This window comes from Microchirus variegatus (genome assembly GCF_963457635.1).
Source record: "Microchirus variegatus genome assembly, chromosome: 10".
NCBI lineage: Eukaryota > Metazoa > Chordata > Actinopteri > Pleuronectiformes > Soleidae > Microchirus > Microchirus variegatus.
This window is the reverse complement of record NC_139811.1, coordinates 19,824,671-19,896,759: the sequence shown is the minus strand read 5'-3', so window position 1 is coordinate 19,896,759 and position 72,089 is coordinate 19,824,671. Positions and strand designations below refer to the sequence as shown.

General features: G+C 42.9%; 2 protein-coding genes across 2 annotated transcripts; one reads left to right on the top strand and one right to left on the bottom strand.

Moving 5' to 3' along the window:
• Nucleotides 1-28,448: 28,448 nt before the first annotated feature.
• On the top strand, nucleotides 28,449-65,384 carry arhgap23a (Rho GTPase activating protein 23a; the record flags this gene model as incomplete). The annotated part of the gene is made up of 24 exons (XM_083896856.1): nucleotides 28,449-28,703; nucleotides 38,026-38,229; nucleotides 40,681-40,705; nucleotides 40,995-41,087; nucleotides 42,404-42,482; nucleotides 43,791-43,845; nucleotides 45,301-46,936; nucleotides 51,198-51,353; nucleotides 53,143-53,254; nucleotides 53,334-53,373; nucleotides 54,863-55,000; nucleotides 55,079-55,387; nucleotides 55,477-55,538; nucleotides 55,660-55,778; nucleotides 56,605-56,723; nucleotides 56,814-56,966; nucleotides 57,541-57,619; nucleotides 57,807-57,880; nucleotides 57,975-58,064; nucleotides 58,156-58,281; nucleotides 58,379-58,420; nucleotides 60,232-60,325; nucleotides 63,549-63,580; nucleotides 63,686-65,384. 24 exons carry the CDS (start codon nucleotides 28,449-28,451, stop codon nucleotides 65,141-65,143), a joined length of 5,550 nt encoding a protein of 1,849 aa, XP_083752982.1. The 3' UTR covers nucleotides 65,144-65,384.
• A 3,142-nt stretch (nucleotides 65,385-68,526) lies between these two features.
• hexim1 (HEXIM P-TEFb complex subunit 1) lies at nucleotides 68,527-70,394 on the bottom strand. Its single transcript, XM_083897125.1, has one exon. It carries the CDS (start codon nucleotides 70,067-70,069, stop codon nucleotides 68,981-68,983), a length of 1,089 nt encoding a protein of 362 aa, XP_083753251.1. The 5' UTR covers nucleotides 70,070-70,394; the 3' UTR covers nucleotides 68,527-68,980.
• Between the last annotated feature and the right edge of the window lie 1,695 nt (nucleotides 70,395-72,089).

Sequence of the window (72,089 nt, the reverse complement as noted above, 5' to 3'; positions counted from 1 at the left end):
TTATTAGTGTGGAAATAAATGTGAATACTTGCTTTTTTATACTTTGATCTAAGCTAAAACAGCTTTTTTTACTCTGAAAAATTAAAAAAACAACATTTTTGACAAATTTTCAATTAGAAGATTATTTGACACAGTGACAGTAATCCTTACTTTTAATCCTACAGGTAGATTAAATTGGATTTACAGCATAAAAGCATGCTGTGTTTATGTGGGATTTATTATCATTTACTGCAACACTGTGACACTTTTGTTTTAATGGTGCGTTTCAAAATGACAGATTGAAAGCGGTGTTTGTGCAAATTAACTTTTAAAAGCATTTAACTGACGCTTCATTGATGAAACCGGAATTAACATGTAAATGCAGCTTAGGTTAAAATGCTAATTCACTGCTCTCTGCACAAAAGGTGAGACATTTACGTTTAAGTTAAATTAAAGAATATTTAATTAACAATTGCACTTCATTCAAACGAGGAATTTTGTGCAGCCACGTGTCAAAGATGTAAGGTATTTTTAAACATGTCAAGGGAAAAACTACATTAGTGTCCAGGTGGAATCACCTCCCACACCCAGCTCCCCACTGTGTTCACGCAGCCAGAGGGAGCTCGCACGCTGTGGGTTCACAGGGCGGAGCTCATTGATTCACCCTCCTTTATTTAATGCGCCTCCACTGAACTCTCCCAAAGTGTCAAGTTGAACCCAAAGCAAACAAACTATTTCCGGTACAGATATTCACCTTAAAAGCTTTGGCAGAAACATTCAGGGTTTTTTTTCCCCCTTCTAAACTCCTTTTAATCTAGATAATATAACTATTCTAATCTATTCACACACACACACACACACACACACACACACACACACATACACACACACACACACACACACAAATAACCAGTGTTGTAATGTAACAAAGTACAAATACTTTACAGTATTCAAGTACAAAAAACTTCTAAAACTTCAAAAAAAAAAAAAAAAAAACCCTCTAAGACTTTTACTTAAGTAATATTATAAAAAAGTGACTTCATCTTCTACCAAAATTCATGGTATGTTTATTGAAAGTTTTTTTTTTCTTTACAAATACGAGATACAAGAAAAGGACCATGAGGGAAACTAACCAGAAAGACAACAGCACATATATACATACAAACAGAAGAGGGGGAAAAATAAAACACAATTGTATTTCATTAGAAAAATTAATATATATATATATATATATTTATTTATAATTATAATTATAATAATAATAATAATAATAATGATAATGGGGAGGGGGTCTCACGTATCTCAGACCTTTATTGTGAAAGGGTTAATGTATAAAATGATGAGTAATCACACAGAAATCCACATCTTTGTTGAAGTGCAGACACGGACCTCTACATGAACTTACTTTGAAGGCCGAGTCTCCTGACTTCCGGTGACCCCTCCCGCTTCTTTCTCGGTGTTTTGACGCTGCTCCGTTTCCAGGCAGGGCGCGCACGCACGCACACACACACACACACACACACACACACGGATTTACTTATGTGCGACTGATGCGGTCTGGCGGAAGAAGAAGAGGAGGAGGAGAAGAAGGAGGAGAAGAAGGAGGCGGAGGAGGAGGGGAGCGCACCCACTCACTGAACGGCCCCAAACAACAGCAGAGCAGAGTGGGATTTTCTCTGGAGGAAGGAAGCCGGAGAAGTGTCGACCATAAAAGTTTGCGCTTGAGCGCAGCGTCGCTCACTCGCCCGCGTCTGTTGCCGCTCGTGCAGCAGCAGCAGCAAAAACCTGCGTCTCCTTGTTGCAGACGAACAGTTTCCGCTGTCCAATGAATGGAGTTGCCTTCTGCCTTGTTGGAATACCTCCCTACTCTGAGAACCACGTAAGTAGCTGGCACCGTTAGCCACTTATACCTGTGCGTTATTGTGTTTGGGAGCGTGTGGGTGGAGGAGCCGTGCGTGCGTGCGTCGTGGCGCGGGCCAGAGAGCGTGATTTCCTAAGAGGATTAACACGAGTGTACATAGCCACTGTGTGTACACACACACACACTCGGTGGTGTAAGTGTACAGAAACTGAAGTGGTCAGTGTTGTTTTTTTGGGGGGCTCGTTTCTATGGGCGGTAAACGGTGTCACATTGAACAGTCTTTGTCCTGATGTCTGTCTCTGCGTCAGGACGCGGACACTGGCTGCTCAGTCCACCCTGGACGTCCTGAACACGGATGATGCCTGGATCCTTTTACCCTTTTTTTTCACAAGAGCTTTAATTATCCAAGCCTTCCCACTCTTAGTGTCTAGTTTGTTTTGTACTGAAAAGCAGCATCTGGCTCTATGAAAATCATTTATTCAAATATTAATGATGCTTACAACTGCTACTGTGTGACAGATTTCTTTGTTAGTTTATAACCTGAAAACACTGGTAGCTTTTACATAAAGACAGTTGCACGTCACATGACTTCACAACCACTTGAGAGAGATGCTTCACTTCTATTTATATTCATGCCTTTTAGTCAGAAGCGCAAGAATGTGGAGGATTTGTCATATGAAGAAGAGAAAAAGGTCTCTCTATGACATGTTTGCTTTTACTTTGGTTAAATGTACATTTAATCACAGAGGAATGTGTGTTGAGTCACTGATGTGTCTCTGTGAAGTCATGAGGTAAGACACTGTGTGTCAGTCAGGGCGGTGGTCTGCTTGTCAAAGGAGGGATATGGTATCCTGGCATGTGTGTGTGTGTGTGTGTGTGTGTGTGTGTGTGTGTGTGTGTGTGTGTGTGTGTGTGTGTGTGTGTGTGTGTGTGTGTGTGTGTGTGTGTGTGTGTGTCAGACAGATGGAGAGATATCTGATATCTACATTGTTCATATTCTTTATGAATGTGGAGTGTGTGTTTGTGCTTGTTTGACCCTCTCTGGCATCAACACTGCCTCATGATGACCTGAAGTGGTTAAGTTTAAGGCTAAGAATTTGAATTGTGCTTTAAAGATTAAAGGTGCATTATGTAATAAATCTATAGCCACTGGTCATAAAATCCTCCTAATATGTCACAGAGACTCAGGAATAATGTTCATAAAACAAACTGAACTCACCAACAACAACAGTACAGACAAAATATTTGCATTAAAAAAACATATTTTGCAGACTGCAAATCATGTTTATATTTTGAAATCATGTTTTGGCGCCACCTACCGCCATCTACCAATCATTGCAGTCAGTAGAGTCTCAGCTGCCGAGCAACCACGGGTTGCCAGTCAGAAAACGAAACCTAAAAGACCTTGGTGTTTTGAATTTGAATGTAGTAACCATTTTTGGCCACATTCTTACATATGGCACCTTTAAGGTTAGAGATATTGCTTGTCCAAATTGTCCTAAGAAAAGTAGCTGCACAAACCTTGTGTGTGTTGCAACAATGCTCAGTCTTGTTTCCAAAATGTGTCTGTTTCTTTTCCTCTTAGTCTCCTCTTCTCTCCAAAACATCTCTGTTCATCTGTGGACTTTATTCCAGCGGAGGAAAACTGTTCCTCCTCTGCGGTCACACTTTAATTGAACCCCTCTGATTCTGCGATAGATGCTTCTTCAAACACGGCAGATCCACTTTAATCTTTCCCTATTTTAAAAGCCGCACTAAAACACTGAACACGTTGTCGCGAAACGGGACGACCGCTGCTGGCTTCCCCACAAAACTGTAATTTTAATCAACAGGAACTCATTAAAGCCCTCTCTCAGAGTGAGTCTAATTTCACTGTTGTGTATGTCTCATATACAGAAGCCTCTCTGCTAACCTCAGCATGTCTAATTTCAGCCCCTGACCTGTTTCATACCTGACCTTTGACCCTGCATGTCTCCGTCATGTCACTTGTCCAGCAGAGAGGAATTTCCCATTATTGCAGCAACCGCTTTGAACTATGAAATGACCAATATTCTCTTGTTTCTGGGTTCTGTGACTAATCGCTAATCTGTGACTGATCGCTAATCTGTTAGTAAATATGAGTGAAATGCAGAAAAAAACACTAGAAGGTGTAAAATCTGTACAACTGCTACTTTTAGCGTTTAAAATGGTTACTGCATTCCCGCAGTGTTCATGCACAAACACGTACTCGGTTTAGTATCAGTCACATCGTGGAGATTAACGCAAGTTTTCAGGATTTTTAAGTCTTTTTTAACTGGTCTACATTTTGACATTCTTCGTTTTATTTCCTGTCATGTGACAGTGTGACATAACTCTTCCAGTGATGACACTCTCTGACCGGGAACCAGGAACTATCACTAATAGAAAAGCAAAAATCCAGTCATGCTAGGATAGTGGGAAAGTGCTATTTGAGAGTGCCATTGTTTTGCTTCAATGCCTGTCTTTCCAGTCCATCGTCAGCCTCCTCTTCACTTTAAGCCGTCTTTATTTTAAAGGACCTCCACTGCAAATCCTTCTCCTCTGGTTGAGACGTTTTTGAGAAGGTAACCATGGCTTTTTAGGTCTGGTAACTTTAAGCCTTTCCGATGCTAGCAGCCAGCTGCTCTCTGCTCAAAAATGTATTTTGTATTTTGTGTGCGCTGGTTCATGAGTCCGAGCAGAAAGAGGGGATAGGTAAAGTGTCTATGATTAGAGCGGTTACGCTGAGCTCCACTGGGACTCGTTTAATGTTGTTAGCAGGCTGACTTTAATGTAGCAGTGCAGGGTTTGTGCAGCGTTAGATCAATGAGACGGTGGATGGCAGGGCGGGGCCGGGCCGGGGTCGGTGGGGGTAGGATGAGCACTGCACCCGATGTCTAATGCTGTAATGGAGCCACGTGATGTCAGAGAAAATTGATGATAAGAAACACGAGAGGGCTGTTATTCAGATCTTGAGCTGAGCCGGTCGATGTTAAAGCCCCTTTTTTGGTCATTGCGGCACATGTTCTGACTGGATCGACTAACGCAGCATTTCCCTGCAGTTTCCAAACATGACTGGCACACTGTTGGTGACTGAGTACTTTTTTTTTTTGCTAATTATTGAAGAGCCCACCTGCAGGCCTGATAACAGCTTCTCCAGCATCATTTGTCCTCGTCAAAGTGCTGACTTTTTAGTTCCAGGCTTTCACTCTGGACGCCTGCTGATCCAGCTGATCACAGGGAAACCACTAAAAAAAAAAAAAAAAATGTCTGCACACCTCCAGCTACAGTCGAGGCACCGTTAACTGTGAGCAGCTGTGTGATGCTGCATTTCTGTGATCACTAGCAGACGCACTGGAAGATTGTGCGATGTGACTTTTACGTTAATCTTCGTACAGTGTGTTCTGTATCGCTCCAGATCAATTTCAGTTGTTGAGAAAAAAAGTTAATAAATAACCCAAAGAAATTTGATCACTGAGATCAGGAAAAGACAAAGCATATCAGCTTTTGAGAATAACATAAAAACAATATTGTATCTTTTTATACTTTATATAACCTGCAAAATGAGACAAACACGCATGTAGACATGGCTGTGTTGTACACATCTTGCACCGTTTTGATTTGCGTAAAGATTACATTTTTGTGTCAGCAGGCAGGGATTCACACACACACAGCATGTGTTGAAGAAGGCTGAGAGTTTGGAGGTACTTTGACAAACTATTCTGCAAGTCTTTTAAAGTTACTTCCGTCAAACTGCTGCACATTCAATGACATTTGGAGACTTTTAAGCTTTGAAAAACTTCAGAAATAGCTTGAAAAAATGGTTTTCCCTTGACTTATCTGATTTGTCTGTGATCAATATCCACTCTTTTAAGGTTCGTTCCCAGGTACGTTCTTTGAAAGGCAACTGTTCCTTTGCATGTATCCAGGTTGTAAGTGTTAAACACCAGTGGGGGCGGAGCCACACAGTGGATACAGTCCACTGTGATGCGCCGCATCAGTCCGTTAACACCCACACACCTCTGCCCTCTCACCTCCACACTGTCACCTCTGCTACATTCCTCAGCTCTGGGCCTGGGTACGACAGCTGCACCACACACACAATCATTAACCCAGAGAGTGTGTGTGTGCACACTTTAATCACTCTCGCACAGGTGTGCATAAAATGTATCCTGCCTGTCTACAACATGTAACGGGTCAGAGTTGCACACATGTAAGTCATAATCTCCACGCAGGTGCATGTAGCATGGACATACACACACACACACAGAGGTATTTGCACAGGTATTTTTCTTCGCGCACCACGTCTACTGGTCCTGACAAAGACAAGAAAATCAGATTTTAGTTGGACTAAGACAGGGGTCTGCAACCTGCGGCTCCAGAGCCTCATGTGGCTCTTCAGCCCCTTTGCAGTGGCTCCTTGTAGCTTTGAAGAAAAATTAAAAAATGTGTTTATTTTCTATTTTATTTTCATATTTTTTCACACTTTATTGTAGTGATAAAGGCGTAAATAAAAGTGTTTTGATATTCTGTGCATTACATTCCAATGCGATATTGAAAAACCTCGCTGAAAGCCATTAAATTAAAGTAACGTGTACATGAAGAAGTACACATTTGGAGTCCTGTGCATTTTTAATTGTATTTGGTTGGAGAAGTGACAAAATGGCTCTTATCATTCTAAAGGTCGCAGACCCCTGGACTAAGACAATAGTTTTCTTAATGTCATGTTAACCCGTTACTCTGACTAAAATTGAGCTAGTCTTAGTTGGACTAACATGTGGATAATGCGATTCCTAGTCCGATTACTCCTGCATGTATACGCTTAGTCGGACTGGAGTTGGACCACAATTTCCTCCCTGGTCTTTGTCCGGAAAATAGAAGGAGACGTCGTATAAACTGCAGTAGAGCTGAAACGATGAATCGATGAATCGATTATTAATCGATTACTAAATTAATCGCCAACAAATTTGATAATCGATAATCGATTTGAAGCTTTTTTCATTATTAAAACAAGATTTCTGATTGTTTGAGCTTCTTAAATGTGAATATTTACTTTTATTTTTTTTCTCCACATAACAAAGAAACCATTAAAACTGAATCATTTTGGTTTGTAAACAAAACAAGACATTCAAGAACATCATCATTTCCAGCTTTGACAAACACTGATCAACGTTTAACATTTTCTGACATTTTATGGATGGACATTGGATTCATCGATTAATCGAGAAAATAATCGACAGATTAATCGATTACGAACATAATCGTTAGTTGCAGCTCTAAACTGCAGTTCTGTTGCCGGGTATTATGCAATGGCGGCGTATTTCGTGGGACAACACAGCGACCACAAGAGCCATGCTCCGTCTAATTTGTATCACGATAAACATGAAACACACAGAACCACAACACGATCCATCTCGCCATTCTGTGTTTGTTTTTCTGTGAGGTAAAGGCACTAGTTTATAGAGAGATTTTCTCCTCCACATTTATACCCAGACTTTGCAAGTTGTCCGATTGCCTTAGTCGGACTACGACCATAGTTTGATTAAACTGTGCATGTAAACATGAACGTACTGAGTGTTAACAAACCCACACAGACTTGCTTACAGTATTCAGACGAAGCTTAGAGCTAAAAAGAAAAACGAGCACAATGCACTTTTAATTTGGCTTGCACGAGGAAGTCCTTGATGGTGTGCAAACACGGTGCAGTGAGTAGGTTGGTGGGCGAAGGGCATCAGTCATCATTGACCTTGTTTACTGTGGTGAGAGGGGAGTGGCTGTCGTCTTGAGTGCGGCTCTGCAGAGCAGCCGTGTTTCTCTTGCTAATGGATCTTTATTGATCTCTCTTTAGTCAGTGTGCCACATGGCTCATTGCGTGACACAAAATTGAGTTTAAGTGATTTTTTTTAAGTACGTTACATCTAAATTATTTGAATTTAATTAGTATCACGTCTGTTTTCAGTTAAAATTCTTTCACTTTTGTGTCTCCATTAAAATCAATTGATTTTTGACCCATTGAATCTAAAACTGGCTGCAACAATACACCGTTTAAAAGTTCTTCACGACTTTTATCCTTGGCTGCTGTGCTTGCTTTATAAATTTTTTTTTTTTCCCCCAGTCACCCAGAGAGAGCTGCTCAGCCTCTCACATCCCTGCTGGGTGGTTTTCATGTGGCGTCTGACTCCCAGGTGCTGGAAGTTTTGCTGTGCAACAAAAGCCTCTCTCAGAAACAGATGAGAGCTAATTAGATTCAGCCTGTTGATGGTCTGGCCTGTGTCAGTGCCTCTTTGTGTTGGAGCCTGCCGCCATTGCTTTGCTGATGTGTACATGTTTTCACAGCGTGTGTGGGTTTATTTTCCTACGGGAAAATATGAGGCTGTCATACAGTACATGAGGGGCTCCGTGTTGATGTGACGCTCCGTACATAGGAAGAATGGAGAACAGGTCATATCTTGTTCTGAAATCCAGACTTGGCTGTGTATATCCGTCTGTGGGATCGGCCTTAAGGCAGCTAGCCGGGGGTTTGAATCAAGTTAAGGGTTCAGAGGTCAGGGGCCCCCCTCGTCACATACTTGGACCCCGGTAAAGAGGCTAAAGAGGCAGGAGGGGAGCCCCTGTGTCTGTGTGCAGCCAGGGCCATGAAGGTTAAGCAGGGGCCCTCATTTCACTGATCTCCATTCAGATTTTTGGGTGCAATTGTTTTGTCTTTCTCGCGTGGAGATTTGGACTGTGCGCGCTTTTGCATGGCACTCCCCTCATGTTTACATTTTCTCGCAAAGAGCGCCCCGGCCGATAAGAGCGGCGGCGTGTTTGCAGAAAGTTGAATGGCGCTCTGTCTCTCTCCAATCAGCTGTGCAGGCTTTTTGCAAACAGCAGGGATTGCACAGGAATGCTGGAGAGACAGTGAAGGAGGGGGAAGGAGGAGGGCAGGAGATAGCAAAATAAAGACAATCCTGATGACTCACGGAGGGAGAATGATGGCAGGGTGACAGACGAGGCACAATGAAGCAATGAAAAGTGAAGAGGAGCAGCATGAATGCAAATTCCTCCTTCATCGACAGCAGAAAGAGAAGCTGCCAGATTTCACATTGCTCTCGTCAGCGTAGGGAGCGCTAGTTTAGGAGAGTACACAACAGTCAATATTGATCATTATTGCGCTAAAATGTCACAAAACTAAAATGTAAGTTTTGCTCCTGAGTGAAAGTTAAAGAAGGAAGTTGATTTTATTTTTAAATGTTCCATAAATCTCAGGCAAATGTTTATTTGCTACGATGTGCTGTTCCCTAAAGTTTGTTTTCACAGTGCATAAACTATTTTTTGACATATTTGTTGTATGATATTGATGAAAATGATAACCTTATTGATACTTAATAAGGGCCCAGATCTGTCTCATAGATTTTTATCAGGATTTCAGTGACTCCACAGGATATTTGATATATATTTCTGCAGTAGCTCAGTGAACACTAGCACTTAAAAACATTGTGTTGCAAATGTAATGTACCAATGTCCTATTAAACTTAGATTAATGCCAGACTGAGGATTGATTTTTGTAAGTGTATAACTTGTGTTGTGCTATTGTCTCAGGAAATAAATCATTACCGTTTTATTTAAGGAGGTAAAGGAAATTATCAAATTCTTCACATGGAATTGCAATATTTGTAGAATCACAGTTACTCTTTGACATTTTAGGGCTGTTAAAGTATTTAATCAGTTTGAAGAACGATCGTTGTTTCTGTTGAGGAGTCATGAAGTCCATCTGTCAGATTTCTGACAGCATCACTGTGGTGATGATGATGATGATGATGATGACACTCTGTAGGTTTCATTGTGTTGCTCTGGGCTTGTTGACGCTGTAAATGGCCGCCGTCCAGTGAACGTGTCTCAAAGCTTTTGGCTGAGAGTTGATGAAGTGTGAATCGCAGGTCAGATGCATTCATCTGCTGACTCACAGACCTCGTGTTGTACTCCAATAACTCAAAATAACCTGTGCTGCACAACAACAACAACAACGCCAAAAACCCATCAGTACACAAGCACAGACACTCCTGTGTCTCTTGCTGTTTGTAAACACTTTTGGAGAAGAGGAGGAGGAGGAGGAAAGAGAAAGGGGGGGGCTTGTTTTGACCGTCCGGCGAAAATCATGGGACAGGGTTTATCAGGAAGCCAACGAGGAGCTGAGGATGCTGGGAAGAGATGGAGCGAGCGATGTGGTTTTCCTGATGCCACACAAAACCACCTTTGTTGTCTTAATCATCTGAAACACAGAATATCTCGTCCCAAGTCTGCGTTTTAACTTGTTTTAACCCTCCATTATAAGTCCTGTACATGTATCCAGTGGCGTCTCCTCCCTTTTTGCTCCGATCGAAGCTGAAACCAAACAAGTTTTTTTTTTTTTTTTTAACGTGCTGTAATTATTTCTTGGCCGTGCACAGTGACTTTGTGTCTTCTCGTCACCCAGCTCCATCCTCCGAGATGTTATTTATAGTAATGTTGTGGTGACAGCTTGATCACGGACTGGATTATGTTCAAGGCAGTGCGACATTCTTTTGAATTAATGAACGCGAAAGTGCTTGCTTTTATTAAGAGCAGAAACGCCGCAGAGGTGTTTCAGTGTGGATGGCAGGGAACTGTCACACCAGAGACGAGGGTTTGCGTCTACAACGCAAGCTTTGTCCAGGTTGTAAGAAATAGTCACATTTAATGGTGAGACAAACGCTCACCTCTCTCTTTCCTTAAGCGTGGACATAAACACTCTTCTTCTTCTTTGTTCTGCATCATTAGTGTTGTAAGCTCCTTTTTAAGCACGTCTTAATTTAAAACACATGTTTTTTTTTAAAGATTATACATTCCAAGTGATTATTACACTGCAAGGCCTGAGAAACAAACGTATCTGTGGACGTTATTAGAAAAGATAATCCACTCCAAATGACTTCTACTACAAGACGTTTTTAATGCTGTCGCAGATTTGTTGCATATAAACCTAATGACTGTGGCCCAGGGCGTGGCAGTGTGTCACAATGAGGTTTCCTTCAGTTTACACAGAGCCGTTTACACAAAAGCTGCACCAGTTCTATGTTTAACTCTGTGATGAAGAATATACATTTCCGTGGACCGAGCTGCTTTAAACACCATTTGCGCTTCCCTATATTCAAAAATAGTCACTCGCGTAAACGTTATTGTAATCCTGCAACTGAGCCTCGACACTTACACTCACGACACTCGCCGTTACATCGTAATTTGGTTAATTTGCAGCTTAAAAGACGACAGATCTGTTTATTATGTGGATTTTCTGGGAGGAATGTTTTTCTTTTTTTTAACTCGTATCTGTATCTCTTTCAGTTCCTTCCTCTCTTTCCCCCCCCTCCATACATCTTCATCCTTGTTGTTGATGGTGTCATTTTTCTTTCTTCCTTTTTCATAAACTTTAACCTCATCCAAATTCCAGCTCCTCTTGTTTTTCTGTTTTTCCTGAAACATTGAGCGGTGACTGTCTGGCTTTGATCCGCTCCTCGTTGCCTTCTTTGGTCATCTCCTTTTCAGGGTCGTCATGTTTTCAACCTCTTGCGTTTTTTTTTGTTTTTTTTCCAAGCCTCGTCTGAATCTGCAGCCCACAGGCGTTTTAATTCTCATTCAGCCTTTGCTGTCAGAAGTAATGCTTCTCTGAGCAAAAGTCTCATCCTCAGCACAGCAGGTATATCATATTCCTCTGTAATTTGTTCCTTAAAAGGTTTGTTACTGTGAGATTCTTGCGTATCCACTCCCTCCATCTCTGCTCGCTCAGTTTACACAGTGAAAACTAACAGGACAGTATGTTGCTGTTAGCATTCCTCTTTGCTCTAAGCCGTGCCAGTGCCAGTCTTTCATCTAAAAACAGACTGAGACCATATGTACAGTGTGTGTGTGTGTGTGTGTGTGTGTGTGTGTGTGTGTGTGTGTGTGTGTGTGTGTGTGTGTGTGTGTGTGTGTGTGTGTGTGTGTGTGTGTGTGTGTGTGTGTGTGTGTGTGTGTGTGTGTGTGTGTGTGTGTGTGTGTGTGTGTGTGTGTGTGTGTGTGTGTGTGTGTGTGTGTGTGTGTGTGTGTGTGTGTCAACAGTCGCAGACCCATGCAGTCGCCCGCCTAGGCCAAAACAGAGAGACAAGACACCCTCAAGGCCACATGTTTGACTTTGACCCGTCTTTCTATTCAGGGTGATACAAGTCACGAATCCACAAAGGACAGTTTATTTCTGCAGGAAGAGCAGATTCAGACTCTGGGCTGCTGGTATTAAATGGCGACTTCAGGCGTCAGCTCAGCATATGGATATCATCTCATAGAGGAGATCTGGTGTCAGAGAAACTCAGTATTTTTACATGACACTGGAAAATATCAAATAATTGTGTTTCTAGCCGCAGTTCCACAGAGTATTTGTACTATGTTTTGCATTTCCATTAGTAATAGCACCAAATGTTCCCGTACCCCATAGTAATGGTACCGTACAAGTGGAGCTAGACTGGCTCCACCCCTTGCGACTGGTGTTTCTTCGACGCCCGCAGTCTATTCTCATACGTCTGTTGTGTGGTGCGTTCAATGTCGCTGTTGGTACAACGTCACGCGACGTATCTCACTGACACGGTAAAGTTAAGTTACTATTGTCAGTCTAAACGCAAGCCTGACAAACCGCACCGTACCAAACCGGACTGTACCATGATGGAAACAAATCTAAAACTGGACTTTAAAATCCATGTTAGTCTGACTGAAATTGTACTAAGTTGAATTAACACACACACACAATGCGACTGGGAGTGGAACTACTACTGCATGTACAGTTTTGCTGCTAAACCATCAGGCAGACCAGATTTTGACGTAGGGATTCATAATATTATTGGCACAATATTGGCTTTAAAATGTATTATTGGACATCTGCAAACATGACAAGATCCCCCGGTATGACGTATTACTGAAGTGGTAGACGGAATAAGCCGATACATCAACATCTGCTGCCACATGAGTATAAAAAATATCATGTTTATTTCCCTGCAGAAGAGACAGAATGACATCTGCAGTTCGGGCGAAAGGAAAGATGTTGTATGTTGGTATTGATTATCGTCCCAATATTGTGCATCCATAGTTTGATGCTCCACATTTAGCTGGACAACTACTAAAGGAGAATACTGCCCCCTAGTTTAGTGGAGGAGGACACAACCAACGACACAACCACCAGTGCTTGTATACTGGACTAAGGACAGTAGTCCAGCTGAACAGCACCAGTGGCATCTTCTGTCCTCCAGAGACGTCCTGGGTTTTACAGCTGGGTTTTACAGTCTGCAGTGTGTCAACAGGAAGGAGCAGATATAGCGATAGTGTGGGCCGATCCTTCTGTATTCAAAACATCGCACCCGGTATCTGTAAACCATCTTTGTGCCACTTGGGAATGACGAAGACAGGAGGAGGAGGAAGAAGAAGAGGAGGAGGAGGAGGGAGGACAAAGACCAGAAAGAGTTAGGGTTTTATCTTTGGTTCATCATTGTGAGAAAAGGAGTTCATGTTAAGTTTACTGGCATTTGTGTCACATGCTCTCAGGTTAACTTTGGCTTCAGAAAATTAAGATTTTACAGGAGAGATTAGATTTATTTCTTCCTCTCTATTTTAAACCTTGAAACTCATGCAGTAATTGATTATGTTGTGTGCTTGCCGTTTGTCCAGTGGCACCATCTGTCTAAAGGTTAAAAGGTCAGTGTGTGAACCTGCCTGAGGGTCATGAGGGTTAAGACGTGGGATGGTGCAAGACAAAAGTTTGAACTTGTAGGAAGGAGTCGGCTGTGATTTGAGATGAGTCCATGCTTAGAAAAAGCCTCATATTCTACAGTTCCCAGTCATCTGCAAAATTTAACAATTCATACAATTCAACAATACAGTAATCCTCCTCAACACCATCTACTAAAATCATACTTTAAACATACAAGTTTGAGTAATGTTTAGTTTAATTTTATTGACATAGCCTATCATATAGCCACAAACACCTCCTCCTAAAACATATATTCTTATTCTTATATGTCTTATTCTTAATATTCTTATTTATCTTTGAATTTGTTTTCATTCTTTGCCTTTTCTGTGCTTTTTATGTCACAGTATGGGCTTGAACACATGCAAAAATGGGTGGTTAAAAGACACCCGATTTCCAGTAGATTAGAATCTGTCTGTAAAACCCAAAGAGACGAGTGTTCCTAATGAAATTAAACTTTTCCCTGGCTGCTGCTCAGAGACCTCACCAAATGGCTTCTTTGCAGCCGAGACTCCGCTTTTAGACTCGCGGGTCTGTGTGATACTGTGCGAGTGGAGTGGAGTGATGGTGGACTTCCTCAGCGTGGTTTTGAGTGGTGGTGCATGGCAGGAATGTAAAAACCAGATGAGCTCAAATGGAAACTCCAGAGCTGTTTGAGGAACACGGAGCAACTCACTTGCTCCAGTAAACACTCGGGCTGAGGGCTGCAAATGTCCTGCATTTTACTTGAATTAACAAAAGTTGGTTAGTTGTTGACAATGAGTTTTGTCTTTTTCTCTCTTTACAATTTTTTTAACATTATACATTATCGGCACATCATTTGTGTGAGCCTAATAACACAATGAGGATGTGGCTTTAACTTTAACTCCCACTCATCAGTGCTTACATCCAGGGGAGAGAGTTTGTCACAGAGCATGTTGTTTCTTTTTAGCTTCAGCGTTAGGTCAAAATATTGATTTGGTCGTATATCGTCGTCCTTCCTCGTGGAATACGCTAATCGATGTGCCAGGGCAAATATCGATATTTTAATTAGCAGATTAAGGCGCTCTAACGTAAACAGACCCCGCCATTTTCACTCGTGGGGAGTTTACAGCGGGATAATGGTGGAGGGAGCTACGTGAGAGAGATGCTCCATCCACGTTCTATACATAGACTTTATACACTTTGTTCTCTGTGTTGTGAATTAATAGAGAAATCCTGCACTTTGAACTATTCACAGACGTTTTGTTGTCTTCAGTTAGACAGATATCGTGATGTACCTCTGTCTTGCAAAATATCGATTATCACCGAATTGTTGTATCGTGATATTATTGGTATCAAGGACCATGTATCACATACTGGATCGTATACCTTATTCAGCTTTGTTAAAGGAATTTGAAGAGTTGTAGCATCCTGGATTGAGTCACACTATTCTGGTGTTCTGGAGCTGTTACCATGTAAAACAAAAGAAGAAACCGTTGCATTAATTCCTATTATGGTATTTATTTTATTAGACTACTAAAATAAACCAAAACACAAAAACTAACAGGAAGTAGCCACGCTTTGCTGAGTTTCCAGCACAGATTGAGTAGCTTCTTCTAACTGTGACATGTGAGTCGTATCTTCACAATATGTGAGGTCCAAAAAAACATGACGCGCAGACGAAAGGAAACAGATGTTGTCGGTCATTTAATCAATTCCTAATTGGTTCATTTCGTAGCGGTAATTAATCGACTGACTATTGGTCATTAACGTCCCTGCATGAGCTCCTTTCTGCCGTCCTGCTCACTCCGCCTTTTTTTTTTTCCTTCTTCTTCTCCCTGGCTCAGCATCGACTGCGACACGCCCCGAATGCTTGGCCCGCTGCCTGCTTTCAGGACTCGAGGCAGAGATGCAAGCTTGCGTACGGCTTCTGCCAAGGAGAGCGACAACGTCATCTTTCGCATCGCAAACTTATAATTTGCATCGTTTAATTACACAGAGGCAGGGATGAGCTAAATATACACATCTGGGCTCGTGGATGGGGGGAGGGAAGCAGCTGAAAAAAGTGTGTGTGTGTGTGTGTGTGGGGGGGGGGGGGGGTTGTGCTCACGAGTATGGCCGTCCTTCACTGAGACACAGACAAAGGGGGGGTTGGGTGGAGAGTGTTTGGAGGCCAAATGGAGCCCTGTGGTTTTCTGCTGCTGAGGCCTGCTTCTGAAAACAACCAGGAGAGAAAGAGAAGAAAAGAGCAAGATGCATAAAAAGTAGGAAGAAGGCGGGGCGGGGGGGAGCGCACTCTTATGGCAGTGGAGCTCAGACACGACGCCCTGATTGCTCTCAGCGGTTGTGGTCAGTACAGAGGAGGGGGAGAGGGTGGTGGTGGTGGTGGGGGTACAGTGCAAGGAGAGTCGGGTTAGCTCTTTGCCAGATGTCGTCATTGGCCCCTGCATGTATATATGGTATAAACACATAGAGGACACACATGTATCTTATTGAAGAGAAAGTGCAGCTGGACGATTACCTGACGAAACACAGCCTCATGGTGGCAGAGAGACGACGACGTACGGCTGCTGGAAAGTTGTGTGTTTATAAGAGAGACTGGAGTTTTCTCTCTAAGTGTTGGTTGTATGAATTATTGAGGGAATAACAGCGCTGACATTTCCATGAACCTACCTAGGACCTGGACACTTGGGGTGGTAGACAACAAGATACGATATTATCACGATATTGGGATTTACTGCGATATATTTACCCCGGATTTCCACTGGACGCGTTACAGCCACGGCACGTCAGCGGCGCGGTTCTGCTTCGACCTCTACCCAGCGGCAATCCCCACCGGGCGTGAGAGACAGCGGACTTTTTTTTTTTTTAATGCTAATCCACAAAAAGTTTAAGGTTTATTTATATTGATCAGCTCATACGATACTGAGTATTTGTATATGGTACGATATTGGTCACTGGAATCAGATATCGGAGCTGAGTCATGTTGTGTCCTTTATGAGAGAAGAATATTTGTCACACAGCGGGAGAATTTTGTTTTTAAAATGGCTGCAGCATAAACAGCTTCATAGTTTAAAAGGTCTAACGTGGCTGCATCGGACTCGTATCGGCTTGCGGTATCGATACTGTACCATGATAATATGGCCATGCAAAATATTGCGACATTTCACTGTATCAACTTCTTCCCCCACCAGTACTGGATACTCTAGCAATGACAAAGTTGCCAGCAGGGACAGAAGGAAAAAATATTTTACTTCCTTAAACATTAGGGGGTTACTGTATAACGCACTATTCATCTCTTTATAGTAAAAATCTTTTGGTTTTTGTAGCCAAAAGCCTTTTATGTTTTTTTTAGACAAGGGCCACCATCGTGTCTGCCAGAGTAGAGTTACGTTCCCTGTGTTTGAGAAAGCACAAGAGGGATGACCAGATGAGTCCCCCGTTTGTTACAATCTGCAGTCTCACCATTAGATGTCACTATTTCTTACACACTGCAACTTTAAAGGTGCATTAATAAATCTAAAGCAACTGGCCATAAAATCCTCCTAATATGTCACAGATTCAGATATAATGTTCATATAACAAACTGAACTCACCAACAACAACAGTACAGCCAAAATATTTGCATTAAAAAAAATATTTTGCAGACTGCAAATCATGTTTATGTTTTGAAATCATGTTTTGGCATGTAGCGCCACCTACCGCCATCTACCAATCATTGCAGTCAGTAGAGTCTCAGCTGCCGAGCAACCTCGGGTTGCCAGTTACGTCAGAAATCGAAACCTAAAAGACCTCGGTATTTTGAATTTGAATGTAGTAACCGTTTTCGGCCACATTCTTACATATGGCACCTTTAACAAAAGGCTTTCCTGGTAAAATTCCTGCCTACATAAGTCTGTCATATTATAAGACTAGGAATATATTCACAAGTTTTCTTGTCATTAGATGCCGTTTTTCAACAGCAAACAAAGTTTTTTAACTTCTTCTGACTTAACATCACGACACAGAGGAGTTGTTGATCCACTGCGGCCTCCGTAGTTTGTTCACGCATTTTATCTTGTGACTTTGATGTTTCAGGTCCTTTATTCAGATTTATCTTCGTGAAACAAACATATCAAACGAGGCTGAAACAATTACTCTTCCTGGTCAGTATTGTGGCTCTCTGAATAATCCTGAATGTATCCTCTGGTTTACAGTGTCAGGGAGTTTTTGTTGTTGAACTTTCACACTCTGAGAAATTCACCTGTGAAAACCAATTTTGCAGCTGTAATGAGCGTAAATGCCTGTGCCGTCAGACTTGTCTCGCCGCAGTTTTTTCCTCGGGCTCTAACAGAGGAGCCTTGTTGGTTCTCATGGTAAGTGTCAGCGTGACAGTGATTGGTGACGGTGACGGTGTTGAGGATGAAGACGGGGTGGGGGACGAAGGCTGACGAGCTGCGAGGAGAAAAACTTCTCATTTCACATCGTAATAGTTGGAGCTGTTATTATTCTAGACTTCAGCTTCAGCTCATCAAAGATGTAGTGACATCAGTGTCTGACACGCTGCTGATAAACTGACTGATATACAGTATCTGACACTATATTATTGATGCTTATTGATTATTGCTGATTTACGCTTGTTGACTGATAAATAACAAGAAATTGCAAGGCATACAAAACAGTAAGAGATGACTGAAAACTTTTTAATAACATTTAAGGGATGAAAAGGGATTTTTAGTTTTTTATATTTAATATCAGCTCATGCTCATCCCTTGTTGGATGCTCAAATAGTTTCCCAAATCTCAAGTATTAGTTATGCTCTGGTTTTGTTGGCATCTGTTCACGATTTCAGTAATCTGTCCAATATATTGTGTTCTGACAGTGGAACTTCTTCTTTTTTCTTTCAAATAAGAGTAAATATCTTTGCTTTAAAACTCATAGAAGCAAGTGGTGTGGTTGTTTTTGGAGAAATAGCTTTATTGTTAATACAACAACTAATCCCTTTCCAGTCAGAATCACGATTTATACATTTATTAAAGTGCAATTAGCAAATATCTAAGGTCAAAGGTTATAACTTAGATGACGTCATAAGCATCATATCAAACTCTTTATTTTTTAGTCATGGTTATTCATCTCTATAAGTTCTCATTTGTGTATTAGAATACATATTGGTAAGAACATTAACATTAATATGTTATAGTTAAGCCATATATCTTCCTTAATCCAAAACTAAGAATAGTTGCATGTGAGACAGATTGTGTGACATGAATATGTAGCTGCGTTTCAAACTCTTTTTTTGTTGTTGTTTTAGTCTTAATGTTTTTACATGAGCTGAACACGAAGAAGGCAAATGAACTGAGGAAAACTGAGAAGACACTCCCTGCTAATGAGGTTAAACCGGAGCACCGTCTCTTCACTTAAGGCCACATTATACTTCTCCGACTGCGTATGCGTTATCCGTCTGCGTCACCACGTAGACCACTCGAGCATTTATACTTCTGCGTCGTGGTGACGGATAGGCGCTGCAATTTCCCGCCCGATCAGTAGGGGTCGCTGCGCAAGGTTGTTGTGCTTTTGGCTACAGTGAGCAATGGCGTCCGAGGGAGAAAGACTGTTGTTGTTGAAACAGCGGCCGTTTCTCACTTTTCTGTGTCCCGCAACGCAGTTTTAAGATAATTTGAGGCGAGAAATTGGTCATTTAGAGTCTAAACATGTGCTGTGTGTGTTAAGATATGACGTATTTATAGTTTGGCAGAGACGAAGTCGGCGGGGATCAGCTCCGCCCTCTGTAGCGCTCGGCGCTCACTGTGAGCCGGCACAGAGCAGCTTCGCTCGGCCTGTCCTGAGGACCAATCGCAGCTCTTGCCGTCTCCGTTGTCCCTTGACGGAGTGACGGACACTTAAAAAATATTCCGTGCACCCGGAGACGACGCAGAGGCTCTTCGACAGGTTCTGCGTCGACGCAGAGGACTCTGCGTAGCTACGCAGAGCACTTTACGCAGGAGTATAAATTGGGCTTTAGTGTCGGGAAACTGGGTTTAGCTGTGGTTTTCTCTCTCTCTCTCTTTCTCTCTCTCTCTCTTTCTCTCTCCAACAGAAACACATTCAGTCTGACATATGATTAGAGCTGCAACGATTATTCGATCAATCGATTATTAATCAGTTTCTTAAATCTGAATATTTTCTTGTTTCTTTGCACCATAGAAAATCATTAAAACCGAATCATTTTTGGATTGTGGACAAAACAAGACATTGGAAAACATCATACATCAATGTTTTTAAAGATTTTCTGACATTTTATGGACCAAATTATGTGTCTATTATGAAAATAATGGTTAATTGCAGCCCTACATATGAAATTTAAGTGTTTCGAATCTGAAACCTCACCAAGCTGTGGATACAAAACCACTTTAAGAAACAGGGTCATACTGTGTACTGCATATGTGCATATATATATATATATATATTTATACTACAGATCCACTTCCAAGTGCCAACACACATTCATATCACACAAGTTGAACAACATACTTAATAATTCACAAACACGCGAGAGGATCCTGCTGAATGTGAGTCTCACGCATGACGGCGTATGTGTGTTAACGTGTCCTCTTCAGCGTCAGTGTGTCGTCAAACAGAGATTCTCGCGTACAGATGTTTGGGAGGTAATTAGAGCGCATGTATAAGTGAATATGTGCACGTGTGCTATAGCTTAAATACTGTATATAACCCCCTCCCTCTTCACCATCTGCTCTGTCAAACTTCTTTCCTTTCTTTCACCTCAGCTTTAAATCACCTCATATTTTATTCTCAGTAACTTTCAACCCCTCCTCTCTGGTGTTCACTTTCTAACATCTGTTCTCCTTCTCTCACCTCCATCTCTCTGTCTTGGGCTAAAGGCGGACAGACCAGCGCTGACTCATGTATCCCACGTTCCTCTGTGGCAGATGTAGCATGGATAATACAGACAATTCACTGCTCCCCCACAGTCGGCCAATAACATTTTAATATCCCCAACGTGCTGTTGTGGCTCTTGGCTGCAGTTGGCTCAGCGTATACTTCATGTGGTTCTGTGGAAATATTCTCATTATCACCTCATCTCTTTTGTTATATTTGGATTTATGCATAAAAAGCCTTTTAAAGTTCTCAAAATACTGACTGGTTCTTGTCATACAGTAAATGCTACGTCATCAGATTGCTTCTTACACAATAATCTCACAACAAAGTGCTTTTTTTTGTGTAAATGACCTGGGGGACTAGTGTCTGGTTTGGTGTAAAAAAAAGTATTTTTTTGAGAACAGGACATCAAAATATCAATATTTATGATGATATTTCACAGACTTTCAAAACAAAAACATACAGGAGTAACTCATAACTTGATATTAAGTGACCTCTGATTTTGTCTCTAAATGTATTTAATTTACAAAGGGAAAAAAACATGAAGCCCAAATGTTTTTTCTCTAATAAATAGGTGAATAATTGAGTCATTTATTATCGTCAAACTAGCAGCTTGTGTTTTAGAAACTGATGGTTTTGTAATTTGCGTCAACGATTAAGAAGCTGCGGCTTCATATCAAGCTGAAACAGGAATGTAATCAAGACGCCAAAAACGTTTGCAGATTTTCTGCAGCGATAGTCGGATCATGATGATGAATAATAAATGTGACCATTTCACTTTCGTGTTTATGGAAAAGTCTGTGTGGGACTTTGTTTTGCCAAGACCAAACAATTGTGTCAATAGACAATATTGCCATGGAAACTGATGTTTTAAAAAAAAAAATATATATATATATACATATTTTTTTTTATGAATTGTCATGAATTTATAATATGATCCTTTTTTTTCTGGTTGCCTTGGATGCGTGAAGCGGTGACATAATGGTGAGCAAAAAAAAGCAAATATGTTTCCAATTGTTTGGGTCCAGCTAAGTGTTTCCATGCTGACACAGCTCACATGTTCTGACCTCATGTGGTTGCAATGCAACACACACACACACTTTCACATTTGTAGGCACATGTAAAGAATGCATGCATAATGCATTACTTTGCTAAGTTGGAACACATGGTCAGGTGGGCTGCTTTAGTATTGTTGTTGTTGCAGTCAGGTAGAGAGGTGGAGGTGAGGGTGAGTGACCACCCAGCTCCTCTCAGCTGTGGGCTGATGGGACGTCTGACCCTCGCTCATTTCACCTCCCCTCGCCTGCACCTGCTCTCATCTCTGCACTCGAGGCTGTTTCCACCTCAAAGCCCACAGCAGGTGTGACCCCTGTGATCTCCTGATCGCCGCCCTCCACGACCGCGGCTCTGATGTTTTCCCATTAGCGGAGCAGACGTCGGAGCAAAGAGAAAACGGCTTACAGGTCTCGACATCTTGCCACTCGCTCACACGTCGTCCAGTTGCCAGCCACTGCATTAAAATGTGTATGTGGCTGCACTGAGAATCCCCGCCCTCAGCTCTGTGGCCTGTGTCCCAGTGCCCTCTGTGATTTACCCCACCCCATCTGCTGTCACACGTCGTGTCGTGGCTGCCCTCTGGTGGCTGCTGTGTGCTCACTACATTACACTCCTAATGCAGTCAAATAGGCCTATAGGTTCTGTGCAGCATGGGGGGGGGGATTTACAGGAGATTAAAGTTAAAATTAACCTGCTTAAAACAACAGTGTCCATTTACACGTCCAAGCGTCTGCTTTTGCAGAATCCACTTGTGCAGATTACAGGAAGGGCAGTCTATGGTCTAGACGGAGAGACTGAGTCCATCACTGCACATCAGCAGTTTCTCACTTTAGTACTTAAATAAAAGCATCATCAGTTTTTTTCTTGGGCCTGTTTGTTTTGTCTTTAACTTATTTTTGAAACAGGAAACCTTTTCTAATGTCACATTTTATTGAAGTCTTTAGCCACTGACAACACTTTTGCTCCGTCTTAAATGACAGACAACAGAAATCTACTGATCAGTGCATGTGATCATACAATTATTACTGTGCTAACTCCCTGCTCTTTAACCGTCAACTTGTTTGCCCTTTTAAATCACTGCATTTACGTTAATGTGTTGTTTGTAAATGAAATCTGTATCTCAATAAGTCTTTCACCTAGATCAGGCATCTGCAACCTTTAGGATGAAAAGAGCCATTTTTGTCGTCTCTCCACCCAAATAAAATTAATTTGGAGCCGCAAAAAAACACACAAGATAAAGATAATAACACGTATAAAGGTTTTTATACAATAGCAATAGTCTCTTTCATTTATGACATTTAAGAACTACAACATGTTCAGTTTATACCCAACGTCTAGACCCCGTAGACCTGGTTCTTCCATTGTTTCATTGTTTGTGGCAAATTAAAGAAATTAAAATGAACCCACTTTGAAATAAATGAAGCAAATATTTGGATTGTATGTTGTTCATGCTTGAGAAAACGGTATGTGGATCCAAAGATGGACAGGACACATCCAAATGTACTGAATATTGCATTTTACGTCGACGTTGGATGCGATGCACAAGATATTAAAACACTTTTATTTGTCGCCTTGATCTCTAAAGTTACAAGGAGCCACTGCAGAGTGGCTGAAGAGCCACATGTGCCTCTAGACCCCTGACCTAGATAAATAAAGGTTAGATAGTATAATAAGGAGATGCATATGTTTAATTTGCTATCAATGAGTGTGTGCACAAATATAAGAAATTCTAATTCCAATAAAATCATTGTACAATTATTCATATCGGCACCAAATCTAAAATTATATCCACTCTCTGCGTTAAGATTTACTGATGTAGACTAGATATGATCTCCTGGTTACAAAATGGCTTCATTTCACCTTGAATTGACCCAAATTTAGCAAAGATTAAGTCTGCTTTTGTTTTTTACCGTTCTATTTCTCTTTGCCCGTGGCTCGTCTTGCATCCCCTTTCCAGTTTTTAGCAGCAGCGTGTGATGACACAGGTATGTGTGGCTGCTGATTCAACATATTTGAGCTCCTGTGCCACATGTCTGAGTCAGGAGTGAGTGTCGGTGTTGTGCTTCTCTTGCCAGCAGGGGACAGAATTTCCACTGTGAGCTGAGGACGTTTTTACCCCCAAGAGTTTCACATTCAAGTGAAGTCTCACCCGTTTTGGTTACTTTTAAGGAGTTCAATTGAAAGAATCAACGCTGCATTTCCTTCTGTGTGTGATTTCTCGCAAATTGTTGCAGCCTGTGGTTTAGAGGGAAAAAAACAACAACCCCATGATTGTGTCTGCAGCCGGTTTTGTTTGTGACATACCACTGAAAATATCAAGTATTCACTACTCTGCTTCCTGTGTAGTTCCACTTTGTTTTGTCTTCTGAGGCAGCAACAGTGGAATCTTGCCGGCCTGTGGTCGCGTCACGAGAGTAAAGGGGATTAAAACGTATCACCGGTTGAATCTGTCTGTTACGCCGGCATCCTCTCCTGCATGGCCTCCCTCTCGCCCTCACCCTTTCACTTTCAACTGACGTTTGTTATCAGAGCGCAGAGAGGCCGAGACAGGAGGCAACGAGGCGTCGCTCCTCAGAGATTAGCAGCGCGTGTCCGCCTTTGGTTTCCTGGCTTCTAAGAGCTTTATGCTGTCAGGTGATGATGATGATGACGATGATGATAATAATAACAATAAAAATGATATTGCTAATGCGATGTCTGCGCCGTCTCCGGGGTGCAGCAGTGCGGCGTGTTTACTCTGCAATCAGACAGTTACAGGTCTGATAAGAGAGAGCTATGCGTTTGGTGATGATGTACATGACACCCACATACATGCATGTGAGACGCGCCTGCCTGCAGGGACAAGTCTCAGCCAAACACTGTGGGTCACTGGTAGGAGGTGTGTGCTATTGTCACAGCTGCTCATGTGTGACTGTTTGTCCTCCATGTAAACTGTAACTTAACGCCTTTTTTGTCCATTGCTTTGTTTTCTCAACCTTTGCCGCTCTTTACGCTTGTCTTCTCCTTCCTCTTCTTCTTCTTCTTCTTCTTCTCCGTCGTTTATGAAAAGGCGAAAGAGAGGGAGCTGGACACGTGGTGAAACGGAAACGGAATTCCACAAAATAAAATTGAAAAAATATTTTATGTTAAATGAAGAACGATAAGTAACTGAAACTAACTAAAATTGTAGCCAACATGTGCTTAGTTTTACGTCTTTGAAAATGTATTTCATACACAAGCCTTTTGGGTTCATATAAAGTGTATATATTTTATATAGTATAAGGAGTTGTGTATTATTACTATGGCAATTTACCGAGGGTGCAAATGCGGCACAGATCTGTGCCGTGCAAGCACTATGGGTTAATAAAGCGGCATCTTTTGTTGACACACAATACTTATTATGACCTTTTTGAATGTGACACCTGACAAAAACTCATAAAAACTAGCAAACTAGCTCTGAAATCAAATTAAAACAAACTCGTATAAATAAAAACTATTATATCCTGGGTCCATACTCCTGAATGGAATAAGGGCCCTTCTGCATGGAGTTTGCATGTTCTCCCCGTGTGTGTGTGGGTTTACTCCAGGATCTCTGGTTACCTCACACAGTCCAAAAATATGCAATATGGGGATTAGGTAAATTGGACACTCTAAATTGAGTGTGAGAGTGGATGGTTGTTTGTCTCTACGTTTGTCCCTGTGATGGACTGGAGAACTGTCCAGGGTGAACCCCACCTATCACACCTATATCAGCTGAGATTGGCACAGCTTCCCCCCCCCGCAGCTCACCCTCATGTGGAGGATAAAGCGGTAGAAGATGAATGGATGCAGCACTTTGATTTCATCATCGATACACCATGAGTGCGTTTTTGTGCGTTCCTCACCGGTGTTGCGCTCCACTCCTCTGTCTCGCTGCAGGGCGGTTCTGCCTGGTGCTGCTGGTCGAAAAAAAACCCAGAGGTTCGGCTCTGAACCGCAGAGAGAGAAGAGAAACCCCCCCACACATACACACACATACACAGCCACAGTCCTCTGATTTTATGAACAACCCTAATTACATAGCCATAGTGTATTTATAGTGTCGATGTGACTCAGTGGGACATGTGGCATGTGCTTTTGTGTATGTGCGTGCACAGGAGAAACTGTGTGTGTGTGTGTGTGTGTGTATTAGTGAAAGTGTGTGCATGTGCTGACCAGCTCCACCTGAACTGAGTGTGCTCTTTTTTTTTCAGAAAAGTTAATTTAAAGTCAGATTTTCTGAAATATTTCAGTTTTTTGATTGAATTCATAACCTGTGAATGAAACACTAAATCTGTTCAATATGCTCAAAGGTTTTAGCAGCACAGCCTCATGTTCTGGTGTGATGAGAAGCAGATAAACTACCGTTAATGATGTGTCATATTGTGACACATAATATGATGTATGGACTTATGAAAAAACTATGCTATTAAAGGTGCATTATCATATAACATAATCGGCGACCTTGAGTGTCATGAAAGGCGCCTTCAAATATAATGTATTATTATTATTATTGTTATACTGAACTCACCAACAACAACAGTACAGCCAAAATATTTGCATTAAAAAAAATCTTTCGCAGACTGCAAATCATGTTTATGTTTTGAAATCATGTTTTGGCATGTGGCGCCACCTATCGCCTTCTACCAATCATTGCCGTCAGTAGAGTCTCAGCTGCCGAGCAACCACGGGTTGCCAGTTACGTCAGAAAACGAAACCCTAAAAGACTTCGGTATTTTGAATTTGAATGTAGTAACCGTTTTTGGCCACATTCTAACATATGGCACCTTTAAGTTTTTTAAATGCAGTGTTGATTACCATGACAACAACCCCGATGAAGCTGCACTAAACAAAAATGAAAATGGTTCACAAACTTTAAGACATTCCTCATCCTCACATGCTTCCTTTTTCACTTTTGACCTCATTTTTTAGATGTTTGTGAACCACTTTTTTATTTTTCACTGTTGAAATAAAACCAGGATTTATTTGAATCCTGCGGCTTCAGAATAATCTTCTCTGTGACGTGCAAATCCTCCAAAACCCACAGCTGCTCTAGTGGCAGCTCAGGGGGAAATCAAATTTCAGTTGATATTTTGAATATGTTTTTTAATAAAAAATAGATGAAACTGAATTGGTAACATCTTATAGTGAGACTCAGCTCGTCAGGAAACTATGGTGGCCTTTTTTGCTTCTGTCCTGGTGAAAGCTTATGCATCAACATTCACTTCCTGCCAACAAACATATGCTGATATGATTTGAAATAAACAGGAACCAGACCGATGTCATGAATAAAATTAAACTCTCGCATCATAAATCACGTTTTATGTCGCAGCTATTCCAGCCTGCAGTGTGTGTGTGTGTGTGTGTGTGTGTGTGTTGTGGCAGACAGAGGGCGGCAGCATATCCAGAGGGTACAGTCTCTGTGGGGATGGTTGGTCCTCTCCAGTCATGTTGGTACTTGCCATCGCCGTGTGGCAGGTGAAACCAGTCTAACCTCACTGGTAAACGTAACGGATGTGAGGCATTTCAGCGGCGATGAGGCGTCTGCAACAACATGGTCACCTGTCTGCCGCTCTCGCGCGGATCCCGGGCGCCTGGCTGTTTGGTGAGAACTCTGCTGCTCGGGCGACCGGACAAAGAGGCAGGTCACCTGATTTAGTGGTGTGGTGTTCAAGTCTGTGTGTGTGTGTGTGTGAGACAGTGAGAGGGAGTACAGCTTTGACAAAAAACGGGTCATGTTGACATCCAGTAGCAGATGTTTTATTTTGAGAATGCCTGTGCTTTTTTTTTTCCATGTTGTCCTCTCATTATCATCTTCCCTCCTCTATATTTTCCCCCCTCTCTCAAGCAGAAAATAAAGGGAGGGAAACAGCCAACATAGCAGCCAGGCAAATGTTTTCTTTTCTCTTTTGTGCTGGAAATTGGCCTCTTTCTCTTTTTGTGTGTGTGTGTGTGTGTGTGTTGTTTGCCTCCCCCCTCTCTGACTGGAGGTGGGGACACCAGAGGCAAGGCCGGCTTTTGTGGAGTTCAGTGCCGGGATCTGTGTTTGTGTCATTTACACACAGACACACACACACACATACACATACACATACACGTGTGGCCTCCACTCCACAGGTCTACAGTAGATCTATCATTAACAGCCTATAGGAGATATTTTGACTCTTAACCTGTTGAAGTCTTGTACAGAACTGTAGATGCAGACAGTACACAGTTGTTTGTCGACTGGCGACTCTTGGATGGAGCGATTGTTTTGGACCGAGCAACAAAACTGCAAACAAAGGAGAAAAGGAGAGGCGGCATGAGGGATGAAATGTCTGATGCTTGCTGGGATAAAGAGGGCCAGCGTACGGGATAGAGATGAGAGTGAGATGAGAGGATTTGTTTGGCTCTGAAGATACAGAGGGAGGGTGGAAGTGAAGAGAGAGAGAGAGAGCGCGGAGGGAGGGAGGGAGGGAGGAGAGACAGAGGCTCCAGCCCTCTGGGACAGTTTTGGGGCTGGACAGAGTGGCTTTTTATGTAGAACATCACCAGACACCACCACCTCCACCACCACCACCACCAGGAGGGCTGCTGTCAGTTGTTCTCTGTATGTGTCTGTAGTGAAACCAGACCTACCTCTGATCCCAGTGCCACACACACACACTCTCCTCCATCTGCTGCCCAGGATCCTGCCTTCTGCTTCCTCTGGACTGAGCCTCCTCTGAGAAAGAGAGAGAGAGAGTGTGTTTGGACTCATGGAGAAGTGATTCTTGGAGGTCAGGAGTGTGGAGGCTTCTGATGTGGAACTTGTGGGATTAAACTTTCCAGAGGCTCAGTGGACTGGAGCCATGAGGCGGCCAGTGCTGGGTCAATGACCAGAGGATCCCAGAGGAAGAACTGCAAGCTTCACTAGAACCTCCACGTTTGCGTCTCCTGTACGTCTAAGACCTTGTGTGGTTTACCTGAGCGAGCGAGCAGCCCATGTGGGCACTGAGGGATGCGGATCTGACCAAACGCCGTGCCCCGATGCCCGCTGCTATGCTCCCGTGCCCTGCGCCGACCGGGGCTGACTGGAGCTTCCAGAACCCGGTGGGTGTGGACTGCAGCTCCCCTGAACCTCGCTGCATCTGGGTGGCAGTCCTGCGCGGTAGCCCTGGCCCTGTGCCGCTGCCGTCCCCACCACCACCACCCACCGTGCTGCCCACTGGGCAGAGCAAGAGCGCTGTTCAGCCTAGGGTAAGGAGAGGACGTCCATCTTCATCTTGTGGTTGGATATGGAGTCTTTGATTTAAAAAAAGCAGCGTTACAATCGTCACTTTGATTCCTAATGCACTGTTTCAGGTGTCTGAGACTGAAAACTTTAACATGAGTAAGATTAGGTTTTCCTCCCTTGTGTAAGAAAGGGAAACATTCCCCCACATTTGTTTCCTAACCCCAAATATTCAACCTCCAAATCCTAAATAGCATTAAGGAGTTTCAGTTTTTGGAAGCAAGGATATAGACATTCTTAGGATTTACTTAACGCGATACTGTCGTGAAAACAATCCTTAACTCTCTGATGACATTCCTTAGATTAATTGATGCACTTACACAGTATCAAATGTCGCGTTTTCATCCCGGTTTCCATATAGAAATACGAGCAACTTCAGCAGGAAAAGCCCCCACAGAAACCGCCGTGCTGTGGAGTTGTCAGTCACGCATGTCAACAAAAGTGACCGTGTAACTGTACCCATTGTTTGAAGCGTTAACCGCCCGGCTGTTGACAGTTCCTTAAACCCTCACAGTGTTTCCGTGCCGGCGGTTGTGTCGCCTCCAGGCTGTTTCTGTTTGGCGCTCAACAGTTTTTAGATTCCAACAAACACATTTGAGGTCACTTTGTGCCGAGCGTCTCAGGTTATCACTGTAAGTGCTCTAATTTCAGACTCTTGTCTCGCTCTGTTGAGCGGAGACACACGTGTGACGTGTTGTTTTCTAATGTCATTTGGTTAAAAATGTCAACAGTCAGCGGTCATGTCAGTTATCATCACAAGGCAAACCGGCGCCTATACAAAGAATTTTTCCTCAAGTAGCTCACGCTGTTTTCTAACACCTTTGAGTGACGCATTCATGGTGGCGTGCAGCTAATTGTTTATCAGTATCAATATCGGTGTCCTCAAATGTCTACTGTCAACATTTAAGAGAACTTAGCAATTCAGTTAACACCGAACGTATCGCAGACGACAAGTTCATGCAAGCGCAATTTGCCTTACCGCAATTACGCTAAGTTTGTGCTATCGGAAAAATTCCAGCAGTTTCTGAAAGCGGAGAAGTTGCACGCCAAATCCATCATGTGGTTATTACGGTAATTTCACTTGCGCTGTTTTAGGAAGTCAGCGAATCACAGTCTTTATCGCGAGAGAGGGAAAAATGTCTGTATTTAAATATTTTGGCCTGTTTTTAGGCATTTTAACCATGTTTTATTATTGTTCAAATTTCAAAATTTAACATGCCATCTGTTGATCATGTACAGTGTACAGTGTTTCTTAATTTTAAATTGTTAATGCACTATTTTAGGAGAAAGTAGATTGACAATAACTGCCAGATATAGAAGGTTATTCTGGGGAATAATGGGCAAAAGCACTTACTCACAGGACATTTTCTGGTTAAAATAAGCAAAAAAATTGCCCTTAAAGAGTTGAGTTTCTGCTGTCGTTCTGAGATTGATTGATGCTCTTACACCAATTATCCAAAAAGTCGTTGATTAATTTATTTGAGTCAATTGCTCACGGATTCATTGTAGCAGCCCCACACTACTATGAAATTACCCTTAAATGGGTCATTTGTTCTGGCTTCACCTACAAAATCTATCTATATTCCTGTGTGTGATCATGTGTGTGTGTGTGTGGACCCTTTCCTTCCTTGGAGGTGTTTCTAATTAGTAGCTAAAGACGGATGAAGGAGGAGGCTGCTTTCATGCTTTCAGTGAGCGCCTCTTTTTACACCATTACCGTTGGAGAGCTGTGTGCGATTGTTATTCCCCGCCGCATACACTTCATCCCCCCCAACCAACCTGAAATATCCTCAGAATTCAGGGCACCGCTTCCCCAACATGATCTCATTTTCACTGCGAGCATTTATGTGGAATATTACTTCCCTTTTTTCCTGTCCGGCACCATCCCCCCTTCAAACCCACTGACACAGTTTAAAAAATGCCACAATCAGGAATGTGAATGTGGGGGGGGTGAGGAGGATGACTGTATGCACACAGCTGGGACAAACACACACACACACACACACACACACACACACACTGTAGAGTACCAGTGTGTTTATTTCTGGGGGCAAATTCATTAGAAGTGAGGAGGAGAACATAGATGTCACCGTCTCACGATGATGATGTCAAGTTGTGTCTGAACTTACTCACAACCACGTGTTCACGGCTTTGCATTATGCTTTTTTTCCTAGGTTGCATCATCACTTTTGTGATTTTTTTTTAAAGAATTGAGCCCTGAACTGTCGAAATTCCCCTCGTTGAGGGAAGTGGCTTCCCTATGGAATTGGGACACCACTATATGCAAATTAACTTATAGTGAACGTAACGAACGTGCTAACCTACGTCACTACGTGTTGACAATTCTACCGGTGGAGCGCGCTACTATTTTCATTCAGGAAAAATAGCCTCGGCAATAACTCGGCAAATAGCCGCTAGTTTGCTAGTTAGCTGGTTAGCTGCTTTCATAAATCGTCAGTTATTTTCTGACATTAGTGTTCAAAGCTCAACGATCCTTTGGATGTATATCAAACCAACATATTCCAACACATTTCAACATTGTAACATGCTTATTTGCGAAAATATATTACAACGAAATTGTTCCTCTTCAGATGTGGCCGCCATCTTTGTTGAAAAAAATCAGCCGGCTCGTTTTTAAGCTCGCCGCAGAGCTACATTTTGAGGGTTGATTATTAGGGCAAAATCGCACTCCTCCTTGCTCCCCCCCGACACGATGACGCTAAAAATTTAGGGTTAGGGCAAATATTTAGGGTTAGGGGAGGAATTGGGGCAGGGCCTTAGTGACATGGGATGTTTAACATTCTCCTACTCTTGTGCAATGTATGTGGGTGCAAGATGGCGGCCTCCCTAAAGTAAGACCCTTGCCTAAAATCTATATAAAAGGCTTCTTCCAAACCATATTTCCAGTGTTCCTCATATGCCAGAATCACTTTAATTCATGATTGAAGATGAGGGGAAAAAAGGGGGGAAGCATTTTGGTGACAACTGCCATTGTCAACACACAAGCCTTCATTTGCTGAGCATTTCTGTGGCACTTTTGAGGATAAAAAGTCCCCAACCAGACTGAACCCACGTCATGCACTGCATGCCTCTGCCCACTGAGCTACCAATCATCCTGTAAAAGTTATTCTAAAACTTCTCCTCCTCCTCCTCCTCCTTCTTGTGCCTCAGACTTAAATCAAAGTAGCTGAAAGGATCCTCACATGTATAAAATATTCTAACTGGCATTCGTTGGCAGTGAAGCAGGTTTCAGTGAAACAAAGACGAGTACAATATGTTTTGCTGTTCCAAGTAGAAAACCCTGTTTATCCAAACGTTGCATCACCACTACCTGATGGCCTAGTTGAACTGACAATGGTGTTGGACTGGTTTTTGTGCACACACACACACACCGTAGTGATATTGACAGAGATGCATGCAAACACACACACACACACACACAGAGCTATATCCCTGGTGAATAAAATGTAAATTACAGAGGGGACGTACAGGGTTTGTGAAGCAGCTCCACTCGTGCTGGTCTCTGTTTTTGAATTTTCAAAAGCAGGAAGAGTGGATATTTTTTTTAATTGTGTTGAGGGAACAGTTGGATATGCAGACACACATCATGGACCAACTCACGCAGGATGCATTTAGACGTGCAGCAGTGGTGGAGCGTTCCACTTGTGTGGCTGGTGAGTCTGGAGCAGGCATGTCCAAAGTCTGGCACGCGGGCCAATCGCAGCCCTCAGGTCAGATTTGTACGGCTCGCAGCTTTGGTTTTATAATGTATTATTTATGGCCAGAGACCAAAACCAGAGTCCCGGGTTAATGCGTTCAACTCCTATTATGTTGCCATTTAAATCGTGACAATGAAAATAAAATTATTATAAAATTATACATATACAGTAACTTTTACTGTTTAAAAAAAGGTCTGAAAGAACCATTAGGCCCTCGGGAATCTCCACATTATCAAAGTTTGGACAGCCCTGGTCTAGAGGATTTATTAGGCCGTGATGCTTTGACTTGTCCGCTGTTCCCTCTCCTGTCGTCAGCTCAGGGCTGGACAGCTACGGCCGTCAGGATTAAAGGCTCGTCAGCGTTTGTTTGTAACGGCCGTAAAGCTCCACTTTTCAAACAGGTTGCAGCTCTCAGCTGTTTAAAAGAGCATTATTGTCCTGCCCCGCTGGGGGTTTTAGCAGGAGCTGGGCTCCCCGGGCAGGCTCTGCATTCCAGCGTATGTGCTTTACCTCTGGATGGAGTGAAGAGTTGAGAGAGAGTGTGTGTGTGTGTGTGTGTGTGTGTGTGTGTGTGTGTGTGTGTGTGTGTGTGTGTGTGTGTGTGTGTGTGTGTGTGTGTGTGTGTGTGTGTGTGTGTGTGTGTGTGTGTGTGTGTGTGTGTGCTAACACGTAAGCTGTCACCAGTGATTATGATATTAGAATATCAACATATCTTAGAAAAACCTGCAGGATTTCAGCTGGAGATGCCAAAGATTCACACACACACACGCTCCTCTCTGCTTTATTATCTCCTCATTCATGCATCTCAATGACATGATCCTTAATTAAGATCAAAAGGAGAAAAGAAAACCACAGGGAAGCAGCTGCTGATGTGTGTGTGTGTGTGTGTTGTCAAAGCACACCGCTACACCCTCCAAACACCCATTCAAAGAAGGAAACTGTCGAGTGGCATCACAGGCTGCCTTTGCATATTCAATAGTTTCCAGTGTGGCCTTTTTTGCATGTATTTAATCACATCCTCAGGTGGTGATGGGATCCCCCCAGGGCTCTTTCTGAAGCACATTCCACGTTTATTATCACAATTAGCTCCGACACCCATTTTTACGTTGAATTAAAAAAAGCCTTTAAAAGTAGAAATTCCCAACAGGAGAGCAGGAAATGCCAAAATGTCGTCTTCTCTCTGCTAAACAAGAGCAAGGTTTCCCCTTGTCTGTGTCTCCAAGGCTTTACAGGAAGTCAAGTTTAGACTGAAAACCACAGGAAAACTTTCCTAGTGGCTTTTTTGGTTTAACTGGACGTCCAAACTGCCTCCAGAGGCTGGAGCTTGTCAGCAAGTTTGGATCAGTTTTTTCTTTCGCTGTCGGGGTGAAACCTTAAGTGGTCGCTGACAAATCAGTTGTGTCGCGACGACAAACACAGCGGAGGTGTTTTTCTGGCTTCAGGTCGACTGCAGACTGGGCAGAATGGCCCGAGCAGAAACGCATATCCCACACGGGCCAGAGTGGCTGAGTGGGAAACGGTGCTGGCTCAGAGACCCAATCGGCCCCTGTGTGTTTTGGGTAATCACAGGGTTTGGTATTCCCAGCGCTGGGAGGGGCCATGTGGTCGAAACCGGCGTGCTGGAGCCTGTCTCTTGCTGAGGCCCGATACTCCTCCTCCTCCTCTTCGTCCTCCTCATCCCTTCTCCTCTCATTCACTCTCTCCTTGCTCCCTCCTCTGCCAGTGTCTGTGTCTCGACTTGTCCGAGCCAAACCGCTCCCTGTGAGGAATTCACCGTCTCTTCCTCCGCTCACCCTCTTGCTCTTTCATTTCCTCTTTTTTTTACTCTCTTGGCCTTTTCTTTTTTTTATTCATTGTTTTAATTGAACACCCCCGAAACACTCCTCCGCCTTCCTCGTGCTGCTTTTTTTTTTTTTTTTTTCTTGCTGCTCTCATGCCACATAATGGGTCTCTTTGCATACCTCTTTGGAAAGAAAAATAGCAGGGTTTACTTTACATTGTTTAGACTGACAGACTACTGGAGGATTTATGGATCTCATCAGTCTTTGTGCTGTAGCAAATGTGGCCTGCATATGCAAACTCAGAAAAATGAATCACTATTAATTGGAACATGGAAGTGGAGGAGGAAGGAAAACGTGCGGTAAATGTCAGAACGTGTGGATTTCCATCACACGTAGGAAGCAGATAGAGGAGTAGAAGTGAGCAGGCTATATTTATACGAGCGCCTGGTTATCCCACTCCGCAGTGTTACCCCACTTCCTGCCTTCAGCTCGCCACTTCCTCTTGTTGTGTGGCCATGTACTGTACATGCAGGCCTGCCAGGTCAAGTGTGTGTGTAGAACAGGGGTCTGCAACCTCAAATAAAATGAATCTGGAGTTGCAAAACCTATTATAAGATAATATATATCTTAGATATCTTTATATATATATATGTATATATATATATATATACACCATATATAAAGAACGGGAGTTTGTTGCATTTACAGTTCATTTAAATAATAATGTTAATAAAGTAGGGATGTCTTGATACCACATTTTCGTGTCCGATACCGATATCAAATATCTACAGATACAGTCATTTTAGATCATATAACTATGAACGTGTGCTGAGTCATTTGAAAGACATCATTCTCCAACTGTGTAACAAATATTGTTCTCCCAAAAAGTAGAATTAAGCCCAAACATGACTCAGCTAAAATGATTTTGCCTATTTTATTTAAATTTTTACCGATATCCGATCCAGTGATTTTGACCAGTATCGAACCGATACTGATTCCCATACCTATTATAAAGTGGAGGAAAAAAGAACAACACGGAATTATATAGACCGAGTCCTTCCAATGTCTGTGGCAAATCAATGAAATTAAATTAATTCAAAATGAATAAAGAAATATTTGGATTTTCTGTAGTTTCATGCTTGAGAAAACGTGCCTGGCATAAACAGTATGTGGTGTCCAAAGATGGACAGGAAATGTGCGACTTCTTCATGTACACATGACTTACAAGTTTGTCAAGGCTTTTAAATATCACGTTTTGACGTATTTCAACGTATTAAAACACTTATTTATCGTCGCGTGTGGCCCCAGAGCCACAGGTTGCAGACCCCTTGGTGTGGCAGGAAGTGAAACGTACGAGTATGTTTGACGATGAGAACTTGTAATTTTATTGAGTTAAATGTTAAATGTGTATCATTAAGACACTCCTGTTTAGACATGTACCTCATTTTCTTATGTATTACCATAACCTGCAGCGAATACTTTATATTATATCTTCGTTATATATTACGTAAAATACTTTACGTTATGTTTGAATGACTTGAAAGGAGACACTCCGGTGTCACAGTGACACGCACAATCATGTCCACATAGACCGTGAAGCTGCTTCCTTGTGGATTTATGGCTTCGGTGATTTCGGGGTTGATGCGTTTTAGTGTTTAAAAGATGTGAAAGCCAATAAAATTGACTACTTTTCCTCGCGAGTGCAGCGCAAACGTATAATTTGTTTTCTTTGTTATCTGTCAGACATATACGTCATATGCCTATAAATCTCAGTTTGAGACTTACATGTAAATGGCAGTTTCTCACAGTAGTGTCACTGGTTAAAAACTAGAGAGTAATTGTTAAATATTAAAGATATAAACACATGTATATTGCTCATATTTAAATGTAAAATATTCACATTTGAGAAGCTGAAATGGTTTTATTGAAAAAACGTACTTAAAGGTGCCATATGTAAGAATGTGGCCAAAAACAGTTACTTCATTCAAATTCAAAATACCGAGGTCTTTTAGGTTTCGTTTTCTGACGTAACTGGCAACCCGTGGTTGCTGGGCAGCTGAGACTCTACTGACTGCAATGATTGGCAGATGGCGGTAGGTGGCGCCACATGCCAAAACATGATTTCAAAACATAAACATGATTTGCAGTCTGCAAAATATTTTTTTTAATGCAAATATTTTGGCTGTACTGTTGTTGTTGGTGAGTTCAGTTTGTTATATGAACATTATTCCTGAGTCTCTGTGACATATTAGGAGGATTTTATGGCCAGTTGATTTAGATTTATTACATAATGCACATCTAAACTTGAGTATTCCTGCATTAGTAAAATGGAGTTTCTGGTTTGGATGAAAAGCAATTTAGTCACTTTTTCAGTGTTTGTGTTCATACATTAGTTTATAAATGAGTCTCTCTGACCCTGCAGTGCTTGGTGTGTTAAAGGCTTATTGATTGATAGACTTGGCTGGATTATTCTAATAACATTTGAGCTGCCTTTTGCCATATTTATGAACCGCTCCTTTAAGTCAGAAGGTCGCGGGGTTCAGTTTTATGGAGAAAAGTTTGATTGTGAACATGCAGCACATGACAAACTGAACCACAACAGACCTGACCTCTGAGGTGACATGAGGATTCCTCCTCCTCCTCCTCCTCCTCCTCTTCCTCCTCCTCCTCCTCCTCCTCTTCCTCCTCCTCCTCCTCCTCGCTGCTCATGCCTGTTTGGTCAGGTGATTGTGTTTGACTGACAGATGTGGGCCGTTGGGGCAGCATGAAGGTGACAGTTCTCGCGTGTTCCTGTCAGCTGAGCTGGCCCAGGCTTATTTACTCAGCAGCAGGAATGAGATATTTAGAGAGCGGGTGGAAATCAGCCTTTTATTCTCCGGCTCTGAGTTGAGATTCCCTATCTGATAAGAATGAGGTCAGCGCGAGCAGAAACAAGTGAATCCCCACATTCTCCACTGCCTTTGCAGCCCCTGTCTAGACACGGTCCTCCCCACTAGTGAACCCCCCCCCCCCATATGTGTTTGTGGACTGCTGTTTTAAATCTGGGTGGCATTAAGGACTCTTCATGTACACAACAGACGGAGGAGGGTGTGACTGAAGGGATGATGTTTGAAAGGGTGTACTTAGTAAATGCAAAGGTTTAATTGTTCTGTTTTTGTTCTGTCACGTTAGAAACTATTCATGTTAGGGCTGCTCAATTATGGAAAAAATAATAATCACCATTATTTGGGTCAAACTCAAATTTTTTCAAATGTATTGCACATCAAAAAGTTGCTTTTAACATGGATTTTGAATGAACCTTTTGAATTTACCTTAATCACTATAAATTATTATATATCTTCACTCGCACTGTGTTGATTCCACTAATATGTTCTATTTTTGCCAACCGTTATTTTCAGAATAAAAGCACTAGTTTTTCTCATCGTTTGGGGCCATAATCGTAATTGAAACACACGTTTTGATTAATTGCACGCAGCCCTGATTCATATCTTCATGTTCTCATCCTTGCATTAGAATATAGAAGTTGATATTTTGATGTTATCTCATGTGATGAGGCTCAATCTTGTTGAATATATATCAGAAAAATTGGTTATTTTTACCATAGTCACCTTATATTTCTGCAGGAAATGACAAGTGTGTTACATCTGGAAATCTTTACTATTGTATCACTATTGGTGCTATTTAATGAAAATACAGGGGTTTTTTTTCAACGTTTTTCATATAATCCAATATCAAAATGTCTATAAATCCATCTGAATCTCACTGAATCTCTTTCTCTCTTTTCGTAGGCGAGGGGCCGCAGGGATGGTGTCTCCTCAGGTGGTGACAACCCTCGGCCGCCGATGGCGACCCGGCCGGGAAGGGAGGGGGTCAGCTTGGGCTGGAAGGGTCCCCGGACGCTGGTTCTCCATAAGAACTCCCAGGGTTTTGGGTTCACGCTACGCCACTTCATCGTTTACCCTCCAGAGTCTGCCCTGCACACCAACCTCAAGGTGAGACCTGTGTTTAAATATGTGTAGGTGTTAAGAAAAGTCTGTGTTTTCATGGTAAGAGTTAGTAAAGGCTTTTTTAGAAGAAATAAATATGTGAGCTGAGAAGCACATGAAGAATATTAAAAACACTTCCATACCCAACAGACAAAAGAAAAAACAAATGTCTCCTTAATTACTCACAAGACTTTTTTAGTCCCTGGTGGATGTTGAGCTTGTTCTGGTGTCATGGAACAAGCCTCAGAGTGAGAGAGTGATTATTGAGCTCTTTGAGGTGTGGGGGCAAACAGCTCCAGATGTGAAATTGAGGGATATGGAGGCAGGAATGGGGTGAGCCAGCTAAAACAAGGCCTCTATTATTATTCCACCACCCCACCATCCAGCAGCTGCACCCAGGAACACAGATTGAATGAGATCTGTTGTCATAGCCTGGTACCACTCACTGGCACTCAGGCCGTACCAGGCAGGCTGGATCCCGGACAATAGGCCCACTGCTGGCCTTTGGCCTCGGTTCTGTCCTCGTCTCCTCTTCGCCGAGCATCACATGGTGTTTTTTTTTTTGGACAATCGGAGACACAGAGCGGCCCGTTGTCATCTGAGGAGCCTTCGTGGAAGTCTCCCAAATTACCCTCATAGTGTTCAATTATCAGAGGGACCGACGGGGAGCGGGGGGCTGGGGGGGGGGTCATGGTCCAATTTGGAACTCATGACATGGTGTCAAAGCCTGTTGTTTTTAATGTGAGGCAAAGATTCAGATCATTCCACTGTGCGATCAGATTCCACCGTCTTCAATAACAGCTCATTTACCTCTGAGATACAGTCATTAAAAGTGACGTTGTTCTCCTATGGAGTAATGTTTCACATTCATTCACATCACTGATCCTTGTTCTCTACAGCGGCTCCTCTTTGATACACTCAGGCTTGGATTTGGCCTGATTTACGTCAATATTTTAATATATTTGAGGATGGGTTTATAGAAAGTGTTGCCTGCTGAGTTGAGGCAGTTTAGGGATTAGGACTATTAATCCATAAACCTTTGGCGAGACACCTGATGACACCTCTTAAATAACAGATGTTACAATGTCTTGTATATTGCAGAAACATGGTAAAGGTTTGTAGGTTTGTACATGCAAATGCCCACCAGCTCCATCAGTGTGCAGGTGTTGGCTCAGGTGTTATACAGTATTTCTCCTGCTTTGTCCTGGACGTTGGTCACTTGACGAGTGTCCCCCAGACTCGGAGCTCTATTCTGGGGTCAGCCGCTCTCCTTTCTCTGCCTCTAAACCCCGCACCATTGTCTACAGAGGCTGGAATGAGCTCACTCAGCGCAGCATAAAGCCCGGCGGCCGTCAGACCATCGTGCCCCTAACCCCAAAATGTCCACTCAGCTTAGTACACCCGTGTGTGTGTGTGTGTGTGTTGTTGTTGCTGGTGTGTGTGTGAGTGAGTGGATGGTGATCAAACACACTGAAACTCCACATCTCCCGTTCTCTCTCTGCAGATACCTGTGTGTGTCAGGTCATGACATCATGATCACCTGAAAGTCGCTCTCCGACATTACAGTAAACGCTCATAAAAAAACAAACCTGCATGTATGAGAACATTAAATGGCTCCAGCTGTCAAACACATTATCAGGAAACTTGTTAAAGCACTTTGAGGATACTGGAATTCTCCTGCTGTGGTCTGAAGTGTGTCTGAACACAGGATGTGTATGTAGATATCAGGCTTTCTCACTCACACACACCAGGCCCTAAAGTCATCTGGAGACTTTATTTATGTCAAAAAGTCAGATTGACTCAGTTGACACTCACCTTGTCAAAATAATTCAAATTTTAAATAAAATTATGTTAAAAGTAAAGATTTCTACACCAGTTTTCACAAAATAAGGTCACGAAAGTCAACGGTAACGTCTTAAATTTAAAAATTCTGATGTATCACGCTGTTGGTCCATCCATCCATATTTCTTGCATTTGCTTGCAGAAGATGGTAGTTTGTAGGCGAATGATGATGATAGCATATCATGCTCCTTTTATGACTTGTGTTTTAACATACAGCTGTTTGGAAGCTGTATAAAAGGATCATAGTGAAAGCTGCAAAAAAGTGTAAAAACCCTGAGGACAGCATTATGAACAAGGTGTAAACCCTGAATCAGTGTTGGCTGCATTCTTGCCTGTAAGTGCAGGAACAACCTTAGTTCTTTATTTCTCTGCCTTCAAATCTCCATAAACCTTTAACAAACCTGGCTGTCATTTTATTATCTCTCCAGTGTGTGTTTGTGTGTGTGTGTGTGTGTGTGTGGGGGGGGGGGGGGGACAGTTTAACACCCACTTTCACATTAGCCCCTGTTTTAAATCCAGACTATAGACTCTCAGTGGTGTTCATTAAATACAGTTGTTTTAAGGTTGATTTAAATGGTCTAAAGCATTTATTCTGTCTGTTTCTGTCTTTTTCAGGATGAGGAGAACGGTAATGGAAAGGGTGAGTGTTGTCTGTCTGACTCTCTTTCTCATATTATTATTATTTCATTAAAAACAGTGGATTAAAGCCTTGCACAGAGGGACGACTATGATGTAATGAGCAGGCATCCCTACTTTTACCTCTGCTATGTGGCCTCTTTATGCCCCCTACAGGACAATGTGCAGCACTGCATCTTAAATTGTTAAATCCTCTTTACATACAAGAACAATGTAATAAACATATGATAAACATGTAAAATACAATAAATATGACCTGATCATTTCTCCTTCTTTTGTCTTTTTGTCTTCAGGATACCAGAAAGGTCGACTGGAGCCGATGGACACCATATTTGTGAAGAATGTGAGGGAAAAGGGTCCGGCCCACCAGGCGGGCCTGTGCACAGGTAAAGGGAGCACATGGTGCAGGAGCATCAACGCCACTGATTTGACTTGGAAATGTGTTTTGGCGAGAGCGCCGGTCAAGTATCACAGTTTGCATTCATATGTAGTTTACATGATCACTAAAGGAAAAGGGAATAGGCTTATTTTCCTATTCAGTTCATGAAAAATACCAGAATATCAGCAATATGATAAAGTAGAAAAATAATACTTCTATTACAAATTCAATGAATTAATCGTCAACTATTTTGGTCATCAATTAATCACGTTGAGTGATTTTTCAGCTTCTTAAAGTCGTTAAAATGGAAACATTTATTTGTGGACAAAACAAGTCTTTTGAGAACATTGTCATATCCAGGTTTGAGAAACGCTCATCCGACATTTTCCGACATTTTCTGGACCAATCAATTACTCGGTTAATCGGGAAAATACTCGGACTGATGAATACAATCCACTCCTGTCAGCTCAGACAAACCAAACCAGTAGTGAGCGTGTTAAAGTGCTAATTTACATATGCAAACATACACTGTGAACACTTTGTATGTGTTTCAGCTTACATAAGGTCACCATGGATACACACACACACACAAACACTCACTGTGTAGGTTTACTGTAGAATGACCTTCGTAACTTTAAAGAACTTATTATTTCATTGTTTTGGCCATTGAACTTTTTGGTATTTTTTGATAACAGCGAAAAATGTAAATTGTTCTGGTCAACTTTATTCCCTTTAACACATTTTGAAGACAGTAATGCTTGTTTATCTTAGAAATAATAAAATGACAACCGTATTGTATTGTAATCACAGTAAGTTCATGGCAACAGGTAAAAATGACTTTTGAATCATTTTATTCCACAACAAGGCAGATTGAAGCCACAAGAATCAGCTGAACCACAACAGTCTGGGCCTTCGTCAGTGAGCTGACCGTTTACAGGTCATGGAGGTCATTTTAAGGACACTTCTGACAATCTGTCTGTTTTTTAAGTCTGAGAGATTCGTACCAGCTGAGAGTAAGACTTCCTCATAAATCCACATAAAGCTTTAAAGCCTGTGATAAAAACAGCTCAACTGTTGTTAATATTCTTTTTATATCAGTGTCTTTTAAGTCCCATGGTCCCAGATTTGTCAAATGTTGGAACAAATATAAAAAGTTGCTGTTATAGAATTTTTTTTTTAGTCAAATCTCCTTGTTTTCATCTCATTGCTCAAACCTGCTCACATGCTTTGCTCTAAGTATGTCCACTTAGTGTCTCTCTGACCACACTTTTCAAACCACAACGCGGGGATCGATCATTATTGTGACACGTCTGTGTTCTGCAGGGGATCGGCTGGTGAAAGTGAACGGAGAGAGTGTTTTAGGAAAGACGTACTCGCAGGTGATAGCGCTCATTCAGAACAGGTAAGACCTCCTCCTCCTCCTCCTCCTCCTCCTCCTCCTCCTCCTCTGCCTGTCAGCGCTCAGAGCCGCTGGTGTGTTGATTTACTGAACCATCTGTTTGCTTTTGAGTTGACATACAGAGTGTTAGTTTTACCTGCTTTAAAGGAAAAAAAAAAGAAAAAGAGTAGCCTCAAGCGATGGACACACACAAACTCACACATGCTCCACACACTAACCAGGATCCTCAAGCCAAATATTTTTGTGACTTATATTGTAATATTTGACATACTTACATGTAATGTTCTGACAGTTTTGATGCATTGCCAACTGAAATCAAATTATTATCAGAAATAAAAGTGTTTACAGTCGAGGTTAAGTGTTGGCTAAAAGAAAAACAGAAGTGTTTTAGGTATATTAAGTTTGTTTGACTGATTCTTTATTCTTTACTGTTATTATGCAAGCATAACAACATTTCCTCCCGAGACTCTCGGCACACATTAAAATGACAGAGATAAATAAAAACACTTAAAGTGCAAAAAATAGAAAATTGCAAGTGAATAATGCAGGGAAATGTGTGTACAGGGGGAAGAAGGGAGGTGGTATGTATAAGTAAGTATAAATAAAATATAAAGAGCAGCTTAGAGCAAGACCCGTTTTTCATCCACTACAGAGTGTGCGTGTATCCGCCATGAGTCTAAAGTTGTGTTTTAGTGTATGATCAAGTGTAGTTTTATCATACTTTATTGTACCGATTATGTTTTATATTAATCGTTATGTATATGCATTTGCATGTAAATGTGTTATGTCATTTTAGCATGTAGTCGTGTGTTTTAGTGTCGTTTGATCATGTTCATGTTATTACACTGTTCATGTAAAAGAGTTGCAAACTAGCAATAGCTATAAACTCTATGCACTCTATGTATTTTAAAGGTGCCATATGTAAGAATGTGGCCAAAAACAGTTACTACATTAAAATTCAAAATAGCGAGGTCTTTTAGGTTTTGTTTTCTGACGTAACTGGCAACTTTAACTGTATTATTCCTATTTAAATACAATTATTTTAATTCCTAAAACTATATTTAACGCAGATCAGCTGCACCTGCTGCTTTAGTATATAAGTTTAAGTCACTTTACCATTAAAATAAATGAGTCATCAGATGATTAATGATGACGATTCATTCATTCATGTTATGATGAAACGTTTGTCACACCTTCACTCCGACTACAAGGTCACGAATTTGCATGTTGTGAATGTATTATTTTTCAGTGGAATGGTGCATTTTTCTCCTCCATCTCTCCTTTGCTTAATCCCTCTCCTCCTCCCTTCAGCGAGAGTGTGCTGGAGCTGTCCATAATGCCGAAAGATGAAGACGTGCTTCAGTTGGTAAGTGTGAGTATGTTGATTTTTCATGCACCTTATTCTCAAAAAACCCTACTCTCACGACAAAAAATGTGCAAGCTCAGCAGGTATTGTTGTGTTGTGTTGTCTGTGGCGCTCGTTGTCAGAGTTGAACCGCGATTCAACCAGTCACTGTCAAAGAATGTGGAGGTTTTGATTGGATGGCTGCGTAGTGACTCAGAGTGTCTCTGCTCTGTGTTTACGTTACAGCGCTTATTCATTGCGAGCCGCTGGTATCTGACTGTTAAAGCTCGCGCTTAAAGGGGAGAAAAAAAGAAAAAGAAATGGCCCGTTCGTTCACACACACCCATGCGCCGCGCAACACATTTTTCACGCTCCACAAGTTGCTCCATGCTTGCTCACATGATCAGACATGCAGCGTCTCTCACGGCCCCTCCCACTAACCAGGAGCAACACACAAAACCAGATCACCAGACGGCGTCACACATGCAGAAACATCTGCGCTCCTGCCAAAAGAGCGCAAAACCGGGTGCCATATTTACATATACAGCAGTGGCTTAGCATGATAAACCCACTCCCCTGTCCTCCTTCTCCTCCCCTCGCTGCTACGTCTGTATCTGCTGCATTCCTGACATGACATCACCAGAGCTGCGCCTCCTTCCACACTCACACAGGGTGGAGTAAAGGCTGAGAATGAGAGGGAGGAGTGAGGGACTTTGTAAGGATCCGACAGAGGAGAAAAACAAGAGGTTCAACAGATAAAAAAAAAAACAAAAAAAAAAAACCTAATGAAAGAAGGATTTAATTTTTCTGAGAAGAAGGATTAAAATCTGAAGGACAGCAGGTTTTAGCAGCAGCAGGAGTGTCCTGTCAGGGCTGGTGAGGGAAAAGTCCTCGTCTCTGTCTGTTTTGGATGAATACAAGCTTCACGCACAGGCTGAGGACAGCTTTTGGACTGTGGTGAACGGCCTGGCTGATTTAGGTAAACCATGACAAGTTGTCAAACTATCTGGTGTATTTGAACGTTTCAGTCGGGAGAGGACAGCACAAACGGGTTTGTTTCCAAGTTTGTTTTTGTTCGCCTGCTGTTACATAAGTGATGTTCATTTTTAGTGAGCTCTTTGCATTGAATACCCCTGTATATAAAATGTATATGTCCTGTGTATATGTGTGTACGCAACAACAGTGAGGACATAATGTGTTTTCAGACGGTGGCTGTGCAGCGAGTGTTGTGGTTGTTGCTTCGGGCAGTTCGTGCATTTTTCCTGCTAGTTAGCTTGCGCTTGTGTTGAGCTGAAGCCTCAGGGAAGAGCTGTGGCATTCAAAGCTGTATAATGTATGACTATGTATATAGAGTTGTAGATATGGTTTGTGTTGTTGTTAAGCTTGCTCACATTAAACACACATAAATGCACTTTATGCTGTTCTTCAGGCGTTCTTTCTGTCATTTCATTTTTCCTTGTATTTTCTTTTTTCAAGGCGTACTCCCATGATGCCTACCTGACAGGCAACGAACCCTTCTCAGGGGGAGCTGAGAACCTCCCACCACCACCTCCCCTCTGCTACCCACGCACCAAGTCTACGCCCCCTTCTGGAGGCCCTCTATCTGCAGGCATGGGCCAGAACCAGCTGGATAACTGGAGTCGCTGGCCAGGCTCTTCCAGCCCTTCTTCACCCCTGGATAACCACTCTGCTGTGGGCAGCCCCGCCAGCTGGCAGGAGGGGCGGGCAGGAGAGCCAGGAGGTGTAGGTCACAGCAGTCCAGCCCACCGCACAGAGGAGATCCAGTATGGTATGACCAGTAAGCAACCTCAGGGCCAGACCAGGGGACGCTCCTACTCTTCCTCCTCATCGTCAGGGGGCCCCTTGTCCAGCCCGCTTCAAGTCCACTATCCCAACCACCACGCTGTCAGTCCCCCTCAGGCTCCCCCACGGAAGTCCAGCTCAGCCTGGACCAGTCCTCCCCTGCCCCAGCTCAGCCACGGCCGCGACAACCGCTGCCAGCAGGCCCTCTCAGACTGGTACCACAGCCAGCAGCCTGAACACTCAGGACGCTGCATGCAGACACGACACCGCAGCTACTCTCAGGACCGACTCAGTGACAGGAGGCAGCAGCAGCAGCAGCAGCGGACAGGTGGCTGGCCACACAGCGCCTCCCAGGACACTCTGCTGTTACTGCAGCAGTCAGGACCAGGACCACATGGAGAGCCCTGCTGGTCATACGGAGACTGGGATGCGGGCCCAGGGCGGGGACACCCTTCGTCTAATTATACTCGAACTCGTTCTGAAAACCTTTTGGCCCAGTACGATCGTCACGGCCGTTCGTTAGAGATGTTGGACCGAGTAGCAGCGGCTGAACTGGTCCCATCTCGGTTTGAGCGGCCGTCGTGGCAACAGCCTCCACAGCCACCCCCCAGGACTGATGCCTACCCAAGACCGGGGGGCCATCACAGTGCAACGCAAGCTTCAGCGACGCCCCGACACACACCGACGCATTCTAAACACCTGCCACAGACCCACGCTCAGACCCACTCACAGCCCCAGACCCAGCAGGCTGCCCCCCAGACCAGGCGGCTTCCCTCTGGGCAGAGCATGGACGACCAGCCTGTGGGCTACCGCAGCTACAGCCCCTCTTTTTACCGCAAGACGGGACGCATCTTGCAGCAAGCACACTCTTTCAGGGACCCCTCATACTCTGGCCCTCACTTGAACTGGAACCCGACTCCCAAAACCAGCCCTCCAGAGGGCACGACGCCACCGATAACCGCCTCTACGTCATCTCCACTCGCCTCCGCAACTCCCGAGTCCCAGGACAGAGTGTACAGGCCGACAAACCACGAGAGGGAACGGGAGTCGGTGGAGGTGCAGGCAGAGGTGACGCAGGAAGTGGTGCTGAGGCAGAAACCTCCCACCGGGCGAAGGAACGCTCACGGGATGCGTCACCCTCACTATGTGCTGCCCATGGATGGGCTAGAACCCTCTTTATTTTCCTCTGATCCCCAGGACTCAGCCTTCGCTCCTGGTTCCACAGGAGATGTAGCCCCACGCAAACCAAACGGTAACCTCGCACCGCTCCCCATAGAGGACGACTCTCTGGCCTCCATCCCCTTCATTGGTAAGTCTCTCGACAGATGCACATCAGTCTCTTCTCTTACGTCATTACCCTCATGCAAACTCTGGCTGACCTTTAGATTTTGTCGCCATTATAAAAGGTAATCTAATATTGTGGGGGTTTTATTTAACTTTGGAGGAAACACAGAGCTGTTATTCAGACATATTTTAAGGGAAATGTGTGTTTTTTTGTAATGTAATCTTCTCGTCCTCTGACTTTTCTGGATCCAGACTTTTTCCTCACATGCACTTTCCATTCTCTCACCGTGTTTGTCTGTGTCGTTGGGTAACTCTGGTGTTTCCCTCGCTCGTACAGACAGTAGATTCTATTAGTAGTTTTGATTGAATCATCAAAGAACTAATCCCGCTCCCTGCCTCTGCTCTTTAAGGTCACCTCACTGTGCTGAGTCAGGTGGAGTCTTGACTTCCTGAAAGTGTTTGTGTGTTCTTGTGAGGTAGCAAAAATAGTGTGAACCATACGGAGTGAGGACATTTTTGGGGATTAAGACCTGGTTTTAGGGTTAGGGATAGAATTGGGTTAGAGTTAGGGCTGGGCGACATATCGAAAATTTATCGTTATCGAAATTTACGACGATAATCAACGTCATTTTGCTGTTATCGATACATTTGATCATTCAAAAAAAAAAGAAAATGTGTAGGTAGGCAGGCTACCTGTATGTTCATGTCCCTTTAAGACAGTCGGACACTTATATCAGGCAAATGGCCAATTATGCAAATTAGGCGATGACGTCATTTAGCAACTTCAAACTTATCGTTCATTTATCGTTATCGAGGTGAGCTGCTCAATATATCGTGATATTATTATGTTGTTGTGTCATTCATTTCCATTTATTTCCATTTAAGAGAAGCTGAATTGAGTATATCATATTACGCATATCATCAATAGACAGGAAACCCACTGTATTCATTGAATTATCATACTTCCTTAAGTTCAATCCAATCGGATGAAAAATTCACATAGCATTCAAAAGTTTTCCACCAAACTAATTAGACACTAGCTTCTGTCGTAGCCTGTGGGCTTACACGATGCAGTTCTGTTGTCTTTGTGAGGTTAATGTGTACAGTTATGGCCTACATATGTTGGTGTCAGTGGGCGGCAGCTGTGGTCATGTCCCAGCTTGTTCCCACTTCTGAGAAGACTTAAAGGCGAAGGGGGCTCCTCAGGCGTCACCTTGGCCTGTACCACTCGACGTGGACAATGCTCAAAGTAAAGGACGGACAAAGTTGGACGGCCGGTGAAGCCATGACTGTGTCACCCTGTTGCAGCCGGGGAGGAAAACAACCGCCGCTTCTGCGGATGCTGAATAGACTGAAATTAGCTGAGTGGGAAGCTTTTGACCCAACTTGGAATGATATTTGAGCCAAGCCACGCTCGGCCTCAGAAAGTCCTTTTTAAAGAGAGAAAATCCTGTGTATCAGCAAACCAAATCAGTCTGTCTGTCAGAACACATTCCTGCCTCATCCCTTCACCTGAATTAAATGAAGCCATGCAGTTGGAGCTGCAGGCCGAGACACGTATAATGGCCATAAACTGAAACTAGACTAGTTTCTACCCATAGACAAAAAAAAAACTAGCTTTTCCCTGCTTTCTTTCCAGATCGCTGTATCTCTGACAGATGCTGATATGATCTGTTTGGGAACATGCGATTTAATAGGCCGCCGTTCCTACTCCACAAAGACGTGTTGAGTCTGCAGTCGAACATGTCTCTGGTGTGACGTCTCATATGGAGATGTTTTAAAAAAGTGTCCTGACTTGGACGGATTATTTATTGTTTTTCTATTTTGGTAGCGCATACGAAGTGAATGAAACAGGAAGCGGCCTGTCGACAGATGCAGTAATTCACTTTGTGCCCACGAAGAGACTTTCAACATGAATCTGAGCTGTAAACTGCCAGGAGGTTTTTGTGGTGGTCCTTGTGGAGAACAGTAGGGGCCCATACACTCAGCTTCTCCCCACAATGCTGCCATTGTGCTGCTCTCAAAGATGAAGGGGTTTGCGTGACTCTGTGGGTGTGGGTCTGTCTTAACTTGCTGGACCCTGAATATGACAGACCATGACCAAGACCCTGTGTTCTGGCTTCTGTCCTGCTTCCAATGGACTTTTTTGTCCCCTGTGGTGTGTCTTACAGGCAGAGGCTTTTTTTTTCTCTCCCAGTGGTGTTCTGGCTCTCAGCCTCATACTTTGTGTTTTCCCCCCTCTCTTTTCTTGTCTCTGTTCAGCAAAGTCTGCATATCTAAGCTTTGTGGTACCAACCAGAATGCAACCATAGGACTGCCAGCTAGTGCCTGGTCAGATTCTTTTAGTTTTCTTCATAAAACTGAAGCTAATGATTCTTTAATCAATTAGCTGAGCCATTACAATTATCAGCAATTACCCAGATGATTGATCAAGTCATTGTGAACACTGAGCAGATCCAGCTGCTCCATTATATTGTTAATACGTGTATACTCATAATCATAAATTGAAGAAAATAACACAAATGAATTACCTAGTAAACAACATTAAATATTTATTTTATTGCAGTCGTATTTGTTTATTGTACAATAAGGATTGGAAGGATTTTACATGCGAGACAATAGACTACGCACTTGATATCAATTCATTTATCAGATAATCCAGTGTAAACGTGTAGATATGATGCATCTTTTGTGTAAAGACTATCTCTTTCATTCACTCTGTTACTTTGAAGCCATTTCCTTCCATTTTCTCATGTAATCTCTGAATGCTGAGCTTGACTGGGATGGACTCTGCTGGCACTGGGAGTAACAGTATGGTGTAGTATGTTGCTCCCCTCTGCTGGTCTATCTCTGCCTCGTGGCTCTGAGCTCACTCTCTGGCTGCCTGTTAATGACGGCCTTTGTTAAACCCACAGTCGGACTATTTCTGGGCTGCGCTGTAAACAGGCAGATTCCTCAATCCCAGATAGGGGAATGTTTTCTGCCTTATTTTGGACACGAGTGTGCACAGGAGGGAAGAATAGAGCAGTTAAGTGGGGAGATGTAAGAACGCCTCGGGGAAGTAGAAACAGAAAACAGAGGAATGTGAGCGGTAACGTTAATTTATTGTAACAGATGCAGGGATGGAGAGAGCTGAGGAGCAAACGGGAATGAAATTAAATGGAAACTGAAAACACACAGAAAGGATTTGCACACACACACAAAAAAAAGACCATGTGGTGGACTGTGTGGGTGGATCTCAGACTGAGTCCCTGTAGTCTGCAGAGCCAAATGAGCCTCTGCTGCCCTCTGTTGTTTCCACACGGACTTAAACCTGACAGCATCTCAGTCCTGACAGACAGTGGAAAATCTGTGTTCTGCTCAGACAGCGTCTCTGTGTCAGTGTGCGGATGTGTGCGAGCGTTGTGCTTTCACATCCTTTTTTACATCGAGTCAAACTGACACATACTTGTGCGACTGATTTAAAAAAAAAAAAAAAAAACTGCATTATGTCTTTGTCTTCTTGAATCATAATGCTGCATTTAAAGATGCACACATTTCCCTGTATATCTGCACTGAGTTACCATCAGTGCTCCATTTTCTTCTTCTCCTTGTTTTGTAACCGTATCAGTTTACAGCACGTATGTATTATCTGTAGTTTTTTATAAAGAAATGAAACCTGGAACCGGTAAATCCTTGTCAAAGACCGCAATTGTTCTTCCTATGGCGACGAGACACACAGGTAACGCATTCCGAGTAAACTTGTTTGCTTATTTTGCCAAATGCCTGTGTGATTTTATTCTTATCACTATAGTCAGATTGCAATGACACTCATTCTTTCAGGAGACAGCTGTAAATGCTCTAGTTTCAGTCTTTTAGGATTCACAAACAACCAGAGATGTTTATGTTTGTGGTCGTTCTTTTGTGTCTGGAATCTGCATTCGCCTCCTCTTAGGATGTGGTTGTTGCTTGTGTTCACTTTGATGGAATTTAAATGTGAGGTTAAAGACGTGGATGTTGTGAAATGCATTCCATTGTTCAGTATCTCTGATGGTAACCCTGTGGTTCCACTCCCTTCATATATATATATATAAAAAAAAAAACACCTCTCCTCGCCGTAACTTCTCCAAATCTAACCCCTGCCAATTTACTTTCCCTCCTCTTCTCCTCTGACCCTTTTTCTCTAACACCTAACTCAATCCTCTTTTCTTTTCTCCTCCTCCTCTTCTTCACCCCCCCCCCCCCCCCCCCTCCCTCCCCCTCCTTCTTCTTCCCTCTACTACCTGCTTCCCTCCATCCTCCCACAGATGAGCCAACCAGCCCCGGCGCTGATTTGCGCGCCCGTCATGTGCCGGCGTCCTCTGTGGTGTCCAGCGGCATGAGTCCAGCACCCGCCGCTGTCACAAGCCCCGCCTCCCCCACCTTCACTTTTCCCCTCACTAGGCTCTTCTCACACGACTGCAGTGAGTGCCCCCCTCCGTCCCTGGTTCCCTTACTCCCCACTGCATGCAGCCAGAAAATATATATTTTTTTTAAATGTATATCTGCCATGAATGTACAGTAGATTTGTCAAGAGGGAGAGCGATAATCATGTGCATGTGCTTTAGATCTCTAAACCTCCTGTGACTTGTAGAGCTAACATGATGGTGGTCTGTGGGCTGAGATTATTTTGGCCTTAAAATGCTGAGGGCCTTTTTCAATGTTGACATTTTGACAGGAAAAGCACAAGTGTAACTGAAAACCATTGTTCCATTTAGTCTTGTATAAAGTACCTTAAAGGGATACTTGGGTAAAAGTACAAGTATCTCACCAGAAGAGGACTTTTGTAGAAGTCCCTTTTTTTTGTTAACGATGTTTACTATCTCTTATAAAAAAAATTTAAAAAAGACATACAAGGACATATAACCACAGAGAAGTGTGTAAAAAGTTACAGAAGTGTACAAACACACACCTATACACACCTGCTCACTTGAAGTCACTTTTTATAAAATGACTTCAGTAAAAGTCTTGACAAAAGTATATGACATTTACTGAACTCAAGTATCAATTTTCTGATATAATGCAATGGAATGTTGAGGGTTCAATTCCTGGCTCTGCTAGTCTATATGTGTCATTGAGCAAGACACTTAACCCCATGTTGAAGTATGTGAATGGGTAAAAAGGTCATAACTAAATACCAACTCTTCTTCTTCTGATTTTATTTGGTAGTAACGAGTAACAAATATAGTTGAAGGAAATGTAGTGGAGTAAACGTTGCAAGAAATATGAATAACAAAGTAAAGTGCGTATTTGAACTTTGTACTTAATTACAGTAATACCTTAAGGACGTTACATTACATTACACTGTAGTGTGACTTTAGTGTGACACTAAGTCAGTATGCACTGTGAAACTGAAAAAACTAATTGGAACTCGGCCTTCATTCATAGACCTGTGCTTCTCGGACTGCTGCAACCTTTCAAAATGCCTGCCGTGAAAAAAGACACTTAATTAATAGCGGTGTCCCAATTCTCAGCCTGGATCCTCCAGAGTGTGCGTTTGTCGTCTGGATGCGTCACAGTGCAGCGATGTAGACGGTTTTCCTTTCAAGTCGAACGCCTTTGCCGTATCCCAGAATTCTTTGTGTGCCAGTGGAAGAATCGGTCAAGTTCTCTCTTGGGTTATCATTTTCAGTGCGTCTCTCTCTTAGGATCCAGCCCACAGATTAGGACGCAGCTAATGTCTTTCAAGTCTTCTTTTGTCATTTCAACCTACTTCTCTGAGACTTTAAGCACTGCTGTACAATATTTGCATGCTGGATTTGTTGGTTGCATGTTTGATAAGTTTGTTCAAAAACGTGTGTTTGGTTATTTTTTCTAGCTGTGCATGAAAAGTCGGCGAGTTTTTAAAAGAGTTCAACTGTCAGTCCATATTTGACACGTTGACTTGCATGATCTGCATGTCAGTCAGTGTTCACTGAGGTTATACCTGCATGCCAGTGGTGAGAAAAATAATCTACATTAACTGGATTTAACCCACCCCTGAGCTCATACATCCAGCGTCCACCCTCACTACATCACTGACCACTCCCCCCTCCTCAACCTCCACCACCTTCTCCTGCTTCCTCTCTCGATATTCCCCATCTCCTAATCCAACACCGTCCACTCTGGTGATTGGCATTACATCAACACTCTGTCTTTCTCTCTGTCTGTCTCTTTGTCTTTTATATCTTCTCTCTCTCTCCGTCTCCGTTCATTCATCCTCTCACCGAGCAGGCAGTATTAAATCGAGTCGCCGTTCCTCCTATCTTCTAGCCATCACCACCGAGCGCTCCAAGTCATGCGACGAAGGACTCAACACGTTCAGGGAGGAAGGACGCGTCTTCTCGTGAGTGCTTTATGCAGTTAAATACCTTGAAATGCACAGCGTGGGCCGTCAAATTTGACACTGGTGTTGTTCTCCACAGGAGGTTACCAAAGAGAGTGAAGAGCTTCTTCACAGATGGGGTGAGTTCTTTACCATTGGTTGACATTTTAACACAAACATGTTCTTTTTCACTACTTTGCTTGTGTCCCTTTTCCATGTCGTGGATTTTCTCAGGGTTACTGAGTTCAATGCAGTTTTTTTTACCCTGCATATATAATTTAACTTCTTCTATCTCAAAATGGACAAAAAAATAGAAAGAACATTTGTTATTCCCACCTTTTGTTGGAGAAGTAAGAAGGAACCTCAACAAATAACATGTCCTAGTGCACTTAAAGGAGACATATTATACCCTATTTCTTTCAAGTTAACCTAGTTCCCTGGTGTCCTAATGAACATGTCAGTGACATGCTTTCGTCAAAATACCATAAGGATGAATCACCACAGCAGTTCAGTCACTCTGCCAAAACAGCCCTGTTCAGAACACTCTGTTTTGAGTGCCTGTCTCTTTAAATGCAAATGAGACACAAGAAACTACGTCAGCGTCACTGAGGCTCCGGCAGCTAACAGCAGTTAGCATTTGGATAAGCCATCGTTTGTCAACTCTAGCCGGCACATTGTCGTCATACATAAAATGTATCCACTGGACACATAAATCCTCTGAGGCTGGAAGTTTGTGTAGAACTCTGTGCTGCACTGTGGAGCCAGGAATACAACACTTTGCTCTTCCGGATACAATTGCCCCTCGCCTGCACTCTTGTGTTTTTTAGGGATAAAGCGGAGCTCCATGAGACAACAATTCCAGGAATTGCGTGTTTAACCCCCTTTATATTTAGACTGAGGTGAACCACAAAAGAGTCATATTTTTTCACACTTTCACCTACTCATAGGGCCTCCAGAGCCCCAAATATAAGTATTAAAATGATTAAAAAGTTGATTTTGCATAATACGTCTCCTTTAAAGGTCTGAAACAATCTGAGGCAGAAGTTTGTCCACCCTCAGGGCAAGAAACGCTCACACCTTTGCATAGAACACAAGAGAAGGACAGGTCAGGAGGCAGTAGTCCACCTACACCTGGAGGACAAAGGACTCTCATTTAAGGACAGCAACACACCTAAAACAGCACCTAGAACAAGTGATCCATGTAAATGCTGAGTGTTTCAGTGCAGTTACAAGATGAGGAGTTTTCCTATCTCTTCTCATTTTATTTTGTTATGGAGGCATTTGGATGTTCACCAGCTGCTTCCTAAAATATGCAGGAATAAATTGGCTCAGTAATGTTGCTGATATTGTGAAAACACAGCGAGAGTTTCGAATCAAGACCCTTGGAATCTGAATCAAGCAGTAGCAGTAAAAGTGCGTTTAAACGCTTCTTAATTTGACTTTTTATTTGTGAAAGGAGCCAATTTTATATCTCATATCCTGGAAAATGGCCTCCCGTCACCCGTACCCTCTCCTACCCGACCGAGTCAGATTCCATTCCCAGCTCTCACAACGACGAATAGTTGTAAATGTGACAGGATGTCATTATGAGTAATGTTTTTTTGAAACATTTTCTTGTGCGTGTTTCAGTCCCTGGAAAACCTTGGAACGGCAGAGGAGGTTCGATCAAAACGCCACTCCACCTCAGAGCTGGGAACCATCGTTTACAGCGACGTACGGAGAGAGGGATGGCTGCACTTCAAACAGATCCTCACAGAGAAGGGCAAAGTAAGCAGACAGTGAGTGACACCTGGAGTGAATGAGAAGTGAACACTCGCATTAATCCTTTCATGTTTCCTTTCACAGAAGGTGGGCAGCGGCATGCGTCCTTGGAAGCGAGTCTTTTCGGTGCTTCGCTCCCATTCGCTGTTCCTCTACAAGGACAAGAGGGAGGCGGTGCTTCGCGGGGCCACCATCGGTGGCTCGGCAGAGGACGAGCAGCCGATCAGCATCCGCGGCTGCCTGGTGGACATCGCCTACAGCGAGACCAAACGGAAACACGCCCTGCGACTCACCACCCAGGACTTCTGTGAGTACCTGCTGCAGGCGGAGGACCGGGAGGACATGCTGGACTGGATAGAGGTCATCAGGGAGAACAGCAAGACGGACAGCGAGGTCAGAGGTCACACCTGTGCCCGACTTGTTTTTTAATCAGAAAAGAGAAACTCTCAGAATCACAACGTTCATTTGTTTGATTGCTGCAGGAACTTGGCTTTTCCAGACAGGCCCTCATCAATAAGAAGCTGAATGATTACAGGAAACAAAGGTGAGTCACCTGATCGTAAATTCCAACTGAAGCACAATAAAGCAACTCTTTACCACATAATAATAGATGATGTCATGGCTGACAGCTCGAATGGAAACCCTCTCTCTGTCTCCCCCTGCAGTCCAACAGGCAGCAAGCCCGACTCCTCTCCCAGGCTGTCCCGCATGAAGCCTCCCTTCCTGCACGGCAAGACGGAGAACGCCGCTGCAGGGCCGCGCTCCCCTAAACCAGAGGGCAAAGGTCAGTGTCAGGGTCAGACACCAGAAGTATATGCTGAAGAGGGGCAAAAGAGGATCTGTTCACTACAGATCGTGTTTAGGAAAAAGCAGACTTATATTAATAAAAGCACTTATAATCAAATTAACCTCCACATTCAAACATCCACTTACTTATTCATTAATATTGTATTATTTAGTCAGTTCAGTCTTCTTGTGAAGGATTAATAAAGACATCAGCAGTTTCCGAACTATTTATTTGTCAGTCCCCAAGAATTTGTTACACATAAATAAATAAACAACAGAGAGTACAGGGAGGAATCGTATTAATAGTTGTTCAGTATACAGAGAGAAAGATACCCAGGAAATGATCTATTTCACATTTATTTTCCATCACATTGATTTCATATTCCACTTGGTCAAGTGAAGAATACACTCTAAACCATTATGCTGTATTTGTTTAACTCACATTCTAATACAGAGATGGATAAAATTTGACCTTTTTAAAAAAATATATATATATATATTTTTTTTTTTCAGATCTTTTATTCATAAAACGGGTTATAATTGACAGAAACATAGTATAGTAAACTGTGTAGGGCTTTTGAATTTTTGTCAGTTTTATTAATTTCTTTCAATCCAAACTCCCTCTGTTGTTGTGGGAATGAGACATGTATCTCTGATCCACTGTCTGACGATCGAATAACACATTTATCTCTAGAAATAAGTAAAAAAAACGACATATTTTATGGGTGAAGTGGCCTTTATTTAATGGAGTCCCACAGCTGTAGGTAGAATATTATCTTTTAACTTATGCATTGACCATTTGTCTGTGTTCGATCTGTTCTCAGAAGAGAGCAGCCCGCCCAAGTCTCCGTGGGGCATCAACATCATGAAGAAGTCAAAGAAGGCCGGGCCCAAAGCCTTTGGTGTGAGGCTGGAGGATTGTCAGCCTGGTGTCAACAACAAGGTCAGTCCCACTGACCTCCATCCACCAAGATCTGCTTAATGTGCCCGTTTTACTGATTGTTAAATTCTGATTTTTGTAAATTCTGCTCAGTTCATCCCGTTGATCGTGGAGATCTGCTGTGGTCTGGTGGAGGAGATGGGTCTGGAATACACCGGGATCTACAGGGTTCCCGGGAACAACGCCATGGTGTCGATGCTTCAGGAGCAGCTCAACAAGGGAGTTGACATCAACCCTGCGGAGGAGGTGAGCAACGACGACTGCAGATTGACTCTTACACTACCGTTCAAAAGTTTGGGGTCACTTAGAAATGTCCTTATTTTTGTAGGAAAAGCTCTTTTTTTTTTTTAATGAATCAGAAATACACTCTATACATTGTTAATGTGGTAAATGACTATTCTATCTAGGAATATGTACATAGGTGTATAGAGGCCCATTCCCAGTGTTCTAATGGTACATTGTGTTTGCTAATCGCTTTAGAAGGCTATTGGATGATTAGAAAACCCTTGTGCAATTATGTTAGCACAACTGAAAACAGTTTTGCTGGTTCTTTTATGAAAGCAAAGTTATTATTTTGAATAAAAATCATTATTTCTAATCTTGTCGAAGTCTTGACTATATTTTCTATTCATTTTGCTACTCTTTTGATGAATAAAAGTGTGACTTTGAATGGAAAATGCCAGAAAATTGTATAGGTGACCCCAAACTTTTGAACGGTAGTTTACACTACATGACAAAAAGGAAAAGCACTACATGCAGAATAATGAACGTTTAAACACTGTGATTCCTGACTCCTCTCTGTGTTTTTCTGGTCCAACAGAAGTGGCAGGACCTCAACGTCGTCAGCAGTTTACTCAAATCCTTCTTCAGGAAACTTCCTGAGCCACTTTTTACCAACGGTGAGTCCACGCACAACGCCGTGAGGCCACATTTTACTTCTCCGACTGCGTAATGCGTTATCCGACTGCGTCACCACGGAGACACCTCAAGCCTCTATACTTCTGCGTCGTGGTGGCCACATCTTGCGTTTTTCATTTAAATCTTACCTGACTTATTAAGCATATTAACATTTGAATGCATTTACAGATAAGTACAATGACTTCATTGATGCCAATCGGATGGAGAATGCGTCAGACCGGTTAAAGACCATGAACAAATTGGTACGCGCTCCTTCTTCTTCTTCTTCTGTTACCCCCGTGTGATTAAATATGTGTGTCAATGTCGTCATTCCTCATGTTTCTCTTTCATACGTAGATCCGGGACCTGCCCGATCATTATTACCACACACTGAAGTTCCTGGTTGGTCACCTGAAGACTGTAGCAGACAGCTCAGATAAAAACAAGGTGCATTATAATGGGAAACCTATAACATTTTTACACTGGATCTCTGTGTGACGTTACCAGATATGAATGTCTCATGTCTTTACCCGTGCAGATGGAGCCTCGTAACCTGGCGTTGGTGTTTGGTCCGACTCTGGTCCGGACGTCAGAGGACAACATGAAAGACATGGTCACACACATGCCTGACCGCTACAAGATAGTGGAGACACTCATCCAACATGTGAGCGAGAGCGAGAGAGAGACAAACACACACGTTACAAAAAGACTCATTATTATTATTGTCATGCTGAACTTTTTCCTCTCCGTCTCGTTTGTAGTACATCTGGTTTTTCACTGATGAGCTGGACAAGGATGAAAAGGTAAATGTTTAATTCATATTGTTGTTTTACACCACACATAAACTAAAGGTCTACACAGAGACAGTGTGTTTGCAAATGAAAGTAGAGCTGCAACTAGTGATGGGATCGGCAGTTCATTTGAGTGTACTGAATCACTTGAATCAGTTCATTAAAAGGATTTGTTCAAAAGATTCGTTCACCGAATCATTCAGTGCTTAGCAGGAGCCCAGTGCCCTGCAACGTGACTCACCTCCTCCCTGGGTGCAGTACGTTCGCGGCGCGGGTCATAGAGTGAGTGACAGCGCGAACGAGATTCATGTCCTCAGCCACAGTTCTCCAGTTCTCTGTGTGTCAGTTCGTTCGCGAATCATGACATGACATGAACGAATCACAGCAGCATGGCAGACACAGTTCCTCTTACTAGTCACTCCCTCCCCGCTCGGCGAACTTTGGCTGGCGTCGTTTGCCGAAGATTCACCAGTGAGTGACGGCGTCGGCAAACGACTTCACGAGTGATTCACAGAACGCGGCAGTTCCACTCCCGGGCCGCAACGATCGCTGCTGAGCTCAACTGAACTAAGAAAGACACAAATCCGTTCATGAAGTGAGCCCAGTCAGTTCGTTCACTCAAATGATTCGTACTTTCGAACGAATCACTCCTGACCGACACAACACTAGCTGCAACTAATGATTATTGTCATAATCAATGAATCTGGTAATCGTTTGGTCCATAAAATATCAGAAAAACGTTAAAAAAAAATATTGATGAGTGTTTGTCAAATCCGGAAATTACGCTGTTCTTGAATGTCTTGTTTTGTCCACAGACCAAATGATTCAGTTTTAATGATTTCTTTTTTATGTGGAGCAAAGAAACAAAGAAAATATTCGCATTTAACAAGCTAAAACAATCAGAAATCTTAATAATGAAAAAAGCTTCAAACCGATGAATCAAAATAGTTGACGATCACTTTAGTAATCGGTTAATCAAGTAATTGTTTCAGCTCTAAATAAAAGTAACATAGTATATGTCAAATGATAGACCTCTAATATGTAAAAGAAGGTGTGAAATGGTAAGAATATGGATATTATGGGCTATATCGGGACAAAATACAGAAACTGAAAAAAAGAAGACATTTAAAAAGAAGCTAAATCTAAAAGATTGTTCGTCAACAAAAGAAATGTGCCACCGGTGAGTTTTTCAGAAACAAAATGACTCTGCTGCTCAGTCTTGATATAAGCCGCTTCTTCTTCATTGACAGTCATTTCATTTTTATGGGTAATGCAGCAAACTTGTCTTGTTTTTAATGACTCCCAGGAAATCAGTAAAATTATTTTTTTTTAAAAAGAAGAACTCACAATCATGACGAGTTAGACACAATGGCTGCAACCGAGATGAATACAATTGTGTTTTATTGCACATTTATATAAATACTAACGTGCTGAGTAATTATCATCATGACTGTCATTGTACTAATTATAAGAAAAGATGCACTGGACACTTAAGATCTGACCCTTACACACACACACACACAGTGCAGTGATTATACTTAAAGACTTTTACAGAGGTGACATTTTGTCACGGTTTAAATTTGACCTTAAAGTTTTCCCTTTATGACTGAGAGCATAGATATAGATAAAACTGTTCAAGCATATATTTAATAGCAATAACTCCAGAGCTGTTGGACATTAACTGGTGAGTAATGATCGAGATGACCGAGTCAAGTCTGGCTTTTGGATTCCCCTCTCTCTTTAGTTTTCTGCTAAATCGTTGTTTTCTTGCTGTATCAAATGTATACAGTACAATACAAAATTATTGTGTCCATTTCTTCCAGACACCGGTGGACACAGAAGATGTACAGCCTGCCCCCAACATCGACCACCTGCTGTCCAACATCGGCAGGACCGCTCTGCTCGGGGAGGCCTCAGGTGAGGGCACCGCTGTGTTTACTCCAACAGAGCAGACTGATAGCAACCTTAAATACATGCTGCTGGAAATAAGAAATCCCCTTTAGAGTGCGTCATTATAAACTAAATAATAATTCTCCATTTAAGCTATTTTTTAAAATTATCTTTTAAAAAACAAACTTGTTTTTTCAGACATTAAACATTAATCTTGTGTCACTAGACTCTAGAATAGACGCATGAGTAATTACTTTGAATTTTTTTTTTTTTTTTTTTTTTAATAACATGTTAACAAGACCGCCTGTTAAGTGTTGACAGCGTCGGCATGAAAGTCAGACGACAGCATTCCAACACTTGATTGGAATTCCTTCTCGTCCCACTTTGAATGCAGAATTCCCGGCTTTCCGGCAGAACTGGAGCGCGGCATAAGAAATGAAGCCTTAGCGTTTGTGTATGTGCGTGTGTGTGTTTTCGATAGCATGCCCGTACTCTCTATCTCTTTTCTGCTGACCTCTATCCCACCCCCCCCCCCCCCCCCACATCTCTTCGTTGCCCATCTTTCACTTTCTCTGTACGTTTTCTGCATTTCCTTTTTTTCTTAGCTGAGCCTGTGGAGCAGCCACTGCGGTAGGACGGAAACTCCCCTGGCATTATGTATGTGTGTGTGTGTGTGTGTGTGTGTGTGTGTGAAACCAAGTCAGTGCATCATATTGTGAAAATGAAATAAGTAAAAGAGTAAGTATGGGATAGTGTGAATAAGTTTGAGAGGGAATATTAGGGGTGGTGATGGTTTGTGTGTCCATGGTGACCCCCTCCCTCGCCCTCCCCCTCCCGTGTCTCCCTCTCAGTGTCAGACAGACGTCTCTGTATGGACATGTCACTTTGGTGTCTCTCCCCAGTCTGACTAATGAATTAACAGATGACTGGATGCCGCCTGTTAAAGCTTGAGTGCAAACTGTGTTCTGTCACTGAGAGACAAACCCCTCACTGGTGGCCTGTCGTTACTGTCGATCACTGCACTGCAAACCGTCATTCATCGAGCTGTAATAGTCCAGTCCATTCTTCAGGGTCCACCCTGATGTCTCCCTAAAAGTCCTAGTGTCCCAGTGACGGGCGACGTGAGAACAATATTCCGCCACACGATATTGCACTAACAATTATCTGTGATGATACACAGTTCTGTGCAGAAGTTTCAGGCACCGCCAGCTCTGTTGTTTTTTCATCATCATCATGTGAATTTGGAATGAAGTGATGCGACTTAAAGCTGCTCTTATATATCAGCGAGCTGTCAGTGACTTTAACTCATGCAACATGTGTATGTAATGCTCAAGCGTGTCTTGAATAAACCTGGTGTAATATAGGCTTTTTACTTTAAATGAAATAGTAGGACAAACACAGGATTTACCAGTAACATTAATGAAGGTTCCACTCCAGTATTAACAGAGCTGTGTTATTGTTCAAGTAGATCACGCTAAATAAAATTTTACAAAAAAAAACGAAAGTGAAAGTGAAATAGAAATAATCCTCAATAGATCCTCTATTGTCGTTATAGCATTGCTAAAACAACAAAGATAAGGGTGGCCTAAGACTTCTGCACAGTACTGTATATCGCACAATTTCAAAATAAAAGTGTCTGTCGATCACTTTAGTTATCGATTAATCGAGTAATTGTTTCAGCTCTAAATAAAAGTAACATAGTATATGTGTCAAATGATAGACCTCAAATATGTTAAAGACGGTGTGAAATGGTAAGAATATGGATATTTTGGGCTATTATTGTTCAATTAGATCACGCTAAATAAAATTAAAACATTTTTAAACAACAAAAAACGAAAGTGAAAGGGAAATCGGAATAATCCTCAATAGATCCTCTTTTGTCATTATAGCATTGCTAAAACAAACAACAAAACATACAGAAATAAATAATTAAAGCATGATATGATTAGAGGGCCACATTAAATCCATTGAAGGGCCACAGGTTTGAGACCTCTGCATTAAATAATCTTGACTCCACACACAAAGTCCTTTTTTCGTAGCCCAAACCCTATTTAAACAATTGTTTTTAAAGTAGAATAAAAACACAAAGCATAATATCTGGTCACTCACAAACCCAGAAATTGGAGTGATATTTTCACTCCATAAGAAATTGAGTTTTCTGTTAACAGGAAGCTGTTTATGGTGACACGATCATTGATATAGGTCACAGCTTTTTAAAGCGAGAAGACCGTAGTTCAAGTTAATTTGATCTGTAGACACCTTTTTTTTTAACATTTTAACATGTCTGCAGAAGTTCACAGTGCTCAAAGTGATATAAATATATAAAACACATTTTATACATATTATTAATTATAAACATATAATATGAACAAAAATCCCCAATAGCTGGTTTTCTAATGTACCCAAATCTGATCGGTGCATAGATTTGCATAGAGATTATTCTCCTCCATGTGTAGACGCAGTATACAATATTCCCATCACTAGTGAGGCAGCTGCATTTCAGAAAAACTAAAGGCTTCTTTCTGGATTTTAATCCTAGAGTGTCTTTGATACACATGGGAAAAGAAGAAAACCCACCATCTGTAATAAACTGGCTTGAAATGTAGTATTAATGTAGTTGGCACATGAGAAATGACTCCCACCACCATCCCCCTAGGAAGCAACAACCCCCTCCCACGTCTCTTGGTTTCTCACAGGATTTTGATTGTGAAGCTTTGTATCCCGCATCTGCGTGGTGTGTGTGTGTGTGTTTGTGAGGGAACTGCCCTTCTTTTCACGCTGTTGATTATTTCTGCTTTCCATGCCTTTCCAACGCTTCCTCTTTCAACTGATCGATGTCATCAGTGCTTTCAGTGATCTCGTCGTCAGTGTGTGCCCTGGTTTCCTAATGCAGACCCACCAAAAAAAAATCACACAAACCTGCTTCACCAATCATTGTTTCTCTTCCACATCCCCACGCCAGTGTCTTTGTCCATCAGTGGTAGAGGACACAGAGGAAGAATGAAAAGAGATAGACAAATTGAATAGAGAAAATTGTTGTTGTTTTTATCACAACAGAGACATTCAGGTGTGTTGTGACTCTAATCACGCCTGAATCAGTGATGTCACTGCAGGTGTTTATAGTGATTTTTTGGGGGGTTTGTGCACCATCTGCCTCTGTGTCCTCCTCCATGACCGTTAGGACATTTTGTGAACTTCTTTGTATTTGACCCTCTTGTGTTTTTTTTTTTTTTACTTTCATGTTCCACAGACTCAACCAACAGTGACTCGGCGAAATCAAAGGTAATGTCAGGTTCACTCTGGCGTTCAGTGCATCTCAAATAATCCCCGAAAACAACACTGTAAATCACAAGATTATATCCCAATAACAGTTCTTCCCTCTTTCAGGGGTCATGGGGGTCAAAGAAGGACCTCACAGCGAAGGACTTCCTCGCTCTGTCCATCATGTCCGCCGTGACGGGACGCAAACGCAGAAAGCGTCATAACGCCCGCCGTGTGGGCAGCAGCACCGACGACGACTCTGAGCACGAGCCAATCAAAGCCGGGCATCTAGGGGCGGAGGAGGAAGAGGAGGAGGAGGAGGAGTCGCCCGTGGGGGACACCGCTCCTCGTGCGGAGGGAGAGGAGGATGACGACGAAGAGGAAGAGGAGGAAGAGGAAGACGAGGAAGTGGCAGAAAGTGGCGAGAAAGCGGAGGAAGTACAGGAGGTGGCTGCAGTCATTCCCAGCATGCCGTGCTCTAAAGAGGAAGAGGAGGCGGGAGAGAGACAGGCGGCGATTATGCTGCAGGAGGAAGAGGCGCGGGTGCAAGTGAAGGGGCCGCCGTGGCGGGCACCGGAGGACGCGCGCTCTATCGTCTCCGGTTACTCCACCCTCTCCACGTTAGGGCGCAGCCTGGGCTCAGAGGGGAGGGGGGACGACGCGGACGACGAGCACAGCGAGCTGGTGAGCGAGACGGACAATGAAAGCGGCTTTGCCTCGCGCTCTGTCACTCAGGAGAGACCCAGTAAGAACACGACCACACCCACGAGCGCGCAACCGCCGCCGGCGGCAGCAGGGGTTCCACGCAGCTTCCTCTACACGCACTACAAACCGCCGGTCCTCTCACCCACAAACCTGCTTGCCCCGCCCACACCCCTCACACACACCCCAGACTCTGCGGAGAGGAACGAAGGAGGAGCGCGCTCCACCACGCCCTCGTCCTCCTCCTTCTCCTCCTCCTCCACCACTCACAGACTGCACTCGCGGCCTTCCTTCAACTCCCACAAGCTGATCCAGTGTGACACTCTGGCGAGGAAGAAGCTCAAGTCGGAGAAGGCCAAGGCTCGCTCTCTGGACCTGCTGGAGCTGTCTGAGACCATGGCGCACTGTGACGGCGCGTGTTCTGGCTCAGAAGAAGCACCGAGAGTGAGGCGAGACACTTCCAGAACCAACCCTTCCTCAGTCAGCAGTCAGGAGAGCCTCCGCCTGGCCCGGCTCAATCCTTCCTTGCCACCCAGCGAGGCCTCGTCCTTCACCCCGACCGGTCCGGGAGGCAGATCTCTGGCTGAGCAGGTCCGCGCTCGTCTACTCGGCTCGGCCGACGACCTGCGCAGCGTGGGGCTGCGGAAACCTCTGTCGCCTGAGACGCGGAGGAAGAGGCGGGCCTGGCGCAGACACACCGTGGTGGCCTCCCCGACCGAGACGTCCGACAAGAAACCCCCAATGATCGTCAATGATTTCCCCTTGTCTCCTATCAGTCAGAGCCAGGTGAAAACGCAAGGGCTGCCTCGGGACGCGGACGCTCTCGAGCAAGGACCAGCCGCGCGTCAGGTACCCACATCGAGATTCCACCAGTATCTGTGATTCCTGTCAGAGCTGCTGACTCCCTGCAGGTCATTAAACCAGCAGCAGTGTAAACAGAGTTGTGGTTCGTTGCCAGGAGCAACTTCCGTGTACCAATGAAAAGGTCTTTAAGAGCAGCCCAACTTTCTCTTTTTTTGATAAGCTCCGTTTGCATGGCGAGGGGCATTCCATTGTTGCCAAAGCTTTTCTTTTTTCCTTTTTTTTTTTCCTATGCGCGTGCTTTTATAGAAATAATACAGGACAGAGACACAAACAGACCTCATCACACTCAATGTTACAGCCAAGAAACGATCTACTGAGTAATAACTGAGCATCCTTTCCATCGTCTCTCTCTCTCTCTCTCTCTCTCTTACTCCAGCCTGGCTCAGCGATGACATAAATAAATCACAGGGTTAAATCCCCTTCAAGTGAGCAGAGAAGGGTTTTCTGAAATTCAGCCTTCCTCTGGATCTTGAGAGAATGGTGCTTTTTTAACAAAGTGGAATTCCAAAATCTCCTCCAGTGAGCCAAATGAGACAGACTGTTACAATTTGAAAAAAGAAAATAATAATAATAGTAAGATTAAGACTATTTCAAGAGGGATTTCTCGTTCAATTTTTATATCAGTCTTCCTAATGTTATTACTCCTCAGACCACAGACACTGTCAATCTCTCACTTCTGCTTATAACAGTAGATTACATTAGATTACAAAGACAAAACACACTCGTCTCTCTCTCTACTTGTTAATAATGTTTTATGTGTGTGTAGCGCGAACCATATTCGTGACCGTGTCTGAGCGTGCCGGTGTTTGTGTTGAACAATTTTGTAACATTTGTACAAAGCCTTGTTAAGTTAACCTTGTAAATATTAATATTATGTTATCACTTTTTTATTTTGTTTTTAAGTTCTTTTTTTATGGTTTACAAAACAAACAAAAAACAGTGCGTACATGTGCACAGTCAATTCTTTCAAGATGTTACTTGAAATTTTTCCTTTTAATATATTTTTTTTTTGTTTCATTTTATATGCTCTCTATATATATTATATATATATTTTATATTAAAGTTAAATAAAAAAAAGGTATGTTTATTGTGTTTTCACCATTTGGGTGTACCTGTTCAAAGGAGACGAGATAAACACGACTAAGCCTGTTTCTTATTTCCTCATAGATGGCCTTTTCTCTTCGATTCTCACCACTGTGCAGGAGACTTTTATCTCGTCAGATACAGTCTTCTAAATTCGATGATCTGGTGACTATATATATATATATATATATATATAAATTCAGCAGGTGTTACATCAACATGTAGCAGAGTAGAAAGAAATGTGATCTGGTGATTATTACATTGTGTTCAGCTCAGAGCCACACTGCGATCGCTGACCTCGCGATTTGTTTGTTGCTCACGTCTTCGAGCGCTGCCTTAACACACTCGCTGAGACAAAGTGCATCACTTTTTGTTTTTCGAATACACGGAGACAAAAGCCTGGCGGTGTTTAATAGACTGTTAAAATATGGCCTCGTGCATACAAACGGCTACATTTTCACCACAGCCCCAGCAATGGTTCATCCCGTCTGAACACTTATTACCTTAAGGTTACGCAGCCAGGCCCCAGTAAATCAGTAAATCTTCCCCAGACTGTGGAAATGTTTCATTTGAGGAAATGAAGCACAGAACACCTGCTTGCAAAATGTATTGTTTTTTATCTCTCGCTTTTTTTTTGGAGTCAATTAGCCATCAGAAAATAACACAACCACGAGGTGCAGCTTCCAAAACTGCGACCAGGAGACAAAGTCGAGTGAAAAATAATAAGAATAATAATGAATGATGAGTTACGCTCTTGTCTTACCTCAAGATTTTTTCTACAAGTGCCTGATTTCTGGAAAGTCTTTTTCGTTCAGCAGTGCCATGCTCGCATCTTAGCTTTCCGCTTTCCTTTTGTCGTTTCTGGGTCTCCTTTCTCCTCTCCTGTGGTCGATGGTAGAACTAAGGCACTGACCCAAAGATGTGTACATCAAATACAAGTGGTCTGAGGGTAAATGTAAAAAAATAAATTAAAAAAAGCACACTTCAAGCCAAGGACATGTCTATGCACTCTCTCTTTGTCTTTAACACAGGCATTAACAGCTATTACTGATGCTGCTCGGGGAGAAGATGCATAGTATTCTCTCAGCTGCTTCTTCTCAACAAACTGAGGCTGTGTCGCTTTGCCTCCTGATCCACGGTGTGTGAATATGGTACATGTAACAATCCCGGACCCTAAGTCTGCATTGGGTCATTCACGCCAGACAACATCCCATTTCTGAAAAAAAGATGAACCAACAGCCCACCTTGTCAACGGCTGCCGTGTGTTGTCTGAAATGTAATAAACCTAAAAAAAAAAATGTCTTCTTGTTATTGTATTTTAAAAATCTTTTTTTTGTACATACATCTTAATATGTAACATATTGTATTGTGTACATTTGGAATTGCTTTTTGAGTATAAACTAATATGAAAATGACTGGACTTAAAGGTTGTCCACCTGAAAAACCATTTCCCCTCATGGCTGTGCTTTAAAGCAAGGTTATATGATGTACAGTAAATAAACAGAACTATGTTTAAAAGAAAGTCATCATGCCTGCCTGTGTGTGTTTGTTTGGAATTGTGGGGATTTGAGAAGAGGCCTCTTACAGGGTGTAATAGCGACCTCTAGAGGCTACATAGAAATATGGTCTATCCAGGCCCTCTGGCCCTGATTCAAATAAAGGAAACTTCATCTAAACTATAAAGGCTCTACCTTTGAACTCACTTAGATATTTTACATATCTGCACTCTGTTTATTCACTCTCTGAATTTATGAATGTCATAAACCAATCTTTATATGACAGAATATTGAGCTTAGAGAAACGCCATTTGCAGGAGAATGACCTTTGACCTTTGTAATGACCAACACATCTTTTGTTCTTTGTAAAGAAGCCCATGTACTGATTTCTCATTCCTTACAATCCTGAACGGATTTAAGTGGAGAGTGAGTTAACCTTCATACGGAGCATCTCCCTTCATATCCCATCCCCCATATGCCACTGGCTTCAGTCTGTTCTTCCAGTTCAGAGCCCTTTAATGCCTTCAGTGTGGCCTTTTCAGGGTCCTCACAGGAGATTATTTGTATGATGATGACTTGACACCCCAAAACTTTAAAAACACTTTGAAATTATTATTTTTTTATATAGTTTTAATCAATCCCACTTAAATGTTACATGTGAATATATTTAAGCGTTTTTATTTTTAGCATTACACAAAATTAATTCACAGCATGTTTTTTCTAACATGTCACAATGAAAAGAGCTAGAACAGCTAGAACAGCTAGAAGCGACCAGACTTCACAACACATGACAAATAGGAGCAGAATGTCAACATTTTATTTGAACTTATGTCAACAACAACACAACTGTTAAAATGTCCATTCTGTCTTTGCAAGGTGACCCAATTTGCTGTCATTTGTAATTCAGTTCGTTTGTTTTTGGAGGGGGACAACACACAATGTTTTCCTTTATTTAAAAATGAAACAGTAGATGAAAATGGATTCACTACGAATTCGACGAGGGAAATCAACAAAATATTTTCGTGTTGTCAAATACAATCTCTTTATAAAAAAGAATTTTGTCATTGAAGTATATACATTTTTTTCTTGAAAAAAAAAATTACAGGACACCCTTGCAGTCCAAATAGAAAACAAAGTATTGCATTGTAATGCAAACATTAAATTGTCCAAATGACAAAGTGATTACAGAAAACTGATGACAACTAAAAAAAATGCAGCAGTCCAAAGTTATTACCTCTTTCAAAAAAGGGGCTGTCCCTGTTTTACTAGTGTCCTTTTAGTTGGTAGCGACCTGGGCCCCGTCCTTGTCCGACTGGTTCTGCAGAAGGAGCTCCGTGTTTTGGGCCCTCAGTCTCTCCAGTTCCCTCTCCAGCTCTCGGAGCCGGACCAGGGAGCTCTCCACGGTCACGCCCCCGGGCTCCACCGCGCGCCTCAGCCGGTTGTTCTCCTCCTCCAGGCGGGACATGCACTTCTCCAGCTCCAGGTACTCCTGCACCAGCTCCTGCTTGGTCATATTCTGCAGACTTTCCACATGGTACATCTCGTAGGTCTCGGAAAAGTCTCTCTGGAGAAACTCCCCACCTGCGTTCCCGGGCCTCCCGATGCCATCGCTGCCTCCGCCGCTGCCATCATCATCATCCTCCTCCTCCTCGTTGTTGTTGTCGAAGAGTTCCTCCTCGCTGCCGGTGTCCTCCATGCGAACACCGACACCCGAGGTCCGTCTGATCCCGGTCTCGGTGTTAAGGTCGGGCTCCTCTCGGTCGTGCTCGTCCATCAGGAACTGTGTGGTGTTGTACGGAGCCACTGGGAGCCCTTTGGCGAACATCTCCTCTCTCAGTCGGGAAGCCCTGGCTGTCTCTTTCTCCTCCAGGACTTTCCTTTCCTCCCAGGAAAGTTTGTAGTAAGGCTTCCAGTTGCGCCTCTTCCTGGTGGTCCTGCGCCGATGCCTCTTCTTACCCAGACGCGCATCCAAGCCAGTGTCGGAGTCGATGTGCCCCTGGCTCAAAGTGTCCTCCTGCGGCGGCGTGTCTTCGCCGTCTTTCCCTTGCGAGGTGAGATTGTCATGAACACTCGATTTCTGGTGATCCTGGGCTGTGAGCTCGTTTCCGGCTGTTACGGCAGGGCACACCTCCCTGTGACCGCCTTTCATTTGCCATAACTTGTCAGTGTTGACATCCTCGCAGCTCTCCGCCCGCCGCTGCTGCTGCTGCTGCCGCCGCTTGTGCTCTCTATGTCGCCCCCTGTCGCCATTCACTGGTCCAGCACGGTTGCTGACTCGGAGATGCTCCAGAGCTTCCCCGCTGCTCCCACCTGATGGGCAGCCTGAAGTTTTCAGGTGACGGGTCTCGTCCACTGGTTCTGTCATCCTGCTGATCCTTCGATGCCTCGTATTTAACGCATTGTTCGGACTGTGCTAATGATTTCGAATTTTGAGCTTCAAAGTTATTCAAATGACGTTAAAGTCAATGTGCACAAAAAATATACGTATTCCAGAATGAGTCGGAGTCAATAAAGAGAGTTTAAGTGGTGACGCTTGAAAAACTAACTTTCGTAAAGGAAGGGTAAACTTCCGAACAGTACACACTTGTTACTCCTCCAAGAGGTTTGTCAGAGCAACTGTCGCTAACTACCATTAACTGTTTCGCTGCTGTCAGAAGAGCCGTTAACTCGGAGACTATGATCCGCCCTCACATCAGTGTCCAGTGTGCTACTGAAGAAGAGCGAGCTCGTGTTTATATAGTAGCTCCGCCTCTGCGCCGTGCGCATGCCGCTGGTAGTAACACCCGATGCCTTGTGGGATATGTTGTTTCTGGTATCGTTCAAATGCTGGCGGCGAGCACCAAAGCAAACTACAAAGTCCACAACTCTGCCATGAATGACAGGCGTTTCGTCCAATCAAAAGACAGAATCTTGAGCCGGATAGAGCCCGCCTCTCTCTTCGTTCATTGGACAAAAGGGCAAATTTGCTGTTGCTAAGCTTAAACTTTTTTCTTATTGGAGAACGCAGCTGTCAATCAGAAGTACGTCATCTACAACAAGAAAGCAGTCCCGAGCGTTTCTATGGGAGCTACCATTTACAAATAAAGGAGGCTCAAGTAAAAGTTACCGAATACAAGTTGATCAAAGTTCTTCCGAATTATGTTTTTTTAAATACGAAGTATATTAATCAATGTCGTGACAGTGAACGTAAACGGTTCCTTAACTTATGGGCCCACACAATATAACGCCGAATGATCGCTACACGGAAATGCCTCCTATATTTTCTACCGAAATGAGCTAAACCTCTTGTGGAATCTAGTCCGCTTTGTGTAATCTCTTTTAAAAATCGTCGAATACAGCTTTCTTTCGTAACGTAATTGATTGTATACAATGTGCCACAGAAATGCGTGGTTTTTGTGCAAGTTTGGTGATTAAACGTTTCGATATAAATATCCCGTGTGTTGTGCGGAGTGATACGCTGTGTGAGCAGTGGCTGAGAGAACTCTGGATTCAGCGTAAACAAACGACATTTGTAGTGAAGCCGCCGTCGAGAGCACATCTCCGAAACCCTCGCTGTTGAAAGGGTGGGTCAGGCGCGATCACCCTCGCTCAACCAGCCTGCTGCCAGTGGACGGAGTGGTTTAGATCATTTCCGACTATTTATTCCACTCGTGTACTCAATGTGCAGTGTTAGTTTTTACACTGTTGTGTCGTGTTAACGGCTAAGGATAAGCTAACCAGCTAACGTTAGCCGCAGGTTAACGTCAGTTAGCGTATGATCGCTTCGGTGATACAGCTGCTTAACGGAACACTGCATATTTCCTTAAAGTGTAAAGCCACACGCACTATAACGAAAATAGAAAAAACATAGTTTGGAACACAATGAAAACAATTATCTTGGGGCCTGGAAAAGTCTACCTAAAACGTCACACGTAGACCATAAAGCTAGGGTAATGCTAACAAGTGTACGCCACGGTTTGATGTGATAAAGTTAATAAACAAAGAAAGGTACAGACGTTTCCACTGAAATGTACCCGTTATGTACGTGAATATATAGCTGCGAACACACACCAAAGTGAATACGTAACCAAAATAAACAACTGCATGTATTATCAACGTGAGCTAAATGCTAACTAGGCCCGTGTGCTTTACTGGGTCGGCGTAATTGCTGGAGATGAGCGCTTACACTAGGAACATTTCGATTGTAGAATTACTATTAATATTAACGCTTGTATTACGACTTTTTTGTTTTAACAATATGGGTCACATTTTTTAAAAATGTCCTTGCTTTAGAAACAGCCATTGTTTATATTAGGTCAGAATGTGAAACCCTCAAGGAACTATTTCAGTTTCAGGAAGTAGACAGTCCCCCTGATCTTACAAGGCAGCTCTGAAGCTTTTAGTCA

Coding starts and splice junctions, on each gene's coding strand:
- hexim1 (XM_083897125.1), bottom strand. CDS start 70,069: ATGACAGAACCAGTGGACGAGACCCGTCACCTGAAAACTTCAGGCTGC.